General features: G+C 33.0%; 2 protein-coding genes and 3 long non-coding RNA genes across 5 annotated transcripts in view; 3 read left to right on the top strand and 2 right to left on the bottom strand.

The window, feature by feature from the left end:
- LOC108661975 (C2 calcium/lipid-binding plant phosphoribosyltransferase family protein) overlaps positions 1-1,218 on the bottom strand; it is an 8,527-nt gene extending 7,309 nt beyond the window's left edge. Inside the window, 3 exon segments of the mRNA XM_018120973.2 lie at positions 274-391; positions 393-1,062; positions 1,065-1,218. Of these exon segments, the coding sequence (XP_017976462.2) occupies positions 274-391; positions 393-1,062; positions 1,065-1,197 (921 nt within the window). The 5' untranslated portion in view covers positions 1,198-1,218.
- A 5,303-nt stretch (positions 1,219-6,521) lies between these two features.
- On the top strand, positions 6,522-8,387 carry LOC148764725 (uncharacterized). Its single transcript, XR_016024203.1, has 3 exons — positions 6,522-6,631; positions 7,288-7,361; positions 8,232-8,387. It is a non-coding gene; the product is annotated as an uncharacterized LOC148764725 (long non-coding RNA).
- Positions 8,388-10,103: 1,716 nt separating this feature from the next.
- On the top strand, positions 10,104-11,921 carry LOC148764724 (uncharacterized). Its single transcript, XR_016025509.1, has 3 exons — positions 10,104-10,201; positions 10,849-10,932; positions 11,769-11,921. It is a non-coding gene; the product is annotated as an uncharacterized LOC148764724 (long non-coding RNA).
- A 23,551-nt stretch (positions 11,922-35,472) lies between these two features.
- LOC148764723 (uncharacterized) lies at positions 35,473-37,329 on the bottom strand. The gene is made up of 3 exons (XR_016024382.1): positions 37,236-37,329; positions 36,504-36,587; positions 35,473-35,667 (listed from the first exon to the last, which is right to left on the bottom strand). It is a non-coding gene; the product is annotated as an uncharacterized LOC148764723 (long non-coding RNA).
- A 6,856-nt stretch (positions 37,330-44,185) lies between these two features.
- On the top strand, positions 44,186-61,632 carry LOC18613018 (myosin-6-like). The gene is made up of 39 exons (XM_018127006.2): positions 44,186-44,626; positions 45,674-45,802; positions 46,061-46,204; positions 46,404-46,549; positions 46,633-46,789; positions 46,910-46,968; positions 47,071-47,230; positions 48,402-48,551; positions 48,649-48,785; positions 48,912-49,058; positions 49,181-49,282; positions 51,158-51,215; positions 51,308-51,409; positions 52,407-52,444; positions 52,613-52,739; positions 52,849-53,019; positions 53,125-53,256; positions 53,356-53,465; positions 53,546-53,606; positions 54,410-54,587; positions 54,706-54,911; positions 55,075-55,194; positions 55,643-55,741; positions 56,376-56,588; positions 56,725-56,864; positions 57,038-57,152; positions 57,243-57,287; positions 57,374-57,457; positions 57,559-57,729; positions 58,175-58,330; positions 58,419-58,610; positions 58,744-58,872; positions 58,981-59,051; positions 59,134-59,233; positions 59,371-59,427; positions 60,330-60,386; positions 60,456-60,536; positions 60,633-60,715; positions 61,022-61,632. The coding sequence occupies exons 1-39, from the start codon at positions 44,624-44,626 to the stop codon at positions 61,134-61,136; spliced, it is 4,545 nt and encodes a 1,514-aa protein (XP_017982495.1). The 5' UTR covers positions 44,186-44,623; the 3' UTR covers positions 61,137-61,632.
- The last annotated feature ends 10,457 nt before the right edge of the window (positions 61,633-72,089 follow it).

Raw genomic sequence — 72,089 nt, 5'->3', positions numbered from 1 at the left:
CGCAGGGGAGGTGAGAAAACTGATATTAAAGCCTTGCGAGGTTTCGGTTGACATTTCGGGTAATGAATGTCTATCGAGACATCGCGGCGGTTGTCACGAGCTCGATGAGAGTACCGGGTCGTGACATATGAACTTAATCACCAAGTGTAAAAACATAAACATTAACATACATGCAGCCTTACACGTACACCAGACACTTAGCTTGCTATAAGCTGATTTAATTTACATCAAAATAGGACATGTGTCACAAGCCATGCAAGAGTTACTCTTAACATTGGTAACACTTCTGCAGTTCCCTAGCTTGACTTCAGCCACAATCTCACCACCACCAAACAATGAAATATCTCTAAGTTTCACTACTTTAACGAAACGATATTGCATTTGCTCAACAAGTCGAACTAGTTTTGTCCTTGTTCAAAGGACTGCCACCGAGATGAGGACTTGTCTCCTTGAGTGAAAACTCATTAGACCCATTTGGGTAAAGACTCACCCCACCATGACCCCTAACACCAGTACCACCACCAGTGACTCCACCGACGGCTAAGGGAACGGCTGGACTGAGACCAGTAGTTATCACTACAGGCTTTAACTCACCTGGATTAGTCTCCACAGGTTTTGCATGGTTTTGAGTTTGCTATGTTGGCTTGTTCTTTTGAACCAGTTGTTGTTGTTGGACCACCAAGGTTGGGTTTTGCTGTTGCATTTTGTTCTTTTTTGAAAACCCCGCAGAGGAAATTGAAGCAGACACCATCATCCCATTATCAATCCCCACTTCTTTGACTTCCTTTCTCGTTGATACGTAAAGCTTTAAGGTTATCTCTTCCCTTGTATGAGAAAACAAGCTTCTTTTATCAAGAGTGTACATTTGGGGAGCTTCTTCACCCTCTTTAGCAATACTTGAACCAGAAACCCTCATTTTCTTAAGAAAGTTCTTACTGTTACTCGAACTTCTTTCATTAAAAACGTTGACTTCAATAATCCTGTAAAGAAGATCGACAACATCTTTTATATGAAACACCAGCTTCTCATTCCAAATGGGGTTCAAGGCTTTCCTTTTAACTTAGTCCTATGCCTTTGGTTCTCGAACTCCACTTCCACAAACGGTGAAGATGACCTTTCCCTATCTTTAGGCATCAAGCTATGAGCTGCTACCACTTCCACCAGCTTCTCTTTGCCTGTAGTTACTATAGTATTCATGGTTGGCTTAGCTATTTCTTGGAACAACAAACCAGAAAGAACGAAAAAAAAGGGAGAGTTAGAGAGAAAGAAGAAATAATGAAGAGACATGGAAATGACAGTGGAGACAGATAAAAGGGGATCAAGGGGAAGCTCTAAAAAAAGAGAGGGAGAAGAAAAGAGCGGAGTGGTACACGGTTGCAGAAGAGCGTGTAGCAAAGTAGGGTTTTTCTTTGCAGTCAATGGAGAGAGGGAGAGAGAGAAAGACAGTTGTGAGAAATACGAAAATGAGTTGGTGAGAAGCAAATTTCTCCTTACTGAGTTACCGACACTGTTCATTCCAATGACACATTTGATGATGAGAGCGTGAGGTCCAACCCAACCAATCATATGGCTAGAATTGGCTCTGCTAGTGCCAGAGTGGATATAGTGGGACCCAATTACAACATTCTACGTTGTTAACGTTAACCTTCCTTCGATTCTTTCGAACTCCTTAGAAGGAGTCAAATCTTAATTTAATGCTTTGCTTAGTCGTGTTGTGCCTGTGCAGTCCGCAGTGGGACAGCCAATCGTAGTAAATGCCTTCCTGCTTGCGAACACAAAAAAAGGATACCTGCAATCAAAAGAATTAATGAAAGCAAAATGATTCTTTGCTTTTAAAATGTAATTACTAACAGGATTAAGTTCAACTGCTCCTAACTAAATAAAAAGATTAATACTAGTTTAACTTCTTGAACTCCAAATTTCTTGAAATTATATACTCCTGTATTAGTTTATACACAACTGTTTGATAAAATGATTTGAATACTGAACATTTATATTCTCTTAATAAATTTACTATCAAATTTAAACCTAAACAAATACAAACTAATTAGTTAGAGACTATAATAAACAATTAAAAGTATGGTTTGCTTAGGGATTTTTTATATATAATATTTGCATGAAAAAATATGGTTAAAGATTAAGCTGTACTGATTCTTTTTGGGCCATTAATTTTAGGTAAATTTAAGTGATTAAGATTAAATAAAATTCTGATAAAAAAATTAAATTCAATGACACATTTGAACTCAAAACTATTTTTAACAATATGTCTCTGCTTTTTTTAAAAAAAAGAAAAAAAATTAAAATACATATATTTCGAAAAAATAAAAAAATTCTTTAACTATCCTTATATTTAAATCATCAAATCAAGCTCTTTAAAACATTCAAAATTAAAATAATTCATAAATACGAATATTTTGATCAATTGGTTTAGTTTTCCATGGATAAATTCATTAAAAATATTGTTGAATTTGTTCGGAATTGTTGAAATTTATATTTATATATATCATCTTGAATTTTGTTAAAATTTTGTTTGAATTCAGTTTTTCAAAATTGATCAAATCAATCGAAATAGTTTGATTTTTCATCATTTTATTAATTATAAAATTTCAATTCAATTTAATTTTTTTAAAAAATAAATTCAACTTTTAAAAATTTTAACATCGAATCGATCATTTACACAACGTGACATGCTCGGCTCAACTAAGGTCAAACAAGTAAAGGATGGAAAAAAACATGTATGATAAGCATGACATATTACAACAATAATAAATAAGAAGAATGAGTTTGGAATCTAATTTGAGAGGAGTCGAAAACATTAAACATTTATGATAGTATTAATTAATCCTAATTTACTTTGGTTTGGTGATGAAAAGAAATACTATCCAGGCTTATTTGGTTGGATTAATTGTGTAAGCTTTCACCAGTTGATAATGGAAAGTGCTTTAAAAACATCAATAATGGATTATATAATTTATTAACTAAACAAAAACTAAAAACACTAGAACATTTTTATATTATCTTCTTCCACCCATTACAGGTGGCCCAATAAAGCCGGTATTAGATGAGCACGTCCATAGGCCCAACTAAAAAGAAGAAGTGCCTGCAATCTTGTGGAGGCGGGTTTGGCCAACACATTCTAAAGCAACCAACCAAAAAAAAATATTTGTCGCGTCTCAATCTTTTGAAGCTCCCCTCTCGTATTCTCTAAATAATAATAATAATATAATAGATATCTCCCCCCTCTTCAAAACCCATCTCCACTCCCCCAAAACTTTTTTAGAATGTAATTTCATTCACTTGTATTCCTTAATACCCTTTTACACTTTATTTGATTCACGAAAGGATCATTTCATTGAATGAGTATTTCTAAAATGACCATTTTGGGAGAGATTGGAATAGATATTCCATGGGTCAAGGAATAGTTTAAAAAAATTTTAAATAAAATGCCCTTACGGCATGTTTGGTTCATAGAATAGAATAATCATTTTATGATAATAGAATAATAGATGAATAGTTAATGATTTTGTGAAATTACTACCCTATATATATCCCAGCATATAAAAGCTTTCATTTTCCTCTTTTTCTATCTCTCTTTATCTTATTTGTCTCTCTTTAAAATTATTAATAAAATGAAACAAAAATAAAAAATTATATTACAAATTTATTTATAAATTTTTAATATTTTAATGTTTTTAAATGAAATTAGAGATAAAATAAAAAATATAATCATATTAAATTTTTAATTATAAATTATAAAATTTTAATATATTAATATTTAAAAAACTAAAATGGAGCAAAAAGATAAGATTAAAAAATCATATTAAAGTTTTAATTAAAATTATTAATATATCTAATAAATTATAAAAATTAAATATTTTAAATTTAAATTCACATATTATAATAAAATGTATTTTTGTTTTTTTATCTCCTATTCTTTTGTTATTCCAAAACTAGTCTTACTAACTTGTCTTATTCTATTCCACAAAATTCCTCTGTTGAAAATTCTTGAATTCTAATATTGGTGTTCTTCAAATTTTTTCACTTTTACAAAGCTTAGGTCAAATAAGCTATTATCACTGATTGTTAACTAATTATTGTTAATCAAAGTTACAGTTGTTAGTTTAATGCCACGTGTCGATGATGCGATATGTTGACATGTCATTTTAAAAATGACATTGCTATGTGGTAGATGATATAATCAAAGATGTTGTTGATTGGATTTTTTAGCTACTGACTTGGCTTTTAACCTTTTGTTATGGATCCTACATCAATAAAAGATGGGGTAGGTCTTGGATATATAAACCGTTGATAAATGCCATTATGCTAATTGGATTGGTCAAGGAATATATATTGTCATTTAATACATACTTAATCGCATAACTATATGTGATAGAGGTTTTCCTTTACGATAGTGCAATAATAAAGAGTTATTAAGTACTAATTGGATGAAACCCATGGAACATAAAGGCCATACAAGAGAATTGTAAAGTTATTACAATTATAAGATCACTATGCATTAAAGCCATGTTCCTAAAATTGTTCCTGGTCATTGTATTGTAAAGACAGGGCATTGACAATACTAAAAAACTAGTATGTGATAAGCCTCTTTACTTAAAAAGTAAGCAATCGATCTCATAAATTGAAGTATATAGGATACTTGAGGATAACCTATAGCTGCTTGTTAAAGAACAAGTTCACTGAACATGACCTGCTATGAGAACTCCATTTGGTATTTCACTCAAGTGTCTATAGAATATGTTCTCATGTGATAGTTGTGCAACTAGTCCTCAGACTTGAGACACCAGGTCATCTTGTATGGAGAATGACATACTTTGATTTCATCTCTACGAGTCTAGAGGTGACCAAATGCCTAATAGGGTGTTTTTAGGTATGCCATGAAGTATGCGAAGGTGAATGAGTGGTCAAGAGAGGATTCATCACCCCAAGTGATATTAGAGGATGTATCTCACTTATTCTCAATTCTTGATTAACTTGTATAAAGTCTTTGGCCAAAGCATAATGAATTTGAGGAAAGTTATTTCCTAAATTTATAAGGTTAGTTATGAATTATGAGAACTAATATGGAATATTATAAGTAGACACTGAGGCACACATTATGACATATCTAGGATATTTGATGAAAGGATCGTATTGCACTAAGAGGCTTATCACTGAAGCGCTTTGTCAAATTCTTTAATTGACTCTCTAACATTTGGATGGTCATGATGTATTGCTAGATGCCGCTCATGATTTATAAATATAAATCAATCATCGAATTGATATTTGATTAGGGTTTATATGTCACAACCCAAAACTCCCATCGAGCCCGTGACAACCGCCGTGAAGCCTCGACAGACATTCTTCCCCCGAATGCCTTTCGAGACCTCGCAAGGCTTTTGTTGAAATACCCCATACTTTGATATGATGATAAATAAAGTTGATCGAATGCAAATTGAGGTCAATTAAAATGTTTAGAAGTGATAAAAGACGAAAGGAGTAGTTTAGAATAAAATATTTCGCAAGTGAGAAAATAATAATAAAATAATAATAATTTTATCATAGGAGAATTTGTGAGATAAAAGGCAATTCAGAAGTCAAGTGAGGCATAATAAGGTATTTCAGGTACCAAGGAGACAAGATAAAATTTTTAAAATATTAATATTTAGCCGGATGTCGAAATCAGTCAAGAAGAAAGATCATATGGTTGATTCAAGTGGGGGAGAAGATGACAAGCCCGACTCTATAAAAATAATTGTCATGACATACATGTGATGGATAGCATGTTTGCATGCTAAGAGAGTCCCGAAAAAAAAAATTTACAAAAGTCAGTATTATACCTAGACGTACAACAAAGTTGATTTAAGCCTCGAACTAGATCAAATAGAGACTTCACGATGAAATTAAGAATTTTAAAGTCCTAGAATGGTTTAATATGGTAATTTGGAGTTTGAGGTCTGATTTGGAGTCAATCTGGAAAATTGACCGGTTAGGGGCAAAATGGTCATTTGCCACCTGAGGACAAAATGGGAATTTTTAGAAAATATTTTTGGCCCCATTTGACTTATTGGAGTAAGATTTGAGGTTTAGAAGTGAAAAATTTTAATTTCGGTATAATTTGGAGTAAAAGGATAAAATGGTAATTTTACCACCCGGAATCAAAATTTTAATTTTTGAAAGGATTTTGATCAAATTTAATTTTTTGGAGTGTGAAATGAGTATGAGGAGTGAAAATTATGCATTATGGTAAATTTTCAATTTTTGGGGTAAAAATGTAATTTTTGAAAAGTTCGGGGGTAAAAGTGTAATTTTGAAAATTTTACTCCACCAAAACTTTGGAAAAATCTGAAAATTTCACTTAAGACTTGGATAAGTCAAAGGGAATGCATGGTGGAAAAAGTAGGACAAGTGGATGGCTAGAAAAAAAATGAATTAATAAAATATTTAAAATATGAATAAAATAATATTATTTCATTAAACAATAAAAAGGCATAAAAAAATCAGCCCATAACCCATTCTTCTTCTTCAACATTCGGCCAAGAAAGAAACAAGAGAGAGAAAGGAGAAAATAAAACCCTAGCCAAGAAATTTAAAGGGAAAATAGGTGGAAATTCAAAAATCAAGTGAAAAAAAGGTAACATTTCTTAAATTTATCTTGTGCTTTACCTTTCCCATGCATTTCCCATCATTTTTCATGGTTGAATCATGTGATTTGAGGATGATTTCAATTCTGGTCATATGGGTTTAGAGAGAGAAAGTTGTTAGATAAATTTGATTTTGAGCTATGTTAGTATTTAGTGTTAGTTTAGCATGTTTATGAGTAAAACAACAAGAAAAAATTTTATCTTCTCCATGAATTTCCCTAGGCCGAATCTAGCCAATGGTATGTGATGATGAGGTTGACTTTATTTTAAGAGAATTGGGTGGAAAAATGATGAATTATGAGGTTGGAAATTAAATGAGAATTTTCGGTGCAATAAATTGAAATTTTTACCAACTAGGGGTAAAAGCGTAATTTATAGTCCGAAATGATAAATTGGACCAAATTCACAGTCATTGAGGTATTGTGGATATAATTGGATAATTGAAATTGAAATGGATGGAATTGGAGTCGAATTGGGGATTTTAGGAATTTACACCGTGTATAGGCGAGTTAGGTCGAACACCGCAATTAAGCGATTGTCTAAACATTTTAAATCCTATCTAGTGCATACGCATGGATAAGAGCCTGAAATAATTTATGATAAATTGACACAATTTACTGAATTTTGTGTCATGGATTATGGATAGGTGGTGAGTCAATTGTTTCGGGTAAGAGACTGCACCCGAGGGCGGAAGATAGGAGTATTTCTACTCCTAATACTGTGAGTAAACTTATTATCGTCTTAATTATCTAGAGTAGTTTTATACAATTATGTGATTTTATAGAAAATGAGTTTAAATGGTAAATTACTATGTTTTAAGAAAAATTGTGATTTTATAAAATGATTTTATAAATTTTCTGGAAAATCGAATATTGGTTTTGAAAATAGAGTAATTGGAGACTGCCTGCTTGTGTTGTAAATTTATGGTTTTAAATTGAATGGCTTATGACAATATATGAGCATGAATGGCTAAACTGATTTTGGTGTCAGAATTATTTGTATTGTGTATTCAGCCTTGAGAGGCTAGATTGCGATAAATTGCCATGCCATGCTAGAATGAATTTTATTGAATTGGTGGAGTATATATTAATTATTTACTGCAGAGGGGGTTCCGTGGACTAGCCTATTAGAGGGGCACGGTAAACTCCATTATATTTTTACCCCGAACGGAGAGGCACGTAGGGTATCTCCTGGGGTATAGCTTAGGGTTCACTTCACGCCAAACCACCACGTGAAGGGGAACTCAGCCAACGCCAAGGAGCGGCTATATTTTTCTTAAACTAAAAATATATTTTAAGTGTATACAAAATTTTAACAGCCTTGGCGGACTCGGTTGGATGCCCTGCGCAAGGTATCACCGAGTATGAGTTTTGGCACGAGCCAAAGTTTTAAGAAATTCATAAGCCAAGTTGATTACTCGATTTATATGGATTGATTTTATTTGGTTGAAATGAACTGAAAGGTAATGAAATTATAGTATGATGACTTGTTTTAATTGTCTCCATTTACTCGGCTTTAGATACTTTAAATAGTATCTGTTTACTCACTGGGATTATAAAATCTCACCCCTTCTTCCTATACATTTTTCAGGCTCAGGACAGTTTGTAGATAGTCGAGTAGGACGAGAACTAAGCTCGAAACTGCATTATAGAAAGTAAGAGTTCACAGTCTTACATCCTCTTAGTCAATTGGAGCCCACGTGTCATTGCAGATCAAAACTTATATTTTGGTTATCTGTATTTCTATTCATACAATTTTTACTTTACTTTCATGTGCGAAAAATTATTTACGAATATTTCCATAAAAATTTATTTTATGAGAAAATAGAATATTTTATTGATTATTTTTGAATAGTACTAGTTGTTAACAATTTGCTTTCAAATGAACGTTTTAGATACTTATTTTGTTTTTAAATCATTAAATATATATTTTCTGCTTACCTACTACATTTTTAGCAAGTTTTGAGATTTTTGACGAAAAATTACGAAAATGCCCCTATGAGCCAGAAAATAATATTTTATTGTTCTTATTTGAAAATGACTTATGATTTTTTTTAAATGCGAGATTTAATAATTGTTGCTCACCGGGGAGATGCGAAAGTTGATGCTAAGCCTTGCGGGGTTTCGATCGGCATTCGGAGTGAAGAATGTCTGTCGAGGCCTCGTGGCGGTTGTCACGGGCTCGATTGGGAGTTCCGGGTCGTGACATTTGTACCAGTTTTTTCATTCCTCTCTTTTTTTTTTTTTTTGAATAATAAAATAAAATAAAAATATTAATTAAAATAATCTATTTTAATGTAAAACAATATATATATATATATTTTTGAAATATCAAAAATTAATTTTCTGCACATAAAAACAAAATAAATTTATATATACTGTAATATAGAAAACTGAAGTATGCAATTTAAATTACAATGACACGTGGCCCCCAAATAACTAAAAAGGTTTAAGTCTATAACCTTACTTTCTAGGATGCAACTCCGAAATTTACTTCTCGATACAATTGACAGTCTACTGCCTATTCTGAGCCTGAAAAATGTATAGGAAGAAGGGGTGAGATTATAAAATCCTAGTGAGTAGACAGACATCATCAAAATAATCTAAAACCGAGTAATAAGAGACAATTAAAATAATTTATCCCAACCCATATAAATAATTGGATTTCATCCAATTACTCAACATGGCTTATGTATTTTTCAAAAACTTGGCCCTTGCCAAAAATCCATTCTCGGGGATACCCCGTGAAAGCATTTTACTGAGACCGCCAAGGCTGTTTATTGTCACACACACAAACTGTAAAGCCCGACCTTATAAAATACTATTCATGACATACATGTGATGATAGCATGATTGCATGCTAGGAGAGTCCCGAAAAATTTACAAAAGTCGGTATTGTACCTAGAGGTACAACAAAGTTTATTTAATCCTCGAACTAGATCAAATAGGAATTTTAAGGTGAGATTAAGAGTTTCATAGTTCATGGATGACTTAAAATGGTAATTTGGAGTTTGAGGATCAATTTGGAGTCAAATCGGAATTTTCACTAACTAGGGGCAAAATGGTCATTTGCCACCTGGGGACAAAATGGGAATTTTAGAAAAGATTTTTTTTGACCCCATTTGACTTATTAGAGTATAATTTGACTTATTGAAGTATGATTTGAGGTTTAGAAGTGAAAAATTTTAATTTCGGTATAATTTGGAGTATAGGGGTAAAATGGTAATTTTGCCACCTCACGGGCAAAATTGTAATTTTCCACCACCAGGATATTTTTTCCAGCACATGGTCTTCCTTGTCTTCATCTTTGACCCTTGACTAAACATGTGGTGGAGATAAAATGTTTAAATTTTTAAAATTTTAAAAACGGGCCAATGACATGATGCCATGTGTCATGCCTTTATTAATTTATTATTTTCCTTTTTAAAAGGCACAAAATCAGCCCATCTTCCACCCCATGGCCGGCCAAACCAGCAAGAAGAGAGAGAAAACAAAAACAAAACCCTAGAGAGAGAAAATCAAAGAAAAAGTGTGAATTTTCAAGGAAATTAAGTGAAAAAGGTGAGCTTTTTCTATTAAGCTTGAGTTTTCTTATTCCCAAGCATTTCTCTTTATTTTCCATGATTAAATTACATGTTTTCATGATGAATTAAATTCTGGAAAAATGGGTTAGGAGAGAGAAAGTTGTTGGATTTATTTGATTTTAATTTATGTTAGTGTTTTTAGTTAGTTTAGCATATTTAGAAACAAAACAACAAGAAAAGAATTTATTTTCTCCCCCAACCATTAATGGCTGAATTTACCATGTAGTGAGTGAGGATGAGTTTGATTTTATTCTAGGAGAATTGGTTAAGGAATGATGAATTAAGAGCCTAGAAAAATAATGGGAATTTTCGGAGCAAAAATATGAATTTTTACCCACTAGGGGTATTTTCGTAATTTGCTGTTGGGACTGATAATTTGCACCACACTGAGGGACATTAAGTTAATTTGGGTGCAATTGAGGTATAGAAACTGAAAAGAATTAAATTGGAGTTTAAACGGACCCGTTAGGAATTTAATCGGGTGATAAGACGAATTAGGCCAATACCGGGTTTAGATAGTTACCAGTGCATTTTGCATTCCATATCATGCATTGGTAATCTAAATTAATTTAATTTTGATTTAGTACCAACTTGGTGAAACTCTCGATTTTGTATTGTGTCAAGGTGGTGAGTCCTCCGATAAAGGCAAGGAAATTGCATCCGAGGACCAGTAGACAGAGTGCTTCGAAAGTCTGCATTCTAGACATAGTGAGTAAACTTACTGTCATTTTAATTATCTAGGGTGGTTTTTAGATGCTTTCATGAATTCTATGGAAAAAGGAATTTAAAAAGATAAATTTTCATGTTTTATGAATAAATGAGTTTCAATGAAATTAAATTATAAATTGTTTTGAAATTAATAGTGATTTTGAAAAATAGAGTACACGGAGACTGTTAATTGTGGCAATTTGATTGTTTAAATTAACTGGCTTATGATAAATCGAGCATGATTGGCTAGTTGGCAATTGTATTGAAATGCGAATTGTTTGGTTACCTTGAAAAAACTACGAATTACAAAATTGCCATATCATGTTATTGAGTTTTATTATATGGTGGATTATATATTAATTAATCACTGCAGTAGGGGGTTTCTGTGGACCAGCCTTTTAGAGGGGCACGGTAAACCCCATTATATTCTTACCTCGAACGGAGAGGCGCGTAGGGTATCTCCTGGGGTAAAGTTTAGGGTTCACTTCACGCTAAACCACCACGTGAGGGGGAACTCAGCCAACGCCAAGGAACGGCTATGTTTTCAAAACAAAAACATGATTTATGTGAAATGTGAATTTTAATAGCCTTGGCGGTCTCGGTAGGATGCCTCGGCCAAGGTGTCCCCGAGAATGGATTTATGGCACAAGCCTAGATTTTTATGAGATTCATAAGCCTCTTTACGTGTTTCGAAAAAAATGTGTTCTAATGCTATAACACAGTTTATGATGATTTACTTTATTGTCTCCATGTACTCAACTCTAGATGTTTAGGATGATGTTTGTTTACTCATTGAGATTTTATAATCTCACCACCCTCCTTTCCACCCATTTCAGGTTCAATATAGACTGTAGATAGCTGATCTCATCGAGGACTACAGTGGGATCTGCATTTTCCAAACCGTAGGTTCAAAGTCCTCTTTACTTTTGTTTATCCGGGGGCACTCTTGTTATTGTAAATTAAATTAAATATTTTGGCTTACTGTATTTAAGTATGTATAAATTTATTTAGCTTTTACGTTATAAAAATTATTTACGTATAACTCTATAAATATTGTTTTATAAGAAAATAGAATATTTTACTTAATATTTCTTTTATTTTCTTATTATATTCAAATAACCATAATTTCGTTTTAAATGAAGATTTTAGACTTTTAAACTCATTTTGAATATGAATTGTGTGTTTTGTACTTGTACATTATGTTTTAGCCAGTTTTAAGATTTTTGAGAAAAATGACCAAAATACCCTTGTGAGACGAAAAATTAATATTTTATTTGTTTAAAGTTGGAAACAGCTTAAAATATTTTAGAACACGATATTTGACAATGGTTGCTCACAAGGGAACAGAGAAACTGATAGTAAAGCCTTGCGGGGTTTCGGGTTGACATTTCGGGCAATAAGTGTGTACCGGGACACCGCGGCGGTTGTCACGGGCTCGAGGGGAGTACCGGGTCGTGACACAAACACATTTCACCTGTGACAACACAGTCGTTCCTCAGCGTTGGCTGAGTCGCAATTTCACGTGGTGGCCAGCGTGAAGTGTACTCAAATCCTACCTCGGGAGTTATCCTACGCGCCTCTCCAATCGAGGTAAGCTTAATAATTGGGAACCGTGCCTCTCTAATTAGGCTAGCCCACGGAACCCCCGTCACTGCATTGCCCACTTTATAATCCACCAACTAATAAAATCACAATAGTATGACATGACTCACTTAACACATTCAAGGCAAATCAAAGCAATTCAAATATTCTTTAAATCATAAAAACAACCAGTCATACCCACATTTATCATAAGCCATTTAATGTAAAATCATGGATAAACAACACAATCATAGTATAGGTCTCTAATTACTCTATTTTGAAATCATTATTAAATTTTCAAAAATTTTATAAAATTATTTTATAAAATTCTATTGTCCCATAAAACAAAATAATTTTTCAATTAAACCATTTTTTCATAAAATCACATAATTAAATAAATTTACTCTAGATAATTAAGACGATAGTAAGTTTACTCACTGTACTAGGAGTAGATATACTCCTATTCTCGGTCCTCGAGTGTAGTCTTTTACCCGTATCAAATAGCTCACCACTTATCCACAATACATGACACAAAAAATTTAATAACTTGTGTCAAATCAATATATATTATTTCAGGCTCTTATCCATGCGTATGCACTAGATAGGGTGTGAAATGTTTGGACAATCGCTTAATCACAGTGTCCGACCTAACTCGCCTATACACGGTGTAAATTTCTAAAATCTCCAATTCAACTCCAATTTCATCCATTTCAATTTCAATTATCCAATTATATCCACAATACCTCAATGACTGTGAATGTGATCCAATTTATCAGTTCGGACCACAAATTACGCTTTTACCCCTAGTGGGTAAAAATTTCAATTTTTTTGCACCAAAAATTCCCATTTAATTTTCAACCTCATAATTCATCATTTATCCATCTAATTCTCTTAAAATAAAGTCAACCTCATCCTCACACACCATTGGCTAGATTCGACCTAGAGAAATTCATGGAGAAAATGAATATTTTTCTTGTTGTTTTACTCATAAACATGCTAAACTAACACTAAACACTAAACACTAAAATAGTTCAAAATCAAATTAATCTAACAACTTTCTCTCTCTAAACCCATATGATCAGATTTGAATCCATCATCAAAACACATAATTTAACCATGAAAAATAAGGAGAAATGAATGGAAATGATAAATCTTAAGCTAAGCTTGAAAAATCATACCTTTAAACACTTGATTCCTTAAAAAAACACACTTTTTCTTTGAATTTTCTCACTCTAGGGTTTGTTCTTATTTCTCTCTCTCTCCTGCTGGTTTTGGCTGACCCTCCCAATGAAGAATTCTGAAATTTTCCAGCCTTTTAATAGGTTTAATAAAATATTATTATTTTATTTACCTTTTGAATATTTTATTATTTTATTTTTTCTAGCCATTTTTTTGACTTTCTTTTTCTACCACTCAATCCTCTTCACTTATCCATGTCTTCCATGAAATTTCTAGACTTTTCCAAAGTTTTGGTGGAGTAAATTTTTAAAAATTACACTTTTACCCCCGTAAAGTGAAAAATTACATTTTTGCCCCAAAAACTGAAAAATTGCCCTTAGACATATTTTTCATCCCTTATACTCATACTATTTTCCAATTTGTCAAATGTGATATAAATTCTCTCAAAATCTCAAATTTTGTCCGTGAGAGGAAAAATTATGATTTTGCCCCTAGATAGTGAAAATTTCGGTTTGACTTCGAATTGATCATCGAACTCCAAATTACCATTTTGAGTCATCCCTGAACTGTGAAACTCTTAATTTCACCTTAAAATTCCTATTTGAACTAGTTCGAGACTTAATCGACTTAGTGGTACCATTAGGGGCAATATCATCTTTTAACGATTTCTCGAACTTCCTAAATATACAAACATTCTATTGAGCATGTGAATGACATTACAATTATTTTACAAAGTAGAGTTTGACATTATATTTATTGCCAACATGTTAGAAGCCTAATGTGTCACACACATTAAGTGACTTGATTGAGATTAAATAAGGATAATTAATTAAGTTGAACTTAATTGAAAAAAATCAAAATAAAGTGAACAATTAATTAACTTCACAAAGACTTAATTAAATTAAAATACAACTATTGTATTTACGATTACAACTTAATTTGGCTATATAAATATATTATGTTAGCAAACTAAAACTCTAAGCCTTCAACCACTTCTCAACCGTTTCATTAAAAAAGAAAAATAGTTTTCTTTGTCTTATAGAAATAAGATTCAGCAAGAACTTTTAATCTTTTTTGTCTTAGAAACAAAAACTTGCTAGCACAAGTAAAATCCTACCTTTGAGAATGTCTTATTCGATCACTATAAGGATTACTATTAGAGGCCAAACACTTGGGTGGCTGAAGATTTGACAAACCTTAAAGATGAAGAAGTAAAGATTTTGATTTATTGGCTCTTGACTACGATATCTAGAGCAAGGTATGTAACTCTTAAACTTAGGAATGTTCATAATTAATTAGAAAATTACATGAAAAACACAAACATTAATCTTGTAGGATTTGACTGTTTCTCTAATTAAATGCTAGTTTATTATTCTGCTACGTTATATTTTAATTTATTGACTATTTTCATATTTGAGCATGAGGTCGAATCCTAGCATAAACATGAGTCTTCCACCACTTATAAGGCATAGCTTCTAGGTTGAAAATGTGGACTCATGATTTATAAGCTTATTTAAGCTCTATTTTCAATGTTTAAGGCCACATGAGGTTGGACTTAAGATCCAACCTGTGACATTTGGTATTAGAATAAACCCCGGATCTTCATTGATGTAAGGCCTTCATGAGAGATACAAACATCAAAGTAGATTTGGATTACTGTAAGAGTCTTTCTTTTCTACAGGTAAAAAGCCAATGCAACAACAGCATTGCACAATTGGGTGGGGTAATATGTCATGGGTCCTATATTAGTAAGAGATGAGTGAGTCTTGGGTATATAAATATAGGTTTTCTATTACTTATCATGCATATCTTTTGGGTTGGAAACTTAAGCCTGTGATTTATAGGCTTCGTTAAACTCTATTTTCAGAATTTAAGGTCACACGAAGTTAGGCTTAAGTTCTGACCTATGACACCTTTTGCCAATCCACATATCTTAAAATCATTAATTAACATTTTTAAAACAAAACAATTAAAATAACCTAAATCTAATTACTAAAAATTAAAATAACCTTAAAAAAATCTAATAGATTCCTAAACAACATTTTTAAAACCACATTCCTCCTCTAAAAAAGTGAAGACATCCTGATTGGGAATCAAGAGTTATGGTCGTAAAGATGCATAGAGCATAGAGATGGTAATGGGTACTCTTTAACCGAGTATCTGAGCTAGTTATATAGGGTTCAAGTACCCAATATTGAAGTACTCTTATGGGTATCCTATATTTGAGTTTGGGATAGGTCCAAGTAGAAATTTAACTACGTGTCTCAGGTTCGGGTAAGTTATAAGTATCACCCTTTGGATACCTGATACTTGAACTCATTTATATATAAATATGTATAAAATAAATTGTATGCTTTTAAGTAGACTTTGAAATTCATATTTGTTAGTCTAAAAAAAAGAGTTAGAGAAGAGTGAATAGCTCTTTAAAAATATTTTAAAGGTAAATCTAGAAATTTGAAAACTGTTTAGAAAATTTAAGATGGATGGTTGAAAACTTGTGAAGGTTAGTGAACACTAAGTAAAGAAAGGTTAAGAGAAGTGGACAAAGTACAATATTCATAATGGTTCAGTCCACGTGATCTACATCCATTACTTTGATATTCTAAATCAAGGATTTTCAACCCAACTTCACTAAACCAGTGGAATTGACAACTTCGACCAAGCTTTTACAAGGTGAGCTTCGAACCCAAGCTCAAAACTCTTATAACAAATGTTAAGCTTACCCTAGCTTAGACTACCTTTTAGAATGTCTCTCACATTCTAAGTAGACAAGAAATAAAAGATAAAAGGAGGTACAAATGATCACCTAACTGATCTAACTTGTACAGGCTTTAACTCAAATGTTTTCACAAAGATATGAGTGGAATTCAAGTGAATAAGAAAAGGTTATTACTCTTTTTGGCTATCTTAAACTCTTTGGAACTTCCCTATTTTATTTTTGATTGTTGGAGAAGTTTTAAATACTTGAAAAATCAATTCTAACCATTGGAGACAAAAACTAGTCGTTACAAACAGTTTTTGGCTATTATTTTGTCCTTGTGTGTTTAAATTCAAACGTGCAAACAATGATTTTTTAACCAGGTAAAGGTAAGCTTTAACCGATTAAGTTGTTTCTAACTTGTAATTATTGCTGGTAGTTCTCTTCACTGTATTAACCAATTACCACATTAACTGATTAATAACTTTCTATTTACAAGCACCTTTAGACATTGTTTTTCATCAATCATTTGTCAACTGATTAGAGCTCTTGCTAACTGGTTGAAGCCTTTTTTCTTTCATCCTTAATTGATTAAAATGGGCTTTAACCAATTTAAGAATTCTTTAACTTTGAATTTCTTGGTTTGGCACCTTTGGGCGGTCAATATCACTTTGAATTTGAGTTTTGGTGCTTCTAGGTGCTTCAAGTTTGAGCTTCAACTAATTAGCTCTTTTGCTTAATCGATTAACGAGGTTCTATGTTTCGTTTCCAGCACCCTTTTAATAAGGTAAGTCTTATGCTAACTGAAAGGCTTTTTTATCTTACTTTTGTATAGCACCCAACGTTGCCTTAACTGATTAAGGCTCTATGTTAATTAGTTAACATTGTTCTATCTTCATTTGGTTTTTTTTTATTTGCTTCTTTAATTGATTAACATTTCTTATAATTAGTAAGCTTTTTAACTTGCTACCGAACAATAAATATATTAAGAGTTTTAAATTTTGTCCTGTACATTTAAATAAAGTAATTAGACATCAATGAATGAGAATATTTTGTTATCATAAAAACAAATGGAGTAAACAATATTTTCTAGTCTTAATTGTGTTGACATGATTAAGATACAAAACACGATAAGGTTAAATTTGAATACGACACAAATAATTATCTATATCAATATCTGAAAATACATACACAGATACATTTAATAATCATGTAACATGATACAACACAACTAACACATTTAATAAACGTGTCAAAATTTTATATATGACACGATAAGATTAATAAACACAATTAAACATAATTTTTTCCAACACAATTAACATGATTAACACATTTAACACATTTAACATGATTAAATTAAAATATTTACAATTAAATATAATTTTATTATTTAAATTTAAAATCAATAATTATAAAAGCAATTATCACTACTAGAAAAATTGGTTTTTGTGATGGAAGATATCATCACAGAAAGGCCAAAATCTATCACAAATAGAAATTGGTGACAGAAATTGTGATAGATATATTCCCACAATGTAAGTCACCTTACTGATACTTCTGTCACAAATTTTTTCAAATCTGTCACTAAATAGTGGCGAATTTACTATCACAAAGTAGTGTAATTTCTGTCATAATTTTTTGTGAATCCGAGCAGCTGCCTGTCCTTCATTTCGTCACAAATTTTATGAAATGGTCACTAAATCCGTCATAATATTCTCTCACAATTGTAAAATACTATAACTCATTTTATCATAAGATTATATCAAGAAATCTATTTTGTCACTAATTCCGTCACTAGTATTTGTCACAATGTGATAATGTTGTCACTAATTCCATCACTAGTATTTGTCACAATGTGAGAATATTGTCACCGTTTTTTGTCACAAATTTCTATCACATAAGACTATTGTCTCTGATTCTATTACAAATTTTTGTCACTATTTAGATATTATTGTTACTAAATCTGTTACAACTTATGTTTGTGAATTACTTGATTTGTCACTAATAAAAAAAATTTGTCACTGATTTTTAAATATTTCTGTTACTAATTAAAAACATTTATCACTGATTTTTAATATATAACATCATTAATTAATAAAATAATCTATCACAATAAATTATATTGTCATAAATAATTACATCTATCACAATAACTAGTATGCAATACCTGATTCCATACTTGTTACAATTTAATCATCAATTTTGGTGACAATAGAACTACCATAACGTAATGTCACCATCACATAACATGATAGCATTAACAATTATAAATCCTTCACCATAGATAATTTTGATGAAAGCAACCATAATATATTCAACAGTATAATACCACAAGTGAAGTTGAGTTCAACTAGATGAACAAAATATATATGGAACCTATATGAGTCTAGTTGAGATCAACTATATAAGAAAATATATACCTAAATGAGCCTAGTTGAGATTAACTATAGATAACAAAATATATACCTAAATGAGTCTAGTTTACTTAAACTAGATAAAATATTTATATATATATATATATAGAAAACTATAAGATGTCAATTTGAGTTCTGATTAACCTACTTCATATCAAACATCATCTTATCCACTAGCACCATCTACTGCATCCTCAACATCGTCACAATTAGCCATAGGAATTGCCCTATCGTTGTCATCATCATCATCCCTTGGATTTTTCCCATCAATTCCATCATCGACTGAATTAAAACCCTGAAGATGATGGACATGGTACTTGAATGCCCATATGTCACATCTTATTTCCTAGAGGGACCATGACTGGTGCATGGGCCAAGACAAGCATAACCTATTAGGTTCAAGCAAGCCTCTTATTATAACATCTTTAAACATTCATCATTTTATGTGGAAGCGTTTTAAAACATCCATTTACATATAAAATCATCATGCATGCATTAGTAATACTCATTATACAATTAAAGAACTTCTCGACTTAATTGATTAAGCTCAAGCACTTGATATATATGTCTACAAGTGCCACTATTATAGTGCACGATAACATAAACATTAAACATCATCAATGCCCTTAAGTGTCCATATAGGCTCTAGAGCCACCGTCATAATCTCATACATACATTTATCCATGTAAGATGCCCAACACTGGAAATAACAACATAAACATATTCATAGTTTGTAAACATAAATATAAAGTAAAAAGTGACTTGTTAGAGAAACGTGACTAACCTTCTAGGCATCAAATGGTTGATAGACACCTACCAAAGAATGAAGATCAGACACTAGTATCTGTGACACTAGCTCTTGTCCATATGCTATCCCTGATCTGCAATAAAATAAACGAGAAAAATAACGTGAGTCATAAAGAATCCATGAGTAGATATGGGAATGGGACAAGCTAAGGGATTAGAGTATTTCATAAACATGTAATTATAATCTCATGCCAATTGTGATCAATTTAAACTTAATCTCATGAAACATGGTGTTTAAACATATTTGAAATAGCATATGTGATGTAAACAAGTGTGAAGAGCCATATGGAAAACCCTTTTACCTTTGGAAAGCTTTCAAACAAGCCAATACATACAATTTTTTAACTCATATATCGATAGATGGCGAACATCTATCGATAGATTTGAAGCAGAATGCTTCCTATTGCATTCTGTATGCTATCTATCGATAGATGCTCTATGTGTATCGATAGATGCCTCTAAACCTCTATTATTTTGGCAAAATTGTGTACTATTGCCATTCTTTAAATTCCTTTACCTTTTGGGTCAATCGCTATGGCTCATTTCATTCCTTTAATCTCAAACTCATGCCAACATCGAGTATAGATCATAAACAATATTCAAGATGGACATAACATGCAACAAAACATAAAGATAACAATCATAATCATTCCATTACTGTTAAACTCACGCATTGTGATGGTACAATCCCCATTAATCTTTGGCCGACAATGTACAACCCCATTTCACCTTAAGCATTTATGATGCATCGTAAGAGTGAAGTCATCACTACACCCCGTGAGAGTGGATTCAATCGCACTCGTTAAGCTTTTATACTCAAAGCAGTGAGTATGTGGAATGTCCATCACATACATGCTTACTTATCTCATAAGGTATATGGAATTTCACATCATATACACATCTCATGGCATTTTCTCATGCCTACTCTTTCATCATATCGTATGTGAAACATGCGTTACATACATAATCAAATAGCATTCATCATGCTTCCTCAAACATCTCATGTAGTATATGGAAAACACATCATATACATAAACATAATAGCTTAGATGAAAACCATCATACAAGCCTTCACACATTTCATGCCCCAACATAACTATCATACCCTAATACATTCATGTATTAATCATAAATCATATCTCGTACCCACACTAGTCTAAAGAATAGAGTAATCGAGTGGACTTAAACATAAATGCTTGTCCCCCATTGTTGAAAACTAATACATAATATCATATTTACATAAATAATTGGTTGAAAACATATTTTAAAATATTTTCCTCATCCATAAATAAATTTTTAGTTCATAAATATTTGCAGAAAATCATATTCACCATTAAACTTCAAATCATGCTTCAACTTTAGATATCAAAATAGTTTTGAAAGTGGTGTATCCACTCACCTTATAAGAAGCTCGATTATAACTCTGATTCCGTGTAATTTGATGTGTTTTCAAGCGTTCCTATCACATAATATTCATAACAATCAATTTCTAAACTAATAATCTCATAATAATTAATCAAACAACTTTCTAAATCTATTCACTTTTGACTATAGCCACTTTCTCTCTCTAAAGTGAGTTAGAAATGCATAAATCCTCTAAACTTACCTTAAATAAGCTTAGATGTTGAAGGAAATCATTAAAACCCTAGCTTTAATCCTCAACAGAAACTTTTGAGAAAAATCATAAATTTACAGCATTAAAATACACGCTTGAAAGGTTTTATAGCATAAAAATGTCATTTTTAGCTTTAAACTTCAAAACTGAGATGAAAATCATCAAAAGCAATGATTTTTCATTAAAAATTAGCTAAAAGGGTTTTAGAGGGGTTTTACCTTCCAAAAAATGGCTGAAGGTTGAGAAACCCTCGAGCAGTGGGTCATATTTATAGTTTGAGAAGTGAAAATATGCTTTTACCCTTTTTTTGTGAAAACAGCATCATCTATCAATAGATCGGGGCCATCTATCGATAGATAAGCTTTAAAACCCTTTCTAGAAGTTTCTTGTTGGCCATCTATCGATAGATTTGGCCATCTATCCATAGATGTTCTTCAGGACAACTTTGATAAACCTTTTCTAGGCTATATCTATCGCTGATGAAGAATATCTATCGATAGATTAGGTCTAGAAAACAAAAATAAATCTTAGAAACATGTCCAATTGAACTCCTTTTAACACCAAACTTTGTAAATCATCTTAATGCATCAAAACATGAATTTTTCTAAGATCAAAACTTACTTTTTAACATTCCAAACACAAAATCATCTCAAAACTTTACACCATGAAATTTTTCATTCACAAAACTAAATTTCAAGTTTTCATAAACACAATTTAATTTGCTCATCTAAGGATTTCTAACCTAGCAAATCTCACATTAGGGTAGGGTTTCACATTCTCCCTCCTTTAAGGAAAATTCGTCCTCGAATTTAACTAAGGTACTAATTTTCACTAAATAAATGCAAGTATCATGCTCACATGCCATGTTCAGCTTCTTAAGTGACCTTTTCGCTTGTGTGGTTGCACCATTGTACCTTGACTAAGGCTACCTCCTTGGAGCGTAACTTCTTCACTTGCCTATCCAAAATGGTTATCGGCACCTCCTAATAGCTTAAATCATCCTCTAGTTGCAAAGACTCGTGCTGAATCACGTGAGAAGGATTCGGTTGTTATTTTCATAGTACCGAAACATGAAACACTGGATGAACACTAGCAAGATCCTACAGAAGTGTTAACCGATATGCTACCATGCTAACCCTTTCTAATATCTCAAATGGTCCGATATACCTCGGACTCAATTTACCTTTTTTACCAAACCTCATAATACCTTTGGTTAGACAAACTTGTAAGAACACATGGTCACTAACCTCAAACTCCAACTCTTAACCTCTATGGTTGGCATATGACTTTTGGCAACTCTATACTGCCTACATCCTTTATCTAATCAACTGTATCTTGGCGATGGTTTCTTGAACAAATTTTGATCCAAGTAACTTTCTCTCACCAACCTCAAACCAACATATGGGCAACCTACATCTTTTCCCCATATAAAGCCTTATAAGGCGCCATCTTAATGCTAGCCTAAAAACTATTATTATAGGCGAATTCAATTAATGGCAAATGTCGATCTCAAGTGACTCCAAAATCTATGACACATGCCCTCAACATATCCTCTAGTGTCTGAATGGTCCTTTCAGACTGTCTATCTGTCTGCGGGTGAAAAGCAATTCTAAAATTCAATTTTGTGCCCAAAGCCTCTTACACTTTTTCCCAAAATCAACTGGTGAACTACATGCCTCTATCTAATAATATAGTGATCGGGACTTCGTGTAATCGCACTACCTCATCAATATACAGCCAAGCATAGTATGCCACTCCATAGGTGGTCTTCACTAGTAAGAAATGAATGGACTTAGTCAGTCTATCGACAATCACCTAAATAGAGTCATACCCCTTACTCGTATGGGGTAGTCCGATCACAAAGTCAATAGAAATATGCTCTCAATTCCACTTAGGAACAAGCAAAGGCTATAAAAATCTGACAAGTCTCTCATGCTCTGCCTTAACCTATTAGCACACTAGACACTTAGCTACCAACTCAACCACATCCTTCCTAAGGCTTTCCCACCAGTACATCTCCCTCAAGTCATGGTACATCTTAGTGATGCCTAGATGAATAACATATGCAGCCACGTGTGCCTCCTCTAGGATCTGTCATCTCAAATCATCAATATCTGGCACATACACCTTAGATCCATATGAGTAATCCATCAATGCCTTCGGTAAACATTTTCCCTTTCCTCCTTTAAGGATCCTCTAAAACTCTAGCTACAAAATCATCCTTATCTTGAGCTTCCTTAATCCGATCCATCAACATCAGTTTAACCCTAAAATGGGCTAATACTATTTCAGTATCATTAACCTCAAATCGAATGCCCATATCTCTCAACTTATGCATACATTGCACCACCTTTCTTTAATCAACTAAGATGTAGGCTAAACTCCCTATTGATTTTTGACTCAAGGCATTTGCAACCACATTGGCTTTGTCAAGATGATACAATATTGAGCAGTCATAATCCTTAAGCAGCTCCATCCATCGATGTTGCCTAAGGTTGAGATCTTTTTACTTAAAAATATACTTGAAGCTCTTATGATATGTATAAACCTCACAAGTCTCACCATACAAATAATGCCTCCAAATCTTTAAGGCAAAGACTATACAACCATATCCAAATCATGTGTGAGGTAATTTTGCTCGTGTCTCTTGAGTTGTCTACATGCACATGCAATCACCTTATCGTCCTGTATTAACACACATAGAAGTTCTACTTGTGATGTGTCACAATAGACCACGTAACCCCTTGAATTACATGGTAAACTCAACACTAAAGTTGTTGTCAGTAAAGTCTTGAGCTTCTCAAAGGTCTCCTCACATGCATCTATTCATATAAACTTGACGTCATTCTGCATCAACTTAGTCATGGGAGCAACAATCTTGGAGAAATCCTTAATAAATCTCCTATAGTATCTAACTAGCCTTAGAAAACTCCGTATCTCAGTTAATGAAGTAGACCTTGGCCATTTCTTTACTACCTCAATCTTCTTTGGGTCCACCATCACTCCATCCTCGGATACTATGTGGCCCAAGAAGCTAAAATTGTCAAGTTAAAACCCACACTTAGAGAACTTGGCATATAACCAGTGCTCTCTCAATATTGGTAGCACAATCCTTAAGTGTTACTCATGTTCCTCCCAACTTCTCCAATACACTAAGATATCTTTGATGAACACAACCATAAATTTATCTAAATATGATCTAATACCCAATTCATCATATCTAAAAAAGCTACAAGGGCATTAGTCAATCCAAATGGCATAACCAATAACTAATAATGACCATACCTCATGCGGAATGCAGTCTTAGGTATGTTTACACTTTTAATCCTCAACTAATGATACCCCAATCGTAGCTCAATCTTAGAGAAACACTTAACCCCTTTCAACTGATCACACAAATCATTGATGCATGGGAAAGGATACTTGTTCTTAATGGTCACTTTGTTCAACTGCCTGTAGTCAATACAAAGCCTCATCAAATCATCTTTCTTCTTCACAAACAATGCCAGTGCACCCTAATGTGAGATGCTAGGGAAAATGAAGCCATTGTCTAATAAATCCTCTAACTGATCCTTGAGCTCCTTAAGTGAAATACCCCATACTTTGATATGGCGATAAATAAAGTTGATCGAATGCAAATTGAGGTCAATTAAAATGTTTAAAAGTGATAAAAGACGAAAGAAGTAGTTTAGGATAAAATATTTCGCAAGTGAGAAAATAATAATAAAATAATAATAATTTTATCATAGGAGAATTTGTGAGATAAAAGGCGATTTGGAAGTCAAGTGAGGCATAATAAGGTATTTTGGGTACCAAGGAGACAAGATAAAATTTTTAGAATAAAATAATATTTTTTTAATAAAATAATATTAAAATATTAATATTTAGCCGGATGTCGAAGTCAATCAAGAAGAAGGATCATATGGTTGATCCAAGTGGGGGAGAAGATGACAAGCCCGACTCTATAAAAATATTTTTCATGACATACATGTGATGGATAACATGTTTGCATGCTAAGAGAGTCCCGAAAAAAATTTACAAAAGTCGGTATTGCACCTAGAGGTACAACAAAGTTGAGTTAAACCTCGAACTAGATCAAATAGAGAATTTACGATGAAATTAAGAATTTTAATGTCCCAGAGTAGTTTAATATGGTAATTCGGAGTTCGAGGATCAATTTGGAGTCAAACCGAAATTTTCGCTATCCAGGGGCAAAATGGTAATTTGCCACTTGAGGACAAAATGAGAATTTTAGAAAAGATTTTTTTTGGCCCCATTTGACTTATTGGAGTATAATTTGACTCATTGGAGTAAGATTTGAGGTTTAAAAGTGAAAAATTTTAATTTCGGTATAATTTGGAGTAAAAGGGTAAAATAGTAATTTTGCCACCCCAGGGGCAAAATTGTAATTTTCCACCACCAGGACATTTTTTCAGCACATGGTCTTCCTTTATCCTCATTTTGACCATTGACTAATTGTGTGGTGGAGATAAAAAGGATTAAAATTTTAAAATTTTAAAAACGGGCCAATGACATGATGCCACGTGTCATGCCTTTATTAATTTATTATTTTCCTTTTTAAAAGGCACAAAATCAGCCCATCTTCCACCCCATGGCCGGCCAAACCAGCAAGAAGAGAGAGAAAATAAAAACAAAACCCTAGAGAGAGAAAATCAAAGAAAAAGTGTGAATTTTCAAGGAAATTAAGTGAAAAAGGTGAGATTTTTTCTATTAAGCTTGAGTTTTCTTATTCCCAAGCATTTCTCTTTATTTTCCATGATTAAATTACATGTTTTCATGATGAATTCAATTCTGAAAAAATGGGTTAGGAGAGAGAAACTTGTTAGATTAATTTGATTTTAAGTTATGTTAGTGTTTTAAGTTAGTTTAGCATATTTAGAAACAAAACAATAAGAAAAGAACTTATTTTCTCCCACAATCATTAATGGCTGAATTTACCATGTGTTGAGTGAGAAAAAATTTGATTTTCATTCTAGGAGAATTGGTTAAGAAATGATGAATTATGAGCCTAGAAAAATAATGAAAATTTTCGAAGCAAAAATACGATTTTTTACCCACTAGGGGTATTTTCGTAATTTGCTATTGAGATTGATAAATTGAATCTCATTCACAGTCATTGAGGTAATTTGGTTATAATTGGAGTGTAGAAAGTGAGAAGAATTGATTTGGAGTTAAATTGGAGATAATAGGCCGAATTAGGTCAACACCGCATTTAAACGGTAGTCGGATAAGTTGTATATCCTATCATGCATATATACCGAGCCTAAATTGATTTTATAATGGTCAAGCATTGATGTGATGAATTATGTATTGTACATTGTGGATAGGTGGTGAGCAAAGTACACTGGTAAAAGTACAGAAATTGTGCTTGGAGACTGGGATTAGGAGTACATCTACTCTTAGAACTGTGAGTGAACTTATTATCATCTTAATTATCTAGAGTAGTTTTATACAACTGTATGATTTCATGGAAAATGGGTTTAAATGGTAAATTGCTATGTTTTAAGAGAAATTGTGATTTTATAAAATGATTTTATAAATTTTCTGGAAAATCGAATATTGGTTTTGAAAATAAAGTAATTAGAGATTGTCTGCTTGTGTTGCAAATTTATGGTTTTAAATTAAATGGCTTATGACAATATATGAGCATGAATGGCTAAACTGATTTTGGTGTCAGAATTATTTGTATTGTGTATTCAGCCTTGAGAGGCTAGATTGCGATAAATTGTCATGCCATGCTAGAATGAATTTTATTGAATTGGTGGAGTATATATTAATTATTTACTGCAGAGGGGGTTCCGTGGACCAGCCTATTAGAGGGGCACGGTAAACTCCATTATATTATTACCTCGAACGGAGAGGCGCGTAGGGTATCTCCTGGGGTAAAGCTTAGGGTTCACTTCACGCCAAACCACCACGTGAAGAGGAACTCAGCCAACGCTAAGGAACGGCTGTATTTTTCTCAAACTAAAAATATATTTTAAGTGTATACAAAATTTTAACAGCCTTGGCGGACTCGGTTGGATGCCCTGCGCAAGGTATCACCGAGTATGAGTTTTGGCACGAGCCAAAGTTTTAAGAAATTCATAAGCCAAGTTGATTACTCGATTTATATGGATTGATTTTATTTGGTTGAAATGAACTGAAAGGTAATGAAATTACAGTATGATGACTTATTTTAATTGTCTCCATTTACTCGACTTTAGATAGTTTAGATGGTATCTGTTTACTCACTGGGATTTTATAATCTCACCACCCTCATTTCCTCACATTTCAGGCTCAGGGAATTCCATAGTTAGCTGACTTTGACAAGGACCTTCATTTGGACTCGAATCGGCAAAAGCTGTAGGTTTTCAGCTTCCGATGCATTTTGGATAGATGTGGGCTCACGTGTCACTGTAAAAGAAATTTTATGCTTTGGTTATTTGCTTTATAGTATATATGAATATAATTATCTTTTACGCTATAATAATTATGTACCGATAGTTTTATGAAAATTATTTTACAAGAAAATAGTTTATTTTATTGAATATTTTTATTATATTCAAATGGTCAAATTTTCACTTCAAATAAATGTTTTAGATACTTAATTTTTTCTTAAAATCATTAAATATATATTTTCGACTTACCTACTACATTTTTAGCAAGTTTCGAGATTTTTGACAAAAATGACGAAAATGCCCCTGTGAGCAAAAATATATATATATATGTTATGTTATGATTTGGAAATAATTTGTAATCCTTCGTATTTTGATTATTTGATAACTATTGCTCACCGGAGAAGTGCGAAAGCTGATACGATAGCTGATACGAGAGCCTTGCGATGTTTCGATCAACATTCGGGGTGAAGAATGTTTGTCGAGGCTTCGCGGCGGTTGTCACGGGCTCGATGGGGAGTTTCGGGTCGTGACATTAAGCATAGCCGGTGCCATCCGGTATGGTGGTATAGAAATTAGACTGGTGTCTTGCACTATGTTTATACGAAATTCTATTTCTCATTTTGGAGGTAATCCAAGTAACTCCTCCGAAAATACATCTATGAACTCCCTCATAATAGGTACATTTACCACACTAATTGCATTTACTAGGGTGTCTATCACCATAGCCAAAAATCCTAAACCTCCATGTGTCATTAAATGATTAGTAGTCATGGCCGATATCATGCTAATTAAGGCCATGTTACGATCTTTTTGTATATAAAAGGGTGTTTCTCCAATGTAGTCAAATCTAACCCTCTTGTGGTGACAATCCACACTAACATAATTGGGAGATAACCAATCCATCCCAAGAATCACATTAAATTCCATCATGTCCATCAACACTAAATTTGCTGAGGTGCCTTTCTCTTTAACTCGGACCACGCAATCTCTATATTCATGTTTTGCCACAAACATCTCTCTCAAGGGGGTGGAAATTACCAAGTTTTGCTCTTTTTTGGAGCACTCAATACCCAATCTAGATGCAAAGTATAGAGACACAACAGAATGTGTAGCACCAAGGTCATACAATACATGTGGATCAATTGAACATGTCACGACCCGGAACTCCCCATCGAGCCCGTGACAACCGCCGCGAAGCCTCGACAAACATTCTTCACCCCGAATGTCGATCGAAACCTCGCAAGGCTCTCGTATCAGCTTTCGCACTTCCCTGGTGAGCAATAGTTATCAAATATCAAAATACGAAGGATTACAAATCATTTTCAAATCATAACATAACTTTTTTTTTCTGGCTCACAAGGGCATTTTCGTCATTTTTGTCGAAAACCTCGAAACTTGCTAAAAATGTAGTAAGTAAGCCGAAAATATATATTTAATGATTTAAAAACAAATTAAATATCTAAAACATTCATTTGAAGTGAAAATTTGACCATTTGAATATAATAAAAATATTCAATAAAATAAATTATTTTCTTATAAAATAATTTTCATAAAACTATCGGTACATAATTCTTATAGCGTAAAAGTTAATTATATTTATATATACTTAAATACAGTAAGTCAAAATATTTAATTTAATTTACAATAACAAGAGTGCCCCCGAATAAACAAAAGTAAAGAGGACTGTGAACCTACAGTTTGGAAAATGCAGATCCCACTGTAGTCCTCGATGAGATCAGCTATCTACAGTCTATACTGAAACTGAAATGGGTGGAAAGGAGGGTGGTGAGATTATAAAATCCCAATGAGTAAACAAACATCATCATAAACATCTAGAGTTGAGTACATGGAGACAATAAAGTAAATCATCATAAACTGGGTTATAGCATTAGAACACATTTTCTTCAAAACACGTAAAGAGGCTTATGAATCTCATAAAAATCTAGGCTTGTGCCATAAATCCATTCTCGGGGACACCTTGGCCGAGGCATCCTACCGAGACCGCCAAGGCTATTAAAATTCACATTTCAGATAAATCATGTTTTTGTTTTGAAAACATAGCCGTTCCTTGGCGTTGGCTGAGTTCCCCCTCACGTGGTGGTTTAGCGTGAAGTGAACCCTAAACTTTACCCCAGGAGATACCCTACGCGCCTCTCCGGTCGAGGTAAGAATATAATGGGGTTTACCGTGCCCCTCTAAAAGGCTGGTCCATAGAAACCCCCTACTGCAGTGATTAATTAATATATAATCCACCATATAATAAAACTCAATAACATGATATGGCAATTTTGTAATTCATAGTTTTTCAAGGTAACCAAACAATTCGCATTTCAATACAATTGCCAACTAGCCAATCATGCTCGATTTATCATAAGCCAGTTAATTTAAACAATCAAATTGCCACAATTAACAGTCTCCGTGTATTCTATTTTTCAAAATCACTATTAATTTCAAAACAATTTATAATTTAATTTCATTGAAACTCATTTATTCATAAAACATGAAAATTTATCTTTTTAAATTCCTTTTTCCATAGAATTCATGAAAGCATTTAAAAACCACCCTAGATAATTAAAATGACAGTAAGTTTACTCACAATGTCTAGAATGCAGACTTTCGAAGCACTCTGTCTACTGGTCCTCGGATGCAATTTCCTTGCCTTTATCGGAGGACTCACCACCTTGACACAGTACAAAATCGAGAGTTTCACCAAGTTGGTACTAAATCAAAATTAAACTAATTTAGACTACCAATGCATGATATGGAATGCAAAAATGCACTGGTAACTATCTAAACCCGGTATTGGCCTAATTCGTCTTATCACCCGATTAAATTCCTAACGGGTCCGTTTAAACTCCAATTTAATTCTTTTCAGTTTCTATACCTCAATTGCACCCAAATTAACTTAATGTCCCTCAGTGTGGTGCAAATTATCAGTCCCAACAGTAAATTACGAAAATACCCCTAGTGGGTAAAAATTCGTATTTTTGCTCCGAAAATTCCCATTATTTTTCTAGGCTCATAATTCATCATTCCTTAACCAATTCTCCTAGAATAAAATCAAACTCATCCTCACTCACTACATGGCAAATTCAGCCATTAATGGTTGGGGGAGAAAATAAATTCTTTTCTTGTTGTTTTGTTTCTAAATATGCTAAACTAACTAAAAACACTAACATAAATTAAAATCAAATAAATCCAACAACTTTCTCTCTCCTAACCCATTTTTTCAGAATTTAATTCATCATGAAAACATGTAATTTAATCATGGAAAATAAAGAGAAATGCTTGGGAATAAGAAAACTCAAGCTTAATAGAAAAAACTCACCTTTTTCACTTAATTTCCTTGAAAATTCACACTTTTTCTTTGATTTTCTCTCTCTAGGGTTTTATTTTTGTTTTCTCTCTCTTCTTGCTGGTTTGGCCGGCCATGGGGTGGAAGATGGGCTGATTTTGTGCCTTTTAAAAAGGAAAATAATAAATTAATAAAGGCATGACACATGGCATCATGTCATTGGCCCGTTTTTAAAATTTTAAAAATTTAAACATTTTATCTCCACCACATGTTTAGTCAAGGGTCAAAGATGAAGACAAAGGAAGACCATGTGCTGGAAAAAATATCCTGGTGGTGGAAAATTACAATTTTGCCCCTGAGGTGGCAAAATTACCATTTTACCCCTATACTCCAAATTTTACCGAAATTAAAATTTTTCACTTCTAAACCTCAAATCATACTTCAATAAGTCAAATTATACTCTAATAAGTCAAATGGGGTCAAAAAAATCTTTTCTAAAATTCCCATTTTGTCCCCAGGTGGCAAATGACCATTTTGCCCCTAGTTAGTGAAAATTTCGATTTGACTCCAAATTGATCCTCAAACTCCAAATTACCATTTTAAGTCATCCATGAACTGTGAAACTCTTAATCTCACCTTAAAATTCCTATTTGATCTAGTTCGAGGATTAAATAAACTTTGTTGTACCTCTAGGTACAATACCGACTTTTGTAAATTTTTCGAGACTCTCCTAGCATGCAATCATGCTATCATCACATATATGTCATGAATAGTATTTTATAAGGTCGGGCTTTACAAAAACATTAATATTCAAATTTAAAAATTAATTAAAATATTAATATTTTAATCACAATAATATTTAAACTATAAATAAAATATTAATATTTTAAAATGTTAATATTTAAATTATTAATTATTTATATTTTAAATAAATTATAAATTATTATTTAAAAATAAAATAAAAATAAATAATCATAATTATAATAAAAGGTATTTTTATCTTTTTAATACTTATTTCAAAATTATTTTGATCAACCAAACATTGTAATAAGTCGTAATAACAATTTCTATCTTATTTTATTTTGTCAATTAAACTACAGAATAATATTTTGTTATTTTCCTATTCTATTCTATTTTCGCAAAATACCTATTTTATTTCATTCTATCTTATTTCACGAATCAAACGTGTCTCGCCTCCTTCCTAACAAGAATATCTTTATTATATATAGTATTTTAGGCTAGATGTTAACGGGTCATCTCAATCAACGACTGGGGAATGGCACCAAGCATAGATAATCCTATGCATCACGAACACCTGTAAACAATAGTCCCTCAACAGCTCAAAAGGAGCAAGAAACCAACATATCCAAACTTTGCTAAAATTCCCTCAAGGTCATGTTTAAAGCTTCTTATTGTTAATTTGGCCAATTTATTTTTAGGCATTTAGTTTCCTCATATGCAAGTTTTTCTTTCCCCTTTCCCAAATCCCAACATTAGCTAAGCTCTGCATTATTTTCACTAAAGATGAATGCTTATTCACTTAATGTTTTGTCTCGGATAACTGAAAACGGAGGCTTAGAGAGGTTTGTCTTATTTAGACCAACCTTGAACCACGCCCATGTCTAGCTAGACCCAACTTTGTTTGCCTTGTTTCATCTTTTTGAGCCAAGATTAAATATGGGCTAGACCTGAACCTAAACTTAGGAAAGTTGTTCGTCGACTTCATCTTAACAACCCAAGTTATTTTTTTTTTTGGTATTGACAACTATAAGTAGCATCCTAAAACCACCTTACCTCTACGTCATCCCATCCTCCCAACACATGTCTTTTTATAATTTGTTGAACACAGACTCAACGGGTGTCAAATTGTGTGTGTAATAAATTCTCTAAAAATGCTTAGACGAGTAGTATCTAATAGCGTGTCTTTTCTATAATATATAGTTTATATATTTGAGTAGTATCTAATGAGTTTATATTTGATGAACTCATAATATATAGTTTTTATATATTACTAGAAAAATACCTGCTCTACGTGACAGGTTTGTAAATTTTATGAACACTTGATGTTAAAAGTTTTGTGAAAAAAATTTAAATTAGTAGAATCAAGAATTGTTTATTAATTTTAATAATTTTTATGATTATAATTGTTATAAATTGATTAAAGAAAAAGAAATAAAATGATGTATTTGTTATGATGCGAATGTAAAAGGATAGATTATGTTATGGTAAAAATAATACACAATAATGGATAAATAGTTAAATAGATTTAGTTATGATAAAAATAATACATAGTAATGTATAAATAGTTAAACAAATTGTGTTAATTTATATATAGTTTAAAAAGCAAGAATAAAAAAGATGAATGCTTATTGGAAAATTAGTGAAAATGTTGTTATCAACTTTAAAAAAAGAAAAAAGTTCTAAACAGAAGAGTTCTTGAACTTTCATTTATTTTCCTATTTTAGTCTTTGGAAGTTAAATGTGATTAATTGGATGACATATCAAAACATACAATCTAAATAATTAAACCTTTAAAACCAAATTAAAATAATAAACAGTCATAAGTTGAAAAAAGAAGCATCACTTTCCTCATTTATGGTGAAAAAACAAAAACCTGTAACATTGCTACATAATGGGTTTACAACATTTTCAACTTTGACATAAACCTAACTTTTTCCGCATGTACCCTAAACAATGCCAATCATTCCAAACACAAACTGTCTTTTTCTTTTTTTTTTTTTTGATTAACTTACAAAACTCATAGCTTGCTTTAGTAGAATTTTGCAGCTCATTCTTAGTGACAAACCTCTGAGACCAAAAAATGATATAAATTAAAAGTTTATTGTTTCTTGGTGAATAATCTTGCTCCTTTAAGGACAAAATGAGATTCAAATGGCTTCAAGAAATTTCATAAAAATATAAATTAACAATTCCAAGCTAAAGTACATTCCACAACGACAATTGTGCCCGAAACCTTAATTCTCATCTCTAGAGCAAAACCCTCAATGTGATTTTTCTCTTTTTGCAAAACACTTGGAGATACAAAGAGAGGGAAATCGTAGTTCTTGATTTCCACATCAAAGAATGTGTGCAATTTAACATCATAGATAAGTTAAAGGAAAGGGAAAGGAAAAAAAATTAGGGAATGGCATCCATGACCATTTTTTTCCTTGTAATTAATTAACACTTGCTATTTACTACTTAAACTACAATGAATATAAATATTATATGACTTAATCTCCCAATTGAAATTGCCCATGGCCTCAGAATATAATAGCTAAAAATGTCATTGTATTCAATCATTTCACCATTGACAGTAACTTACAAAAGCCAAAATGTATGATATAATCATAAGATACTAAGATCTCGATAAAGTAGTATAACAATCACAAGCAATTGTACCATTGCAACAAAATATACCTCAGTATCATTTCTTGAAATTTTCATCCTTAGTAAAAGAAAGACCCAAACCAGTCTCCTTCACTTCCTTTTTTTTTCCTCCTAGAATATGAACAACACGTCATTTGCAAGATTAGAAATGGGCATACTTTTATGCATGCATTAACAATGGAACCTAACAAACTTGAGCAAGCAAAAAAAAAAAACTTACCACCGACAGACTTTTTCTGCTCCCATCTAGCCACAAACTTCAAGTACATATAAAATAAAACATAATTTAGAACAATTAGAAACAAATTCTAGGCTTTGTGGTTCTTGAAAACTATCCTCCAGTTTGCCAAGGTGTTCAGCCTGCAGGGACATCCGATAACCATAAACCTACATCCAACAATACTGGTGCAACTAATAAATCTAAATAGGAATTTAGGCAAACATTATATATTTTATACCCCAGAGATACTATTCTCCATGCTCTAATGCCATTTTGTTTCCTTTGAAACATATGCTAAAACAATTAAACCAAAAAAATAGAAGTAGTATGCATAAATGACTGTCTAGCACTTTTTTGAGCATTTAAAAATGAGTACAGATAGAATCCCAAACCTAGCAATGCGGGCGAGATTTGTTTCCTGCCCATGGGTAATTTGGTTGGTAAGCACCTAATAGCTATTTTTGTGTCCCTAGAACCATTTAATGATCTTTAGTTAATGTTTACTAATCCCATGATAACATACTTATTGTCACGACCTGGTATTCCCCTCGAGCCCGTGACAACCGCCGCGGTGTCCCGGTAGACACTTATTGCCCGGAATGTCAACTCGAAACCCCGCAAGGCTTTACTATCAGTTTCTCTGTTCCCTTGTGAGCAACCATTGTCAAATATCGTGTTCTAAAATATTTTAAGCTGTTTCCAACTTTAAACAAATAAAATATTAATTTTTCGTCTCACAAGGGTATTTCGGTCATTTTTCTCAAAAATTTTAAAACTGGCTAAAACGTAATATACAAGTACAAAATGAGTTTAAAAGTCTAAAATCTTCATTTAAAACGAAATTATGGTTATTTGAATATAATAAGAAAATAAAAGAAATATTAAGTAAAATATTCTATTTTCTTATAAAACAATATTTATAGAGTTACACGTGAATAATTTTTTATAACGTAAAAGTTAAATAAATTTATACATACCTAAATACAGTAAGCCAAAATATTTAATTTAATTTACAATAACAAGAGTGCCCCCGAATAAACAAAAGTAAAGAGGACTGTGAACCTACGGTTTGAAAAATGCAGATCCCACTGTAGTCCTCGATGAGATCAGCTATCTATAGTCTATACTGAACCTGAAATGGGTGGAAAGGAGGGTGGTGAGATTATAAAATCCCAATGAGTAAACAAACATCATCATAAACATCTAGAGTTGAGTACATGGAGACAATAAAGTAAATCATCATAAACTGGGTTATAGCATTAGAACACATTTTGTTCAAAACACGTAAAGAGGCTTATGAATCTCATAAAAATCTAGGCTTGTGCCATAAATCCATTCTCGGGGACACCTTGGCCGAGGCATCCTACCGAGACCGCCAAGGCTATTAAAATTCACATTTCACATAAATCATGTTTTTTGTTTTGAAAACATAGCCGTTCCTTGGCGTTGGCTGAGTTCCCCCTCAATTGGTGGTTTAGCGTGAAGTGAACCCTAAACTTTACCCCAGGAGATACCCTACGCGCCTCTTCGTTCGAGGTAAGAATATAATGGGGTTTACCGTGCCCCTCTAAAAGGCTGGTCCACCGAAACCCCCTACTGCAGTGATTAATTAATATATAATCCACCATATAATAAAACTCAATAACATGATATGGCAATTTTGTAATTCGTAGTTTTTCAAGGTAACCAAACAATTCGCATTTCAATACAATTGCCAACTAGCCAATCATGCTCGATTTATCATAAGCCAGTTAATTTAAACAATCAAATTGCCACAATTAACAGTCTCCGTGTACTCTATTTTTCAAAATCACTATTAATTTTAAAACAATTTATAATTTAATTTCATTGAAACTCATTTATTCATAAAACATGAAAATTTATCTTTTTAAATTTCTTTTTCCATAGAATTCATGAAAGCATTTAAAAACCACCCTAGATAATTAAAATGACAGTAAGTTTACTCACTATGTCTAGAATGCAGACTTTCGAAGCACTCTGTCTACTGGTCCTCGGATGCAATTTCCTTGCCTTTATCGGAGGACTCACCACCTTGACACAATACAAAATCGAGAGTTTCACCAAGTTGGTACTAAATCAAAATTAAACTAATTTAGATTACCAATGCATGATATGGAATGCAAAAATGCACTGGTAACTATTTAAACCCGGTATTGGCCTAATTCGTCTTATCACCCGATTAAATTCCTAACTGGTCCGTTTAAACTCCCATTTAATTCTTTTCAGTTTCTATACCTCAATTGCACCCAAATTAACTTAATGTCCCTCAGTGTGGTGCAAATTATCAGTCCCAACAGCAAATTACGAAAATACCCCTAGTGGGTAAAAATTCGTATTTTTGCTCCGAAAATTCCCATTATTTTTCTAGGCTCATAATTCATCATTCCTTAACCAATTCTCCTAGAATAAAATCAAACTCATCCTCACTCACTACATGGCAAATTCAGCCATTAATGGTTGGGGGAGAAAATAAATTCTTTTCTTGTTGTTTTGTTTCTAAATATGCTAAACTAACTAAAAACACTAACATAAATTAAAATCAAATAAATCCAACAACTTTCTCTCTCCTAACCCATTTTTTCAGAATTTAATTCATCATGAAAACATGTAATTTAATCATGGAAAATAAAGAGAAATGCTTGGGAATAAGAAAACTCAAGCTTAATAGAAAAAACTCACCTTTTTCACTTAATTTCCTTGAAAATTCACACTTTTTCTTTGATTTTCTCTCTCTAGGGTTTTGTTTTTGTTTTCTCTCTCTTCTTGCTGGTTTGGCCGGCCATGGGGTGGAAGATGGGCTGATTTTGTGCCTTTTAAAAAGGAAAATAATAAATTAATAAAGGCATGACACATGGCATCATGTCATTGGCCCGTTTTTAAAATTTTAAAAATTTAAACATTTTATCTCCACCACATGTTTAGTCAAGGGTCAAAGATGAAGACAAAGGAAGACCATGTGCTGGAAAAAATATCCTGGTGGTGAAAAATTACAATTTTGCCCCTGAGGTGGCAAAATTACCATTTTACCCCTATACTCCAAATTTTACCGAAATTAAAATTTTTCACTTCTAAACCTCAAATCATACTTCAATAAGTCAAATTATACTCTAATAAGTCAAATGGGGTCAAAAAATCTTTTCTAAAATTCCCATTTTGTCCCCAGGTGGCAAATGACCATTTTGCCCTTAGTTAGTGAAAATTCCGATTTGACTCCAAATTGATCCTCAAACTCCAAATTATCATTTTAAGTCATCCATGAACTGTGAAACTCTTAATCTCACCTTAAAATTCCTATTTGATCTAGTTCGAGGATTAAATAAACTTTGTTGTACCTCTAGGTACAATACCGACTTTTGTAAATTTTTCGGGACTCTCCTAGCATGCAATCATGCTATCATCACATGTATGTCATGAATAGTATTTTATAAGGTCGGGCTTTACACTTATCATCAATTATCATCCCTTTGGTATGGACATAAATCATGAATCTGCAAAACTTTTGAGCCAATGCTTGTCAAAATATATAAGAAGAAATTTCTAGAGTTAATCCAATACGGATGATCAACGAAAAAAAACCAATTCATCAAAATTGTGTTCTTTGCAAAGTTTTTGATACCCATAAAAAGTGTTTTCTACCATGATTCGCTATGAATGGGCTATGTATCTAAGCTCTGTTCTGTTATAGAGCACTTTATATTTTAAATGCGCATTCTTTGCTTGCATTTAATAAACATTTTAAAAAATATTCTGTATTTACAGAATTGCAAAAAGGTAAGAGATAGAGATTGATTAATAGTACAAAATTGTGCAAGTATTGATGCAATAAGTACTGATAGAAAAGGTCTTTTGTAGCAACTATATACTAATTAATCAACAAATAGTCTAATTTTTAGTCTTTGGTTGTTGCCAAATTAAGTAAGTAGTCAATGTTAAATTTGAGTATACATTCTTTTGAAGAAGTTCTGGAAAGCCTTTGACTTTTGAAATTTTTATGATGACATCAAATTTGAGTTTGATGCTACCCTTGAAAAAATCATTATATATTCATAGCATTATTGACAAAAAAACAATAGTACACACTTCATACAGAAGGTATCAAGAACATGCCATTGCCTTCTTTCTAGTATGAAGCAATAGAAAAATATGTAACAATGTGTACTTATTAAAAAAGAACCAGAGCTTCTTTTGCCAAGGTTACTTTTAGTCCTCAATAGAGTTTCCTCTGTTAATGATTCATCCATTTTTATTTAAGATAAGTTTTTCCATTGATGCAGAACTTCCCAATTCAGAAAACGAACCCAATATGGAATTTTGAGACTAAAAATGATGTAAGTAGTTGCTACATTCACAGAGTATTTTGTACATCCTAATCATCTTTTTAGAGAACAAATACGTTCAAAACAGAAGAACCCATATCTATTGAAATAAATCATTTGGTAAACTTACTTGAAACAAAGAAAAACTACTAATCAAATCATTTTCAACTATTTCTTTCAATCCATTCTTCATATTATCTGAAAAAATCAAGAAAAATTTTACTGCTCTGAGCTTAAATATAGCCATAACGTTCCAAAGTTTATCTTTTCATACATTTATGCAGGCTGTGACTTGAGCCCACCTATGTTTAATTATCTGGGAACATAAACTTATGAGATGAAAGAGAATCATTTTTGCATATTGAATATATATTGGGAAAGAAAAGTAACAACTCAAACTGCAGAAAACCATTAATGATCATCATAGCAAGATGTTGATGAGATTGAGAAGACTGACTTGTAACCTTAGCCCGTCTTCCAAACCCTTCGAATTCCATAATCTTAGAAAGTCCACCAGATAATTCAACTCCACTGCAGCCATCGAAACTCTCCATTGCATTGAGTCAAGGTGTTTCGACTGTAAATTTATTCGCTGACAAAGGCTCGATTCCATGCACAAGCCAAACCTTTCTTCCATGCACCGGATGAATGCCTAGAAAGACAGACAGATGCTTAGAAAGACAGTGGCAAATCCCAAGGCAATCAACAATTTACCCATGAGTTGGTTGCTGCACAAATAAGAAGGGTTAAGTTTTGTGATTGAGCATGTCCAAAATCACATATTTGTGTTGATCTCGGAGAGGATGATTACCGTGCTGAAGAACTTGGAAGTAGCATCTTTGATTAGGACCGACTTGGGATTGTGATGCCTGAGTCGGGGCGGTGTGACCATGAGAAGGTCGATAGGATCAATAAAGGAAAAAGGATCAGCAAGAAAGCGCAAGTAGAACTAAAATCTCAATAATACCCTTTAAGCTTGATAAAATACCAGGTACAGGTGTCGAATGTGGAGCATATATGCAGGTAAGAATCGTATATAGTTTAGATTTAGATTAAGACATCAGATATTGTTATTTTATTAAAAAATAAATTTAAATTATAAAAGGTTTAAAAATAAATGTTATTTATTTTTAAAAAAATAAATAATTTTTTTCTCTTTCCAACTCTCTTTTACTCGATCTCCTCTTTTCTTTCTCTTAACATTTTGACATAGAGGTAAAGTGGAAAAATGAATGATAATTAAGAAAAAGGGTTGATTTTTCTTTTGTCCCATGGGATAGGTGGCGAGAAGAAGAATTTCAAAGCACCAACCAGGGACTATTTGGGATTTGATTAGAATCTAGAATTAGGATACACATATATTGACCAAGCAAATTTTCCCAAAAGAAGCTTGTTGAATGTCTGAAAAGCTTTTACCTTAGGTCTTGGCCTTTGGAATCATTAACATGTACTTGTATTTGGCCCTCATCACCGTCAATTCATGGTGTCAAGTTTGGATCTAAGTCTCAAAAGTGTTTGGACTCCCTTTTTTTTAATAAAATAAGAGATCATAAATAATAAAAAAGAAAAGAAAATAGGTAAATTAAGAAAAAGAGTGACAGAAATATTATTTTCAAGAATTAAAATTAAAAATTTAGAATGTTGGATTTTCTTTTAAAAGTGAAAGGAAGAAGAACTTGAGAACAAGAAGAGGAGAATGAGTGGGAGGAAGTTAGAGAGAGAGAGAGAGAAAGAAAAAAAAAGTATTAGAGACAGAGTTAGTAACCATATAGATATATTTAATAGTGCATCAAATATAAATTTATAATTTATTCAATTTAAAATTTATTGAAAATGACAATGTCTAAATTCCAAAGTAAAGATATTCAAGGGTTTGATGGCGACTCAAGCTTGAAAGTTGGACTTAAAAATATTATTATATTAATAAATAATATGGTTTTATTTCATTTTAGTTTTAAGATATATTTATGGATATATCTAACTTGATTCAAACCTAAACTTAAGTTTTTAAAATATTAACCGATCCGATCCCTTCACACTTTTAATAAGAAAAAAAAATCCATTCGTGTATGCGTAGGGAAGAAACACACACACACTTAACGTGAACATAATCAATTGCAATTAGACTCCGTCAGTTAAGGTGGTGACACTGAAGCCATCTTGCAACGCAATCTCATTCCCCTAAATCATAAATCCAACGGCTGGGATCGCACCGCATACAATCTTGTAAATCCCAACCGTCATTTAGATTCTTCTGTTAAGAAAACCATTCACGCGTCCGGTGACTTAAACGCGTTTAGGCAAACTTTCAAAACCGCGCAAGAACGTGCTTTTAAATGCTTAATTTTTTTAATAATAAGAAGATAGTTGTTGGACTCTTATCCCACGCTCAAAAGTTTCACGCGCTTATTCATCTGCTATATTCATTAAGCGATTAATGCCATGAACCCCGGACGCATGGACCCACACGAGTTACCTTTGACAAGTGAAAAGGAAGTGCCGATTATGAGTTTGAAGATAGCCACGTAAGTGCTGGAAGCCCTACGTGGCTAACTCATATTGGGCTGCTCTATGACTCATCTCCACTACCAACTGTACATTTTCTTTTCCTTTAGATTTTGTTCCTCTTTTTCCGTTAATTCTTCCTTGGCCACCTCATTTATTTAATTACTTAATTAATCCCAACAATATGAAAAAAGAAAAAAAAGACAAAAATCAAAGGGAAAAGTAGTGAAATTCCATAAATGCCCATGAAATGGCAAGAAAATGTGAAATGAGTCAATCAACGTGCATGATCCCTGTTGGTGGTCTCATCTATGTTTGCCAAACTAGGAATCTGCATGGGAGGGCCATGAACAAAATCTTCTAGTTTCCGAAATCCATAGTATATATGGTGCTCATAATTGATTCAATAAGCTAAGCTTAAATTGAAGAAAATGAATGCACTAAACAAGAATTAGTTAGTGTTGTGTTGTCAATTATCCACCCATCAAGGCCCGTTTTTTATCGTGTCCAATTTAGATCAATGATTTAGTATCGTAAATATGGATGGATTTAAAATTTGTATTCATAAGGATAAATATATATATATTTAACAATAACAAAATATTTTCTTTTACATAAAAATAATATATTATAATTATTTTTATGACTTTTTATAATTCAAACACGTCGTAAAATCCAAATCAAGTAATGCTTTCAACGTAAAAGGCTAAACTTTTTGAGAAGGGTGTTCAAGTTTGTTCAATAATAGTGTTGTTTCGCTTGTATATTGTGGATGAGGAAGGTTGCAAAATAATCTTTACCTACCTATTGGTGGCAATGAGGAATACTCTCCATGTAGAGACAATAACAGAAGGCAATAATTAATCTTCCTAAAATGGTTAGTATAATTTGTAATTTGCAACACGTCTCAATCAATTTGGTGAAATGTCCATGTAAGTTTCAATATCCACACAACACTATAATTTGCCTTATTAGTTTTTAGACATATCAAACCAACCTTAAAACAAACAAATTAAATCTATCATTGTAGTGACACGAGCTCAACATAGGTCACTTAGGTCCAAAGCCTATTTAAAGAAATGTAAATAACTCTATGCATTGCAATAAACTTTAACGTTAATCCATGCAAAACTTGGAAATTGTGTTCAAGTTTCAACCACTTAGCTAAAGATGTTAACCTTTGTCTTAATTAGTCATTGACAAGAAAACTTCAAGTTCTCACCAACAAAGTAGTAAATAACAACCAAATATTATCACATCAGATTTGATAGTAATAAAGATAAAACTATCACTTTTTCAATAGACTAGTGCATGCTCTAACTCGTATAGGTATTTAGCTCCACGTTTCACAATAAATTTTCTCTTAGAAATTAAGGATTATTAACCATATTCATCACTTCGTTTCGTGATTAGGTATATAGTTTTTTGAACCCCTTATTTGCAAGTCTTTCTTTTTCTTCCTTTACTTTTTTTTCTCTCATCCCACAAGCTGCTTAATTGAAACCTTTATTCACTTTAATTGGCAAAGTGATTTCGATATATCATTTTTTTATATAGTAACATCTATAGAAACAGAAATGAGCACTCTTACTGCAAATGTTATGAATTTAGATATTAGTAAAGGAGAAATGTCATTAGCCGAAGGCTCTAATTCTGTTGATGGCAATTAATCATCAATGAAAGGTAATGCTTTAAACTAAATTTTAAATTTATTTAACTTTTTTTATTTTGATCAAATTTTATTAATATATTGTTTTTATTTTATTATTAGGTTTTATGACATTGAAATGATATGACATTGGTGAGCGAGTTTTCGATTTTGATTTGGGTGTTTGGAATTATTCATAGTTAATGATGTGGTTAATGATATATATTTAATTATGATTGAAAATTATGGATGATTTTAAATGTTATTAGTATTTTAAGGTTAGAAGTTAATGATGTATTTTATTAATATGAATATGATAATAAATTTTATGTATGTTATTTATGTTAAATTTTATTATATTTGATGTTATTCTTATTTTGTTATAAATATTTTTATAATTATTAATTTTAAATTTAAATAATAAAATTATATTTAATTATAAATATTTTAATTTAATCATATTAAACATGTTAAATGTGTTAATAAAAAATTATGTTTAATTGTGTCGTGTTGAACGTGTTAATCAAGTCGTGTTATATGATTATTAAATATATTCTTTTACATATTTTTAATACTGACAAAAGTAATTACTTATATTATCTTTATATTTAATTTTATTATATTTTATATCTTAATCGTATCAATATAATTAAAATTAAAAACATGAATTATTTGCACTATCCTGCCTCTGCCCTTAGCCTTTTACCTATTTTGAAATTCGCTCGTGAATGTTATACGTGGTCCCCCATCCCTTGGGAGCCACAACTTGGCCGCGGGCTCAGCCCATCACATCTCTTTCAAGTTTTTTTTAAGGGGACAAAAAAAAAAAAGAAAAAAAGGCTACTGATATTTCTTCCTATCAAGTAGTTGGGTCCCACTTTGTTCCACAAACATCGCCAAAAAGAAATTGACAGACTGCAGAGCTCGCTACCGCACGTTACTCCTAAACCAACCGACCATTATTTACCGCCCTTCCATTTCGAGTTTGCGAGAACAGGACAGCTCCTTTTGCATTTCGTTCGTTGTTTGGTTGGACTCTAATCTTACCTCGTCTTACTTGTCCTTAAAGTTGGTAATTACATTCCAAAATCTAGGGCATTTTCGGAATTCAATTCCCACTTAATATAAAGAAAAACGTTTCATTTTTCTTAATGGCATCCTTTTAATTACAAAAACAAATAAATAAAAAAAAGTAAACCGAGTTAAGACCACGGCCTAAGAAGGAGGGAAGAGGAAGTAGAGGGTCAAGAAAAGAATTAGAAAAACGTAGAAAAGAAAACTAAATCATAAAACAAGGGCTGCTTTCATAAGCAGAGCAGGCGGGAGGGCTTAATCTCTTCTTCAAGAAAATATTTGAAAGCTTTGTTGAAGAGGCTTAAGCTTCTCATTTTTCGATTCTTTTTTTCTTTTTATTTGGAATTCTTTTCTAGTGTAAATCGATTATTGTTATTATTATATATATTATACTTAATTAGAAAAGACCAGTTCAATAGTTTTCTTCGTTAAGTGTTGGATTGAATGATCGTTGTTCAAAGCCTTGGTAGCAGTAGATCGAGAAGCAACCCCGAGTTTCTGATCCGATCCATCTCGGTCACAAAATGGTAATTAATTGATAATACCTTTGCTCATTTTTCTTGCATTTCATTCTTGTTGTTTTTCTTTTTCAGTTTTCTTTTGAACTTCTTCTTGCTGATTTCTAGCTTTGGGCGGTCTTGATTTAATCTTATGTGATTTAAAGAAATTTGTATGGTTATTTTGAGGAGTTGTTGTTGTTGACTGATCTGGACTTTTGTTGAAGCTACTTGTTATTATGTTTTGATCTGTTAATTTTTGTGTTTCTTGAGATCCACCTTTTAAGGTTTTTAACTGTTTTGTTTTTGCTGTGGTTAGCTGAAATCGTTGGCTTTAAGGTTTCAATTACAAGCCATATTGCGATTGACTAGAATTTGAAGTAGTACATTTTGTTCTAATATGAAGTATGACTCGATTTTGAGTATCGTTTTATGAGTTTGTGCTGATAGTTGGTTAGAGTGGCGGCTTCAGTGTTATACATTTTAGTAACTAACTGTGCAGCATGAAAACAATTAGGTCTTTTTTGTTTATATTATATTAGAGCCATAAAATTGGAATTGCAGGTACTTAGGCCAGCTTCGCACTTTGTATAATTACTGATATATAAATTTAGTGGAATTAATGGACTTCATATCTCTAATGAAGTCTGAATTCCAACATGTAATTCATAAATTCATCCCCTCAAAATCTTATCAATTTGAAGGATTTTAAAGAAATGAAGGTTTGGAGGGCTTTGCAGGGATCATGTACTCCTCCAAGACCCCTTCATTTCTACTAAAATGTTTTCCAAACAAGAAATAGAGTGATATCCTCAATCCAAACTGAGTTTTTATCTCTGTTATTTTAGCTTTGATGAAGTTGGAATGGTGATTGTCTATCATGCTGCGTTTATTTGGGAACTGTTTACTGTTTTCTGCACTATCTTTATAATTCCTATTCGAAGTCATTTTAAAATTGAAAAGCAAGGAGTGCTTGTATATGTGGTTTTACCATAATGTTTGAATCTTGACTGAAAAGTGTGTATAAGGGGTAATTCTATTCAAATGGTGAATAATGGGCACTCTTGGCTTTTTTAGGCTATTACAGCTGGTCTTGGAGTCGGATCTCTTGTCTGGGTGGAGGATTCTGACATTGCTTGGATAGATGGTGAAGTTGTGGAGGTCAAAAGAGAGGATATTAAAGTTCTCTGCACTTCTGGGAAGACTGTGAGTTCCTTCTATAAAATTTAAATGGATTCTTTTATGTGCATAAGAATCTCAGATACTTCTATTTTTGTGAATGCTGATTCATAAATTGAGTGTTTTCTTGCCACAATCATGTTTATGTGGCTTAAAATTCTCTTCCCCCCTTTTACATGTCATGGAAGTCCAGTATGATACTATAGGAATTCATTGAAGAGCATAGAATGCTTGGATAAAATAGTTGCAGATTTTGACTTACCTATTTCGTAATTTTCGAAACAGATTGTTGTTAAGGCTTCAAATGTCTATCCTAAAGATGCTGAGGCCCCACCATGTGGAGTTGATGATATGACAAAACTGGCTTACTTGCATGAACCAGGAGTTCTGCAAAATTTAAGATCAAGATATGATATGAATGAAATATATGTAAGATTTTGAGCAAATGTTCACTTCTTCTTTTAATTTGGAAGTTTTTTGTCTTTCCTTTATATATCTTTGGTGGAATGAATGTATGTTTTGCTATGTGGTTTTTTGGATTGATGAATGCTGTCGACATCTTTATATTTCTCTGTGTTTTCAAAATTTACTGATACAAGGAGGTGGTTGCCCCAAATGGTTTTTCCAGACATATACAGGAAATATATTGATTGCTGTAAACCCATTCAGAAAACTACCTCATCTTTATGATAGCCATATGATGGCACAATATAAAGGAGCAGCCTTTGGTGAGTTGAGTCCACATCCCTTTGCTGTAGCAGATGCCGCATACAGGTATCCGGTTGTGCTGACCAGAAGTTCATTTTATATGATTGCTTGTTTTTGACAATGAAAAATTGCTGTTTCCGTTCATGCAGACTAATGATCAATGAGGGGATAAGCCAGTCAATTTTGGTTAGTGGTGAAAGTGGGGCAGGTAAAACAGAAAGCACAAAGTTGCTTATGAGATATCTTGCTTACATGGGAGGGAGAGCTGCTGCTGAGGGAAGAACAGTTGAGCAGCAAGTTCTGGAGGTAAACAATGGCTATGAAGTTTTGATTTCTATGACAAGAAATTTAATGTTGATCTTGTGAATCTATCATCCAACTAATTGTGATTAACATCATTTATTTCTGTTTTCCTCCAATCTGCAGTCCAACCCTGTTCTAGAAGCATTTGGTAATGCAAAGACTGTTAGAAATAATAACTCAAGGTGAGAATATTTATTATAAAGTTTCCACCCTGCATGTATAGTAGATTCTCTGTCAGAATCATTGGTTTTATTATCTTTACATGCATGTTTTGAATGATGTAGTCGCTTTGGTAAGTTTGTGGAGATTCAATTTGACCGGAGGGGAAGGATTTCAGGAGCTGCAATCAGAACATATTTGCTAGAAAGATCACGTGTTTGTCAGGTGTCTGATCCTGAGAGAAACTACCACTGCTTCTACATGCTTTGTGCTGCACCACCAGAGGTAAGTGGTTTTTGATTGCTTAATGAAGCTGCTTTAAATGTTTGATACAATATGTGCTTGTATATTTGTTTCCCTCTGTAAACATTTGCCTACATTAAATTTTAAAAATTTCTGGATTAGCTCATGACCAAAATTCATTGTCCAGAAAAGGATTTTTGTTCAGAACTTGAATAGTGAGGACAATGATCTTTCCTCCATTTCTACCTTCCGCTATGGATCCTTTTGTATATGGTTTCTGTTTTTAATGCAAATGCTTGAAGTTAGGGTTGTAAATCGGTTCTAGCTATGATCATCTTTATTCTATCTCATATACGCTACATTCCCCTTTTCTGTTTGATTCTCCATCTTTCTCTTATCTTTGATTCTTTGTTGGTGCCATACTCTTAGGCAATATAAGGACAAGTTACGAGCTGGAGAGTTTAACATATCTTTACCAAATTGCGTTGGTTAAAATGGGACCTTTTATCTGATGTATTGATTTTGGGCACAATTTCAGTTTTGGACTTATATTCTTCATTAATAACAGAATAAGAGTCGGTAGTTTGAGAATCTACTTGTGCGTTAGTTATCTGTTGTGAATGAAGCTACTAAGAGGTTGCTGGGATAGCAATAGTATGGGATTGTGTGATAGCATCTTTTTGATGTGATTGCTGGCATGAGTCTTACAAATAATTATTTATGATTTAATAGTAGTTTTTAATTTTCGAGTATAAAGTGTAAATCCTAGTTAATTTTTTTTATTCTAAACAAATAATAGTTTAAAAGCTGTGTTTGTGTATCATATTTATTATTTTCCAAGTCTAAAGTCTTATGCTTTTGTCGTGGATTTCCTAGCACATCAGTGGTCTCAGGAGATGTTCTTAGCTTGTTATAGATGTGGTAAAGAATATCAAATATGAAGAAGTTCCTTGTTTCTCAAAAACCTTTTTGATTTTTTGATTTTAGCATTTTGTTCCATTTCTCTGGGAATCAAAGAGTAGGAAAATATTGTTGGATGTATATATTTCTTCAGTTATGGGTCAATGTGTTGTCTGTTCCTCACGTTTCTGTGACTGGAAATAGAGAACAGTTTTTGCAAACATGGGGTTGTAACACTTCAGATCATCCATTCTCTTACTTTTGGATGTCTGTCTCCCCTCAGCCCCTTTTGTTTCTCCTTTTTACTTTTCAGGATATTCAGCGGTACAAATTGGGAAACCCAAGAACATTTCACTATCTGAACCAATCTAATTGCTATGAATTAGATGGAGTTGATGATTGTAAGGAGTATATTGCAACGAGGAGGGCAATGGATGTTGTTGGAATAAATTCTGATGAGCAGGTATATTAATGAAACATTATCTTATGAGATGATCCTTAAGCATAACATTTTCTAAAATTCTGTCATCTTTTTAATTGATGCATCTGCCCCTTGTCAGGATGCAATATTCCGAGTTGTGGCTGCAATTCTCCATCTTGGGAACATTGAATTTGCAAAAGGGAAGGAAATAGACTCATCAGTGCCCAAAGATGAAAAATCTTGGTTCCATCTAAGAACTGCTGCTGAGCTTCTCATGTAAGTGGACAATTTTACAGACTTGCACTAGCATTGACTGAAAGACATACTTCTTTGATATTTGTTAACCTTATATGCTCTTGTAAAAGAAGAAAGGGAGCCTGTTTAACTCCAAGTTTTGTTCAGGTGCGATGAGAAGTTACTAGAAAATTCTCTGTGCAAGCGTATAATTGTAACTCGTGATGAAACCATTACAAAATGGCTGGATCCAGAATCTGCTGCTCTCAGTAGAGACGCTTTGGCCAAAATTGTGTACTCGAGGTTGTTTGACTGGTATGGTTCACTCTTGCTGTCTCAGTATGGACATTCTAGAGTTGACTCTGCTTATTATTTTGTTTTTGTTCAGTTTTAGACATTTATTTGAGAAATTGGGTTTCCTTTTCTAATTTTCACAGGATCGTGGATAAGATCAATAGTTCAATTGGTCAAGATCCTGACTCAAAGTTCTTAATTGGAGTTCTGGATATCTATGGATTTGAGAGTTTCAAGACAAACAGGTGCTTAACCGGTATGCCTGTTGTTTTCATAACTGACTAAAGTTGGTCTGAAACCAATGAGTAAAAATGGAAGTTGTGCCGCCAAGGGGCACCTTTAATACTTGTGGAAGTCATGTATTATTTGATACTAAAGAAGCAGTGATTTGAGGAGGTTTTTTCTTTCACTAGATTTCCTGTTAAGGCATGGTAAAGCTGCACTTGAATGTTTTGCATGCCAGGATTCTTCTCTTTTGATTTCAATTTGCTATGGAGCTCACCTGATTTGCATTCACTCTTAAAATAACTCACTGAATGAATCTAATAATGAAATGTGAGAAATTTTTTCTTAGTTGTGGAAATTTGGGAGGCAAAAAATGAAAGTGTTTCAGTTGATTGAGTTTATGGTTTTTGGAAATGTATAGTCTCCTCATATATTTGGGCATTTTCTAATATTATTTTTTTGTTGTAGAAGGGTCTTTTACAATGATATTTTACTTCTTAAGTAGTCAAAATAATTGTGTCAAGAGTTTCAAGGAAATATATGGCGTTTTTCGTCTTTACAAGTAGGAGTGCAGTTTCTTTATCTGTTAGTAATTAAGTAATTAACTATATGTTTCTGTTACCTTTTCATTCAAAATTTCAACTTCCCAATTGTCAAACAAATACTTATCTGACCTAAATTATTTTTACTTCTCAATTATATAATGAGTTTGGAAATAAGTAATTGCATGTACCACATCTTTTGCCCCATTGTTCCCAATTTCTGGGAAGATTTGTTACTTTGAAAATTGTTGATGGTTTTGAAAGCGCATTACTGGATAGGAGTATCTCAAATTGGCATGTTGTGGTTTCTGTGTTTGCTGCTTGTCTATTTTTTAGGCATACCTAGGAGTAGGATGTTAAACATGCATGTTTTCATTTTGGTGCTGTGGTATTTGCCAGAGCCTATGTGTTCTTTTTTTTTTCAGTAAATTAATATATGTCTATCCTTATTTTTGTGGCAATTTTAACCATGCAAACATTTGGATAGGTTGACTGGAGCTCTAAAGATCAGTTTCTAAGATAAATATCCTTTGTCTCTTTTATTTATTTTGGCCCCATTGTTGCTTCTTGTACCTATTGGCTCTTTGATGTCAAAAGTTCTGCTAAGTGTAGAGTTGAAAGGTTTTGAGGCCTATATTGTCCAATTCTGTAGGTTTGGCTGAACAACTTGAAATGAACTAGATTTTTGAGCTTGTTACTTGAAATCTCAGTTCTATTGTGTGTTTTACTTTGAGTTTCATATCCTTTTTCCTCATGAAAATGTCCTAGTTGTGTGAATATCATGTCTTCATTGAGTCTCAAGCAGTCGATTCCTAATTTAATGTGGTGGAATGCTTAGATACATCAGGATAGTTTTAAGTGATGAGGTTTATATAGATATAGCAGCAGAGCTGCAGATAATCCTTTTAGGTATATATATATATATATATATATGTATATGTACATATGTATATGTACATATACATATCTATATATATGTGTACATATACATACATATCCATATATATGTATTATATATGTGTGTGTGTGTGTATAATCAGGATTAGACCAGTCCACTGATCTCTGGTTGGTGAATTGAGTTTTCCTCAATTCACCACTTTGGTATAGCATTGTCGCCGCTGCAGTCATCATGAGTGAGGATACTGGTATATTACCTTTCTAGTTTGTAGAGTTTGGCAGTGATAGGCAGAGTTCCATGGAGATTTCACAGATAGTTCTAATCATGCTTCTTACTTGTGGAATTAACAATATATAAAGTTAATTGTGATTAAAAATAAGTGACACTATGACCCTTTTGGATGCTTGCTATTGGTTTCTTTCTATCTGATGTTTGATGTACCCCTTGCTTTGCAGTTTTGAACAATTCTGCATTAACTTGACAAATGAGAAACTGCAGCAGCATTTCAACCAGGTTTGTTTCTGAAGGACATAATTCTCTCATCATGCTTGGCATTTCTCAGTTTCTATTTCATAGTTGTGATGCATAAATTTCTGGCTCTGCAGCATGTTTTCAAAATGGAGCAAGAAGAGTATACGAAAGAAGAAATTAATTGGAGCTATATTGAGTTTGTTGATAATCAGGATGTTCTGGATCTCATTGAAAAGGTCTGTTGCATCTACCTCTCCAATTTATTTGGCTGCTTCCAGATTGTTTCAGTAGTACATCATCTGTACCTTTAATAACCTTCCTATTAAAGTGAATCTGTGTGTATGGCTGTGGAGTTGGTTCTGTGTCATTGATTATGCATCTCTATTAAAAAAATTTGTGATAAAGCATGCCCACCATTGAAGATAAAGCGGTAAGGCATCTTATGATGCGTTATTCTCATGAAAAATTTGAAGCATGGGGAGGAACCCTGATTGATGAGGATTTTGGTATAAAATGTTCATCCTGAAAACAGGAGAAAAAAATTGGGGGAAGAATGGTGGGAGAAGAGAAATCTGTTGAGAGGAGAAGATGGGTCAACTGTGAGGTGTTGAAATAGTTTTAAATAAGCCACCAGCCATAATCTTAGCATAATACTAAATTATTCAAGTATAAATTGACTAAATGATATTAGTTGCTTTCTCATTCTAATAAATCCAAGCTGAGTTTCTTGTGCAATCGCTGGAGAAAGCACTGCCTGTTTAAATTTCCATGTGACAATAATTTGTTTCTTAATATTTGACTGGAGTTTTGAATGTTGTAGTAGTGTCAGTCGTGTTAGATTGTAGGTATTGATTTATTAATAATTGTTGGACCGACGTGGGAATTTCTGGTGGTAACTTCTTAAGCATTGTTCTGCCTGTAATTCAAGTTATTTCTTTTGCTTGAGAAACTACCTTTCTTCTCCTGATGACTTGATTCTCTCTCTCTCATACGTTCTTATGTGTTCTCTCATTTTTCTCTCTACCTTTCCTCTGGTCACAAAGAAAATATTTTCTTGTGCTCAAAGAACTTTTTAATTGATTTGTTAAACATTCTTACCAATCATAGCCCTGGATGGGGGTGGATTTGACTAAACACATTGATGGACTAAACGTGTTAATATGGTCTATGCACTTGTGTTGTGATTATTTTATTTATTTTATGTTTTCCATTTTTCCTGTTCTTGGTTTCCAGAAACCAGGTGGCATAATTGCTCTTCTGGATGAGGCTTGGTAAGCTTTACTGTCATGGGCATTTACTTATATTGGCATTTTCAACATTGTACTAAAAATGTTTCAGTTTACTATATGTTAATAATTATATCTGACTGTTCTCATGGTGATGTTGGTGATAGTTTTCTTTTTTTCCTCTCTTGGTTTTTTACCTTTCAATTTTAAAAGCATGTTTCCAAGATCAACACATGAAACATTTGCTCAGAAGCTGTACCAGACGTTTAAAAACCATAAGCGCTTCAGCAAGCCCAAATTGTCTCGTTGTGACTTCACAATTTCCCATTATGCTGGTGATGTAAGTTTGCTTTCTCTTTATAGTACATTCATGTCATAGGATGAAACTAAGAAGTTAGAAGTGAACATTTTCTGCTTATGTACTCAAATAAAAATTTATGTATTTTCAGGTCACTTATCAAACTGAGTTGTTTCTGGACAAGAACAAAGATTATGTTGTTGCTGAACATCAGGCGCTTTTGGGTGCTTCCAAATGTTCTTTTGTCTCTGGTTTATTTCCTCCTTTGGCTGAGGAATCCTCCAAATCATCAAAATTCTCATCCATAGGTTCTCGATTTAAGGTGTGCTAGTTTTTCTGTTTCTGAAATGCATATTAGTACCCCTTTTTTCCCTATTTTCTTTTCTAGTCTAATTGGTTACCAAGTGGTCTTTTTTGTATTATACAGCAACAATTGCAAGCATTACTTGAAACTCTCAGTGCCACTGAGCCACATTATATGCGCTGTGTAAAGCCCAATAATCTTCTTAAGCCAGCAATATTTGAGAATAAAAACGTTCTACAACAACTACGTTGTGGGGTAAGAATGCTGATGTTCTATCAGGTTGAGCTTAAATTTATATTGGTATTTAATTAGAATTGCCTGTATAGTTTACCCACATTGTTTGCCTCATTTCAGGGAGTCATGGAGGCAATCAGGATTAGTTGCGCTGGATATCCTACTAAAAAACCATTTGATGAATTTGTAGACCGATTTGGCCTCCTTGCACCTGATGTTTTAGATGGGAGGTAACGATAATTTTTTTTTTTGTTGGCACTCAAGACTTTTCTTAAAAAAAGTATTCTGACTTGTTGCCTATAAATGTTAGTTCTGATGAGATTGCTGCTTGCAAGAAGCTTCTAGAGAAGGTGGGACTTCAAGGCTATCAGGTAAATTTCTGATGGGTATTAAAACAATCTCCTCTGAGTCGATTGAGTTCACTTGCTATCAGTACTAGATTTCCTCTTGAATCATTAGGATATATATTATGTGAAATCCCATATCATCAAGATGTCAATAAAAGCTACATACAGACATACAACAGGCAGATATTTATGTTGTTTGGCCTTTGGCTTATGCCCACTGGCAATAGCACAGACTCTACTATACTCTTTTATGTTATGTTTGTCAGAAGATCTATAGAAAGACCCTTAATATGTTAATGGGTTAAAGTGCTCTAGTTTGGACTGGGTTCGGAAACAACACTGCAAACTGGGCCTCGTGTACGCTTGAAATTTCTAGAAGCTAGCAACTGTGAGCCAAAGAGGAAAACACTTCTCTCATACAGAATCTAAGTTGTTGGATTCAAGCCACAAACTTGATGTTATAAGTGAATACTTCTACTTATTCTTATGCATTTTGGTGTGTAATGTTAGAAACACTCTGTATTGGCTAATTTTATTAGCTTTCTGTCTCTTGCTTGAGGATATGAGCATCATGTAGCATACACATGGAAAGAATACAACCATTCTTTCAGATGGGAGTTTGCTTCTTGCCTTTGCACAAATTTTATATGCATACATACCTGTTTTATGATTGCTTATGACCCTAGAGATGTAATAACTGATGTCTGTATTTGCTCTTACGAATATTTACCTTGCTGTTTAAGGTGCTGTTTACTCACGTGCTACAAATCTGTGTTTTTGTTGGGTTTTGGGAAAGATTCTGCTTATGTCAATTTTTTTTTTGGCAGATTGGTAAGACAAAGGTTTTTCTCAGGGCTGGTCAGATGGCAGAACTTGATACCCGTAGGAGTGAAGTCTTAGGAAGATCTGCTAGCATTATTCAGAGGAAAATTCGTTCTTATTTAGCTCGCAGAAGTTTCATTGTGCTTCGTCGATCTGCATTACAGATGCAGTCTGCCTGCAGAGGTATTTATTCTGCTATTGACACATTTTTTGGGTGCTGCAAAATAAATAAATTTACTCCCTATTAAGGCATTTGTTATTATGTGCACCCATTGATAGGTTTTGTCTGTGCTGATTTCAGGACAACTTGCTCGCAAAGTTTACGAAGGCATGAGAAGAGAAGCTGCCAGTTTGAGGGTCCAGAGAGATTTGCGTATGCATCTTGCTAGGAAAGGTTATAAAGAATTGTGTTCCTCTGCTGTTTCCATTCAGACAGGTATGCGAGGGATGGCTGCTCGCAATGAGCTGCGCTTCAGAAGGCAGACCAGAGCAGCAATTATAATTCAGGTATGTCAAGGTTTTTAAATTATTCTTATATCGTACTACATTTGCAACGATTTGTTAGAAAAATGCCATACCTTTACAATTTTTCTTTCGAGTGGCTGAACTGCCTCTAGTTTCATATTTGTTTCTTTCTTTAACTTGGAATGTCTTTCATTGTACTCGCCAGAGCCAAACTCGCAAGTACTTGGCCCAGTTGCATTATCTGAAGTTGAAAAAAGCAGCAATTGCTACACAATGTGCATGGAGAGGCAGACTTGCTCGCAAAGAACTGCGGAAGCTGAAGATGGTATTCCCATATTGATTTTTATTTTTCAAGTAGATCTTATATCATAAAATTAATTTGGATTTCTTTAGTCTTCTTCCATCTTTTAGATCTTGGAAAATGGTTGGCAGAGTTTTGGGGGAAAATCCTTTGCATCTTTGCTAAGATATGGTTTTGGGGTTCTTCAAATTTGAGTTTGATTCTTCTTTGTGTATCTGAAAGCTGGAGTCATCTAAAGCCAATTTTAAATTCCTTGCACTTGAGAAATCTATCTTATCAACAACCAAATGTATGTAGTCCTCCTGGCTTACAAAATAGAGGGAAAAGGAAGAAACCAGACATTCTTATTCTGCTCTATCTGATAACTTTGTTTTCTGAAACAATTTAGTATTCTGAAACCATGAAGTTCGTTTTTTTCTTTTTTCACGAATGTATCACTCAGATTTTATGTTATTAATTTTATTGCTTGCAGGCTGCTAGGGAAACTGGAGCTCTGCAAGCTGCCAAAAACAAACTGGAAAAGCAAGTTGAGGAACTGACATGGAGATTACAGCTGGAGAAACGTATGAGGGTAAGCATTATAATGAATAAGCTAAAGCTAGTTTCTTTTTCTATTGTGTGTCTGTGTGTGTGTAGCTGGCAAGGACCTTGTGAATCCAGTAGAGGTAAGAAGGTGCAGAACCGAGGCATTTCGTGTGCTTGGCATCTCTCATACCTTTGTGTTTTTTAATCAATGCGATGTTATTTGAGAAAGGGTATTAAATTCTGTATGGATCATCTTGCTTTAAATTTTGTACGTTATGGGGCTGCAGTTGTGTTTGACTTCTCATCTCAAATTAGTTGATTTGAATAAATAATATCTTCCTTTTGCTTTTATTGCAAGTGCTTCTTATGTGATCCCTGCTTGTAGATCCAGCTGCTTGGGCTAGGCTTTAAGATTTTTTAGTCCTAGCTTGCCCATCTTGAAGTTATTTTTGGTTAAATAATGTATATTTACTTAAATTTAGTTTAAAATATGTTTTAAAATATTAAATATTAATATAAAATACTTCTAATGTTTTAATAATATGAATGGGCCTATGGCTGGGTGTGGGCTATGTCTCCAAGTCCCAGGCCAGGCTCAAGTCCAGAGACACCTGTACCTGCATGCTGTTGTGCATATTATTTTCTTCTCTTCATTTATGCATCCTTGTCTTACTCTGCAGGTTGACCTGGAAGAGGCTAAAACACAAGAAAATGCAAAATTACAGTCTGCTTTGCAAGATATTCAACTTCGGTTTAAAGAAACCAAAGAATTGCTTGCCAAGGAACGTGAGGCTGCTAAAAGGGCAGCTGAGGTGGTCCCTGTTATTCAGGAGGTTCCGGTGGTGGACCATGCGATGCTTGAGAAGCTTACAAGTGAGAATGAAAAACTGAAGGTGAGGAGGCTGAGTCTAAGTCTATGTTTTGCACAAAGATACAGTGAACATACGATAATAGAGGACATCTTGGGGATTTCTGCTCCTGATAGAACACTATTTTCATTATTATTTCTCTTGTGCTGATTATCTGCAGGCTATGGTGAGTTCGCTGGAAAAGAAAATTGATGAAACTGAGAAAAAGTTTGAAGAGACAAACAAGATCAGTGAAGAAAGGTTGAAACAAGCTTTGGATGCAGAATCAAAAATAGTTCAGTTGAAGACTGTTATGCACAGGTGATTTTGTGCCCTTACCAAGCAAAGATTTTCATATAGATTCATTTTGTTAACTAACAATATGAATCTGGGATAGAGCTTATTTTCATGCATATTGGTGAAGCTGTGGCGATTCAATTCTTCTTTTCTTTTTTTCTCTTTCTCCTGGTCATCATTGTCTCTTTTGTTCGCAGGCTTGAAGAAAAAATTTCAGATATGGAATCTGAAAACCAAGTTCTGAGGCAGCAAACCCTTTTAAAGTCACCTGTTAAGAAGATTTTAGAGCATCCACCAATTCCAGTTATTCCGGTAAAATTTAGTGTAAATTTATTGATCTTTCTGTCTCATTTATCATTATGTTGATATTTCTTGTTATCTTTTTGTTTTCTAAATTTGCAGAATTTGGAAAATGGTCACCATATGGATGAAGGGAACAAATCAAACGTATGTCACATTTTTTTATTGTTATACTTATGATCATGCACATTTAGTTTCTGGGGTGTGGTCATTGACAAGAGTTGTTGCTGCAGGAACCACAGAGTGTGACTCCAGTGAAGAAGTTTGGCACCGAATCTGATGGCAAGTTGCGAAGATCCAATCTTGAACGTCAACATGTATGTGTTTGCTACAATTGGTTTTTGCATCTGCAAGCTTTTTCTTTTTTATTTGCAGTGTGTCAGTTAGCTTTAGCTGTTTTCTGTAATTCTTTTAACAGGAGAATGTTGATGCACTTATCAATTGTGTTACAAAAGACATTGGATTCAGTCATGGAAAACCTGTTGCAGCATTTACCATATATAAATGTCTTCTCCACTGGAAATCTTTTGAAGCAGAAAGAACCAATGTGTTTGATCGTCTCATTCAGATGATTGGTTCTGCAATTGAGGTAATAGGTTGTATCATTCATAGTTATTGTTTATGGCATAATGGCAGCAGGCACTATCAGCTGCTTCATTTTCCTTTATCATTCTACCTTTTGCATGACTTTTGCTTTGCTGCTACTTTTTGGGTTTGACTAATTTTTATTAATTCGTTATATTAATAATCTAATTTTGTAAATGCACTCCTTATAAAGTGAGTTACTGCTCCTTGTTCTGATAAGCATGTGTGATGACTGTAGAAGATTTTTTCTGACATAATTTTCTTCCAATTTTGTTAGGTTGCCCTGCTTTAATAATTGTAAAATAGTTGCTTTAGAAGATCTTATTTTCTTCTGTTTTTTATGTACTTTCTGGGAATCTTTTATGTTTTTGCTGTTTCTATATACTATTTTAAAACAAGTATGAATGGGTCATTGATAATTGAAGGATGAAACTTTTCAATTGCTGTAGAATGAAGAAAACAATGGTCATATGGCTTATTGGTTGTCCAACACATCAGCATTATTGTTCTTGCTTCAAAAAAGTCTCAAGGCTGCTGGTTCAAGTGGTGCAACTCCAAGTCGGAAGCCACCCCCTGCAACCTCTCTGTTTGGAAGGATGACGATGGTATTTGAAATTCTTTCCTTCTGCATAAATTATATCATTTTAAAGGAAGAATAAGAATATTTTTACATTCCTTTCTCTCTTAATTCAGGGTTTTCGCTCGTCTCCCTCTTCCAACAACCTTACTGCAGCTGCTGCACTTGCAGTAGTTCGACAAGTAGAGGCCAAATACCCAGCTTTGCTTTTTAAGCAGCAGCTTGCAGCATATGTGGAAAAAATTTATGGAATCATTAGAGACAACTTGAAGAAAGAGCTATCATCTTTGCTTTCTCTATGCATCCAGGTATCTTGTGATGCAGTTAGTTTCTGTTCAACAATTTGAATTCATATTGTTAACTGTTCGATGGAAAGCTATACTTAAAAGTTGATCTTGGTCCCTTTGTGCGTTTTCTCTAATTGGTCATGCCGAATATTAGGCACCGAGAACATCTAAGGGAAGTGTGCTAAGATCTGGGAGGTCCTTTGGCAAAGATTCTCCTTCAACTCACTGGCAGAGCATTATTGATAGCCTCAACACCCTCCTCAGCACATTGAAAGAAAATTTTGTAAGGAATCTGATTTTTTTTTTCAACTTCATGAACTTTGTAAGTGCTGCCGTTGATCATGATTTCCAATTAAATGTACAGAGGTCCTTACAGTTGCTTGGTTTTCAGGTGCCTCCGGTTCTTATCCAGAAGATCTTTACTCAAACATTTTCATACATTAATGTACAATTGTTTAATAGGTAACGTTTTGTTTTATTGTTGGTCCTTTTTTATTTTATGTCAAAGGGTTTGGTTATGTTGACATTTGTTATCTTTTTTCAGCCTTCTTCTACGGCGTGAGTGTTGTACATTTAGCAATGGGGAATATGTAAAGGCTGGGTTAGCTGAGTTAGAGCTCTGGTGCTGCCAGGCTAAAGAAGAGGTAACTTTCTTTTGGTTGTAATTTTCATCAGTGTTTGTTGGTACATAATTTTCCTGCACTATTTGCTTATTTTAAATGGCTAACATAAGGTGCATAGCAGTGCTGATAATGTTCCTTGCACTTGCCTTGAATTGCAGTATGCAGGATCATCGTGGGATGAACTTAAGCACATAAGACAGGCGGTTGGATTCTTGGTATGTTAAGGCACTCTTGAGAATATAGATAATGTGATTGGTAGTTTTGCTTGTTTTTCATTGTTAAAAATTTTTTGGTATATGTAGTAAGAAGTATCTTTGACTTGCTCAGTTATCTGGTTGAGTGTTGTGCAACTGACAATTTTGAGAAAAAATATTTAGCATTTGAAGTCCCTGAAATATTTCTCGGAATCCTTTTAGCTAGCACCCATTAAGTCCCATTGTGTTGTTATGTTTGACATTGCACAAAGGTTCAGGAATCACAATCATATTGTTTGTATGATAATGGTTCTCAATGCCCAGTAAAACAAATCCATAGTATGTGGAATTGAACGACAATATAGGAAAGCGAATACTTTTAACTTTTGACTTTCCAAATGATGACGATTTTGAAAAGCCAATGTTGGAAGTGTGGGAGATATATAGACAGGGTTAACCGGTAGGTTTGTTATTTCCTTCTGAATGCTTTTGATTGAAAGAGACGCACTTTGTTTGGTATAGGATGCTAGAAAGCACGAACTTCCTAATACCTTCATGTGAATGCTTTCTTATGGATGTAGTATCTTTTAACTTTATTTCCTTGATTAGGTTTTTGGTGTCAGTGGTTTTAGATAATATGCTTGTCTTTAACATACCGACATGAATTTATTTGCTTGCACTGTTTGGCTCTTTGACTGTCTTTGGGTCTTGCTTTGAAAATCTATCTAATTATGTTCCCTTAACCCTTGAAATCATTGTTATTATGAATTGTACCTGCCAAAATATAATGTCGTAAATAGTAGCTACTTCATTTTCACTACCCGGGGACAGCATATTGATGTTTCCAGGTTATCCCTAGGTTCTCGATAGCAGTCAATATAGACTCACACTTCTAATTTGAATTTTATTAATCCTGATAACAGGTTATACATCAGAAGTACAGAATTTCCTATGATGAAATTACAAATGATCTCTGCCCTGTAAGGCCTCCCTCTCTCTCTCTGTCTCAATTTTCTCATTCTCTGACATTAACTTTTGTTTTTTTTCAGATTCTTAGTGTTCAGCAATTGTATAGAATATGTACTCTGTACTGGGATGACAACTACAATACTCGAAGTGTTTCTCCAACTGTAAGTTTGTGCAGCAAGATCTTTTTAACTTTGTTTAGGAAGGTCATATTTCTTTGAAGGTATAAGATTGATTGGCAACCTGCACTCTCTTTACAGGTTATTTCCAGCATGAGGGTTCTAATGACAGAGGATTCTAACGATGCTGTTGGCAGTTCCTTTTTATTGGATGACAATTCCAGGTAAATGTTCCTTTTATTTTTCTGATGTGCCATGTCTGCTACCATGAAAAGTAGATTTCCGATATGGCTTAAGTAGAAATCCCATTCAGATTGGTTACGAGGATGAGAATGTTAATTAGGGAATAGTTGAACAATTCTATATTGGTGGTGTGATATGAAGAGGCTGAGTAGACTAATTGAGAACAAGTACAATTGGCATAAACAATTGTCATGGTTGGGTGCATGTTCTTTAAAACAGCTTTATTACATGCTGAGCATTGGAGATAACATGGTAGAAACAAACTAATCCTTCCCTTTTAATTACAGCATTCCCTTCTCTGTTGATGACCTTTCCAATTCACTGCAAGAGAAAGACTTCTTGGAAGTCAAACCAGCAGAGGAACTTATTGGGAATCCAGCCTTTCAATTTTTACACGAGTAAGGCTTAGGAAGTGTAGATGTGCTCTCTCTCCCCTTTTTGGTGTTGATGTGGGCAGTGGAGACTTAAGCACACTCTATTGTCAACTCAATGGTTGTTGTAAATTCAATTCATTACCCCCCTCTGCATATAAATATATATATTTTTTTCTTTACCTCCATTGATTTGCCGCTGTAAAATGTTTTATTGGTTTATTTTTTTGACATTCAAGTTGTAAAAGCTGTCATTCGACAACGGGGGCCACATATCTGTTTTGTTTGGTTTCTGGGGTTTTTTTTTTTTTTTTTCTCTCTATTGAATTTTTTTTCATTATTGATTTATTCTTCTGCCATAAGGGGGCAGATATTTTTCTAGGAAGTCAGGGTGCAATGCAGAGTGTCATTAATAGTTGGTGGCTGAGACATTGATCCCTCTCCACCCAGTTTTTGTTGTATAAAAAGAAACCCAGTACATATGTAGTTTTAAAGATCTATTTGATGGTCGATTTTTGCAGAGTAAATTTTGTTTCCATTTCCACTTCTTTCGCCTTTAATACCTTTTTTACACTGTCAATTTGTTGTTGTTGTTGTTGTATGATGTATGCCAATGCCTGTCTTTCAGTACCAAAGAAGTAAAGGTTTGATGAAAACTACAGTGCATTTGTCGGAATGAAATTACACTCAGCTTTTCAAAATTGTGGTCATTGGATGAGAATTTTGTTCACCTCACTTGTTATTAGACATACAGTTGTTTGAACTCAATCATGAATTGAGTTGAGATGTGTATATATATGCCTGAGTTTACATGAACATCACACCCATTGATGTAATGAGCCTCACAAATAAATCAAGAAACAAAATGTTTTAAACTTGAGTAGGAATTTGTTCGAGGTAATAATTTAAGAGAAGATTTATTTACTCCAATTAATTCATTGATTTGGAGGTCAAAGCTTAGTCGATGCAAAATCCAAAAGGATCTCTTTTTCTCATATTGGATGACAGCAGATGAAGTTGCTTTGAATTCAATTAAAAGGGGCACATAACCATGTTACTTCTGTGTATAAACTTGTTGCCTTTAATTCATAATCACTGAATCTTATATTACAAATTTTGTAAATGGAAATCCTGAAATTAAAGGAGCCTACCCTTCTCATCATTCTGCTTTGTTTCGGATATGAGAAGAGAACCTAAAAGTTAGGTGTGAAGTAGAAGGAAGCTGTGAGAAAGCAAGGAGAAAGAGGGAGAGAAACAGAGTGAGTTAGTAGTAGAAATTCACAAAGAGTGAAAATATATATATATATATATATATATATATATTTCTAAATTTCAACCCAAAACGAAAGGAGAGTTAATCCTCATCCTAACCGTTAGATTAATCAACGGTTACAATGAAATAATAACGATATCCAAAAAGAAGAAAAAGATTTCAACTATCATTATCAAAGAGAAAGGATAAGCTGCAATGTGGAAAAAACAGAAGGCCTAATCTAAGACTCAAAGCGTACATATACTAATAATAAATGAAAAGCGACAAGTAGATGAACATAGAATTATGTTTGAATTAGGGGGCTAAATACTTATCTTGGCAATCCATGTGAATAGCCTATGGGCTATGGGAATGGCGGAGCAGCTTCAGCTCCTGCACAAGGGAAAGTCTTCCCCTTTTGCCTCTGGGACCATGCTTTACCCTTGAGCCTTTAGGAGTTCCAGGACCACCCCTTGTATTAATCCTTCCTACCGCCACAACTGTTATTTCATTTAATTGCCCGGCCGGATCTTCTTGGCCCCACTCCACCCGCCATGTCAGCTGCCGACTTGTACAGCTGGCAATGGCACGTCCCAAATTCGGATTAGGCGGGATATACATAGAGGATAATCAAGGATACGATGGTTGGTCCATGACCTTGGGCACCTATGCTGCACACATCTGCTTCAGCTGCTGATTACTGATTGGACGCAACCCCATGCCATCCACATGCATCATACACCCCTGTGCCTATGTTGGGTCCATTTCTTCACATCCAACACTTTTTTTGTCTTTTGTTTTCTCTTGACAACAACCAACTTAGCTCTTCTGAAAGACAGCCTAGGGAAACAAGAATTCATTTCAACATATGACTATAGAGCCTCAATCGATTCCTATTCCAACTCTCACTTTCATATCCACCTCTACGTACTGTCTTTTTTAGGTAATTATGGTTTCCAGTATATTTGGCCAAAAACGTATGGCAGGCAACAAGGAAAATTGCTTCATGCATTGTGCTGATGATGAGTTTACAGATTTGGACCCAGGGTTTCATGTACAACTTTCTAAATTGGGCACAAAGAAAGTATTCTCAAAGTTGGATCATAGATTGCGACCACTCGTAAGAGTCTATAGTATTACATAAAAACAACTCTACAACTGAACATTATTGGATACATATAATAAGTCAACCTTTTTATGCACTATACTAATTATATAAGTATGGTTGACATTGTGATTTGGATATAGCATTGCAACAATAATAAACACAAGCATTAATAGGTGATTCACATCAAGTAAAAACTTGACAAATTAATATTAATTACGTAAATCATCTATTAGATGCGACAAATTTAATTATGTCGAAAAAATTCTATTAAAATATTTTGACGTAGGTTCCCATTTAAGTTTAATTCAAATGAAAATAAGTTTGATCAAAATTATAGATTGAGTTAAAACAAAAAATTATATAATGAAAATATGAGAAATTAATGATAATAGGGCGCGCACACACAGAGAGAAGAAAAGTTAAGCAGGGTAGGGAGCCGACGTGATTGTTACAATCAAAGTCGCAATCACAACATCAAAATTATCTAAAACTTGTGTTTGATTGATTTTATGAAGGTGGTGTGGACCCAAGAGTGAGTTAGTCACCTTCCTTCTCACATGGCGCACACCATTTGCCTTACCATGTTCGTCCAGGCAAATTAATACTGTGGCTATCTTTCAGTCAGTGGGCCTTCATTTTTGGCTCATAAATATATTTATTGGATGATCATAAAGTCCTATTTCTTTGACTTATGAATATACAAATAGAGTCAGTTTGGTCTCAGTATTCACAATGTCACATCCAACACTTAGAAATCTCGAATTCAAATTTTAAGATAATTGAGATGCGATTGTATTTTAAAATCATATACAGTGTATTTCAGATTTACAAAATTTGAATATATGATTTAACTTAAAAATCAAATATTCAACAAGCAAGCTAGTCTAGGGTACATGGATTTATCATTTTGATTGTATGGCCAAGTAAGCTAAATGACTCTCCTTGCAGCATGTTGTTACTGATTTTGATTGAGAACAAACTCCGATTACTGTGAATTATGCAAATTAAGCATATAGAACAAAGAAATGATAGGAACCTGTAGAATTAAACAAGTGTGAAGAGTTGGTGGGGCATGCATAAAGTATACAAGGCCATTGAAACTGATGAAAAGGAGTTCGTAATTAGGCAGGCTGATGTCAAATTAAGAAGAAAACCAAGCTTGAAATGGACAAATATCAACTTTGTTTGAACTTCAAAGTTGCCATCAGCTTCATTAATTTTTTGTTGACAAAATCTGCTTTTCTTTGTGGGATATTTGGTCATGTGTGAATTTGCAATAGCAATAAGGTGGGTTTCTACTTCCATCTCTTTAGCTGATTGTCACCCTCCTCTTGATTAAGAAACTGATGCAATGACAGCCCACTCAATGTTGGCCATTTGTCAATCAAGGAAACATAGGAGAATGATTTTATTGGCTTTCACACGATAATCTCTACCAACAAAACAAGCAAAAAAGTGTGTATGCCATACATATCTCTTTCTATCGAAAATTAGGTCTTCTCTTTTTGGGGTATGCATGTTCCAACCAATTCTTGAAAATTAAATGAGAATACATGAATTTCTCTTTTCATTTTACCCTTTTCAATTAATTTATCAAGTTTTGAAGAATAAATGTTACCACGTGATTTCAAATTAAAAAAAAAATACAATATCTAAACAAACTCTTGAGTTACTCAAGAAAATTTAAATAAGTGTTTATTCTTTTATTGCATTAAATCAAGAGCTTACATTTTTATTTTGAGTTAAATAAGTTTTTATGATTAATGGTTAATTAATTGTTGTTAGTCAAAAAATCATTTGTTATACTATGTCATGTGGTATTGATGTGGCATGTTAACATATTATAATAGATGATAATACGATCATACGATATTTTCACCCTCTATATCATCATCATGTAATGTCACGTGAATTTAAAATAATTAGTGACATTTTGACAAATGACAATTAGTCAACTATTCCTATTTAATTCAAAATAAAAATATATGAATTTGATTGGATGTAATAGAAGAATAAGAACTAATTATTTAAATATTTTTAAACAATTCGAAAATTTTTTCAAGTGTTATACCAAAAAAAATTACTTTCATATGAAAAAATATTAGATTAATAAAAATAAATTTGGATAAATTCCCGCTTCAATCCAAGTAGAGAGTTTGTCCACATTATCTCAAATATAATATATAGTGTCACCAATAAATGAATTCACTATATATATATATATATGAAGGATCTGTTTAATTAGTTGGTCAAGAAGAGAATAATTGACTAAAGGCAGCACATGTAAGTTTGGTGCATCAAAATTTAAATACTTTAAGGAAAAAATCTCATCAACTTGACTAATTTCAATGCCAACAGTCTCATGCAAGTCTCTTAATATTCGATACTTGTAAATTGGAAAAAAAAAATGCTATCTTCCATGTGGCCTTATGTTTTAATCTCACCCTGAAAATATACTTTATGCCCAAACTTGTCTCATGATGAAACTTGAAGCAATTAATTCACGTTCTGGTTTCCATTACAATTAAACTCAGGGTCATGTTCTGTTAAGATCTTGATTCCCCACTTATTAATTAATTTTCTTATATATTTTTTTCTGTTACAGTTATTATAGTTAAATTCTTTGTTAGTTAGACTATGAAGTTTTGAATGATTCCCCTTAGAAAACTAGAACAAGAACAAGATATATAGTTTGCTCATAGTCAAAGTGAGCTTTGCCTATTGCTTGACCAGCCAAAAAAAGATTAAACAAACAAACTTGGCTTAGACGTTAATTAATTACTCAAATCCGAGTTTTATATATATGGTTTTTAGTGCTAATATTACTCTCTCTTTCATTGAAGATTTATGCTCATTAAATTTTCTTCGTCCTATCTTACTATTTAGAGTACAATTTGGTTTGATTTTCAAAATGTAGCAATTTGGGTCTTAAGCATCACTAGTCCAATAATTTTGCAAACCTAAACTACTTTACTTTCATAAGATTAAGTTCAAATTACTAGTAGTAATTGACTTAAACCCTTATATAGATCTTAACAATTATATTCACGTTCAATATTAAATGGGGTATCACACACGAAAAAATGTCCCTTGCTGCTTTTCATTTTCAATTTCATTGAAATCTGGCAACATATATAGTTTTTGGTGATGGGATATTTAACTACATACGTCTTGCAGCAAAAGAAGTCAACAGAACGGTTGACTCGAACACATGTTCAAAAGGTTGTAACATGAAACCCATTTGACTTAATTTCTAGTGGGGGAAGCACATAGAAGTAATTAAGTTTAATTACAACCATCACATGGACATGGAAGATGGTAATCAAATTTAATTTTGGATGGATTTTGATCATTCTTAAGCTACCATCAACCCTTGCCCTCAATTCCCTCTCATATAATATATATATAATGCCGCCCATGTGCAACAAATAACACTACGTAAACGCCTTTGCAAACTTATAAAATGAATGTATTTATGGGGAATTTAGCTGAAAACATTTCTTCTTCAATCATAATTAATCTCGTCTGCCAAAAAATGGGGTTAATTAATCATGTGTTGGAGGGGACCAAGAGCATGGAATATGCAGCTAGCTCGCTCGCTCTTCATCGACGAGGGAATGTGCATGAATCTTGTTGATGCTAACACAGCCACGTCGACATTTCGATTTCTCCAGCATCTTAGCTTAATTACCTGCTTTGGCTTCTCTCCCCAACAACCTTGGGATTCTCAAACAGGATTTAGAGTTTAGATACTACATATGCCTCTCCTCCTCTTTAATTTTATCCACCTTGCGAGAATTTACTTGGAAATTGGACGCTAAACAATTCTATTTCTAGCTTATATTCTCCAAGCTAGTTAAAGTGCCACACTAATAAAAACCAAAGTTAAAGTGCTACAATAAGTTTGTGGTGGGGATAGTCAAGGAAGAAGTGGAAAGTGGTATTAATTAAGAAACTTAACCATAATTAACAAACAATTAAGTTTACCATAGTGTGGGAAGAGCATATACTTTGAATTGATTAAGTACTGTATATAACATAAAAACTTCATGTGACATGCTTACATAGAATATATGGAGAGAAACCCCTTTTAGAGTGCTAATTAACTAATCTGATTTAAAGTGGGGTCACCACATGTTCAACCTCTAGTTTCAAACCCTAATTCCCATTTTCAAATTGAAACCATCTCTCCACCCCAACTTGGAAAATCCAAATCCATGTGTGCTGGTTTGGGGGGGTTTGAGAGGAGGGGCGGCACCTAGAATTGAGAGAAGCCTCACCACATAAAAAAAGGTCAATTTTTGTTTTAGCTTAGAGTTACAAATAACAAAATAAAAAGAAAATGGGGCATCATTGCCACATGCAAAGCTTCGGTTGCGCCAGGTGCAATGCCCCTAACATGGTATCTGGATAACTTCAAGTCCTAAAACACAGAGAGAGAGAGAGAGAGAGATGACTTCAACTGTCATTCATCTCAGAAACTGTTTACCGACCTCATCAACCGAATACGGCCGTTGGGATTTGTTTCTTAACAAAAATTAAAAAAGAAAGGGGGAATGAGGTTACCCACTTTCAAATTAGTTCAATGATTTGGATCATCGCACCAACAACGCAATATATATATATATATATCCCTCATTAATGCCATTCTATCATTGACATACTCTTGTTTTGAGTTTTGACTATGTGTTTTGGTTTATTAATTTATTAAGTAGTCTCAGTTTTCATGCTCTCTTCCATGTGATTAACTAAAACAGAATATAGTTTTTTGAAGGTTATAATGTCAACTAATTCCTGCATAATTCACAGTTTAGGTGGCTTTGCACTAATTTAATTTTAAGAGCTTCTCCATATTGTTTTGGATAACTGTTTGTCATAAGCATATGCACATATTATGCCTGTTAGAGCTTTCTATTAATTACAATCATTAAAACATTAACATAGGGAAATATATATTTTTGATATCCTAGCTAGAAAAATGATAGCTACAAGGGATATAGTTGGTCCATATTTTGAAATGGTTTCCTTCTTTTTATTGGTATGTTCATATTTTTTAAACATTAAAGAACAAAAATCCTCTATGTAAAGGGCACACTCAAGGAAAGTTTTTATTTCTTAAGCTTGTCAATAAAAATAATATAAGTCAATTATTCAAAATTACTGATTTGGCAAAAATAAAACAAAATTAGTGTACACATTGATAAAAGTATGCGATCTAATTACACATACGCAATGAAGTTAAAATTTTCTCAAAAACAAAATCATATTTTTTTTTTAATTGGAGGAAGAGAAATTCGAATCCTACTATTTAAGTAGAGGATCATATATTAATCAATGAGTTAAATGTTCAGATGCAAAAATCATACTTGATTTGTTTAGTATCTATAGCCTTAACTCGAAGTAAGAAGACGACATACCTTCGAAACCTAGATATCGATTTCAACAAGGCTTAAAGACTTTGATTGCTGAAACCTTCGAGCACAAAGAGCAAGGATTACCACTATTTGTTCAAATGTCCAATATTCAATGGTGATCCATACGAATAAAAGTGAAAAAATTTCCAAAGGACAAAGGGGGAGTCTAGGCCGAAATCTAATGCTAGCTAGGGAATGTTCGTGGGTTTTCTCTCTAAAATGTTGAAAGCCTCTTTCTTATTGTTATGTGTCTAATAGGGGAGTCTAATTGTTATGTGTCTAATAGGCAGTCTAAACACTCTTATTTTTAGGCAATTGCAATAATTCTAATCCTAGTAGGATTTAAATAATTTTTACACTATTTATAAGATTATCCCAATCAAATTGAACTTTTCAATTAAATCTTTGAAATTCCAAACTTCTTTACAATTAATTCCAACTTAATTCTCCATTTTAATTTCTCACGTTGTCATTCTTAAAGTGCGTGACCCATTAAGTTCTTAATATGTTAACAATAAATATGAATTATAATTTTAAGTTGAATAGAATTAGATGAATTTAATTTCTTTGCATTTATCATCAATTTTGAATTGATTAATTCTCATTTATAAATCAAAATTGACATCTAATAATATGTCATGATCATCAAAATGTTAAGTAAAGTCAGTGTGATTCAGGTCAAGCCTTTAGTGTATAGTCTTATCATGTAATTCAATCCTTTTATTAACTAGTCTCTAGGCAAGACATCGATCATGGTTCAATGTATACTTTATATATATTTTTTCATGTTGGCTCTTGAAGCTAGTCATTAACTCTTTATTTAACTCAAAAAACTCTTTTTTTTTTTAATTTTTATTTTGCTTTGGCCAATGACTCCTTTGAGTCAATACATGTTAAGAAACAATGAGATATTCATCTCAATATCACTTAAGATGATGAATCCTATGTAGATCATGATTCATTTGCCTCAGTATGCTTCATGCTATAACCAAAGTTGATCCCATACCGTATCCTTTCCTAGTACTACATATGTTAGTATCAAATTATAGCATGCCATATACAAAACAACTTGATAATTTCAAATTTAAGGATTACTTGCATAACTATCACATGAGAAATTTGTTTCCATAGACATTTAAGTATGATATCAAATGAAATTTTCATGGTGGGTTATATTCAATGAACTAGTTCATGTAATAAATGCCTACATTGTTGTTCAAGTATCCACATACATCAACCTATGTGATCGGTTACTTTTTTTATAAATAAGGAACATAATTATGTGTCAATCTCTCGACTTTATCAATGTCACGTCTTGATAAAATATCGAATAGGAACATTTAGAAATAAAGTTTCAATGCAAAAAGAAACACTTTATAATATTTTTGCAAAGCATGCTTATTTCATGGATTTTATCATTATAAGTAAATAATAACAATTATAAATGAGCTTATAAATAAAGGAAATCTTTATTGATAAATATAATACTTAATTAAAATAATAAAAATGTATCTCTATACCCAACCGATTAGATATTGGGCATATATTAACTCTATCATTAAGGTCCATGCTAAATCAATACGTTTAGACATGTGACTTAATTTTATTAAGAATTTGAAGAAAATCATATAATGAATCTTATATATCTCAATTTTCTTCCTATGTAAATTAGTTCAAGAAATATGAACACTTGTATTTTTCTTAAAAATAACATACTATTTGTCACATTATTGTCATGACATTAAATCATTACATTAGCAACACCAAACTTGGACTTTGAATGTGAAATTATTAGATCAAAGAGATAATAATTTGATACTTATATTTGTGTAAGTAAATCATTCATGTAAAAGTTCAATTCACTCTTCTTTCTATTTTCTCTTAAAGTTTGCATACGGTACACATTAATTTAAATGAAAAAAAATACTCGAATATTCGATTTAATAGTTGATGTTTTCCCTTATCAAAAAAATTAAATTTGAATCTCTCCATCTCTCAATATAAAAATAATAATAATAGTAATGAAGAAAATGATACCCAATCTTTTATATTGAAGTGATTAATTTACCAAAGAGAAGTGCTATATATCTTTCATGCTAGATTTTGCTGCAAGATGCAAGCAAGATGAGAGACAACTAGGAGCATGTAAATTAAATATGTCAGAATAGCTAGATGTATGCTTTTGGTCTTGTTCAATAGAAAGAAAACTGACAGAGCATATTCATGTCACAAACCTACAATGAACACACATATTCGAGCATCTTACAGCACAAACCCTTCTTCCTCAAAGATTTTATTCTTTGGAACAGGGTGTAATATTCACGTAAATTCTTAGGATTAAAGGCACAACAACTAAGCTAAAATTCATGTCTTCCTGCCCTCTCAAATAAATAGCAAATAGGCAATTAAGGGTTCCATTTATAATTGATGGAAAACTAGCTAAGCTGATTCCATACCAATTTGCTCTAAACAAATGTTTGGTGACAATGTTGGCATCATCAATATGCCTTTGACAAAAATCCCACACAAAAGAATTAATCATATTATTGTTTTGGTGCCAATCATTTTTACTAAGATTTATGTTCTTCTCATATCCAAAATGAATCCAAACACATGCAAGAAAATATTCTAACAGGAATTAATTAGTGCTACATTACTATTGTCCTGTTGCTAGTGTATGAGTGAGAGATTTAGTGGGTCAAATGAGATAAAACATGAGAAGGGCTTCCTGTTTTTGGAGCAAGAAGATCTTCTAAATCTTTCTAAGCTTCTAATGGCTACTTAATGGAAATTAAATAATTTAAAAGTGAAAAGGTTTTCTGATGTTCTCATATAGATTTGTCGATGAGATTTTTTTTCTTCTTGTTTAATTGGGGTTTCTCATATATTCTTCGGGAGCTCTCATGTTGGCATGTGCCCCCATATTCTTTTTACCTTGTACTTTATTATATATATATGCATGCAATAGAAATGGTGATATTAATCAATTCTCACTTTGATTTTTCTGCCATTTGACTATTAGTCTTTGTTTAAAATAATTAGCTAAGACGAAACTCTTCCTATTTAATTAACCCATGTTAATTGTTTGATAATCTAATTCACTGTAAACCCTAGATCAAATTGTCAGAAGTAGAATTCAATAAAGATGCTTCTTTATTTCTTTATTTATTTAGATTTCGTTTAGTTTAGTTGATACTATTGTTATTTACT

The sequence above is a fragment of the Theobroma cacao genome, chromosome 1, assembly GCF_053813885.1.
Source record: "Theobroma cacao isolate CCN51 chromosome 1, ASM5381388v1, whole genome shotgun sequence".
NCBI classification, from domain to species: Eukaryota; Viridiplantae; Streptophyta; class Magnoliopsida; order Malvales; family Malvaceae; genus Theobroma; species Theobroma cacao.
This window is presented reverse-complemented; position numbering and strand designations above follow the sequence as displayed.

Bases quoted from the DNA above. Each gene is read 5' to 3' on its own strand.
- LOC18613018 (XM_018127006.2), top strand. The intron at 51,410-52,406 runs GTCTGTTGCATC...CTTGGTTTCCAG, and splicing joins TTCTGGATCTCATTGAAAAG to AAACCAGGTGGCATAATTGC. The intron at 52,740-52,848 runs GTAAGTTTGCTT...ATGTATTTTCAG, and splicing joins TTTCCCATTATGCTGGTGAT to GTCACTTATCAAACTGAGTT.